At 31.9% G+C, this 72,089-nt stretch overlaps 2 protein-coding genes and 1 pseudogene across 4 annotated transcripts; 1 reads left to right on the top strand and 2 right to left on the bottom strand.

Annotated features, from left to right (window-relative positions):
• Positions 1-953, bottom strand: part of LOC145790472 (protein trichome birefringence-like 34) — a 4,111-nt pseudogene extending 3,158 nt beyond the window's left edge.
• A 47,811-nt stretch (positions 954-48,764) lies between these two features.
• On the top strand, positions 48,765-56,905 carry LOC114308282 (butanoate--CoA ligase AAE1). 2 transcript variants are annotated; one of them, XM_028253842.2, is made up of 2 exons: positions 48,765-49,156; positions 55,278-56,905. In XM_028253842.2, exons 1-2 carry the CDS (start codon positions 48,959-48,961, stop codon positions 56,709-56,711), a joined length of 1,632 nt encoding a protein of 543 aa, XP_028109643.1. In that variant the 5' UTR covers positions 48,765-48,958; the 3' UTR covers positions 56,712-56,905. The 2 variants fall into 2 exon arrangements, with proteins under 2 accessions (XP_028109643.1, XP_082779969.1); XM_082923843.1 differs by having other exon boundaries at positions 48,928-49,156; positions 54,839-56,905.
• A 211-nt stretch (positions 56,906-57,116) lies between these two features.
• On the bottom strand, positions 57,117-61,086 carry LOC114308281 (butanoate--CoA ligase AAE1). Of its 2 annotated transcripts, XM_028253841.2 has the most exons (3): positions 60,388-60,810; positions 57,579-58,874; positions 57,117-57,324 (listed from the first exon to the last, which is right to left on the bottom strand). In XM_028253841.2, the coding sequence occupies exons 1-3, from the start codon at positions 60,712-60,714 to the stop codon at positions 57,310-57,312; spliced, it is 1,638 nt and encodes a 545-aa protein (XP_028109642.2). In that variant the 5' UTR covers positions 60,715-60,810; the 3' UTR covers positions 57,117-57,309. The 2 variants fall into 2 exon arrangements, with proteins under 2 accessions (XP_028109642.2, XP_028109640.2); XM_028253839.2 differs by lacking the exon at positions 57,117-57,324 and having other exon boundaries at positions 57,332-58,874; positions 60,388-61,086.
• Positions 61,087-72,089: the final 11,003 nt, after the last annotated feature.

The following is a 72,089-nucleotide window of genomic DNA, read 5'->3' as shown; positions in this document are numbered from 1 at the left end:
GAAGCTGAATACCGAGCTCTTGCTGATACTACTCAGGAACTTCTCTAGCTTCGTTGGCTCCTCACTGATATGGGTATTTCCTCTTCTGGCGCTACCTCTCTTTATTGTGACAATCAGAGTGCCATTCAGATTGCTCACAATGATGTTTTTCATGATCGCACCAAGCATATTGAGATTGATTATCATTTCATTCGACAGCATGTTACACGTGGTACTGTTCATCTTCTCCCCATTGCTTCTGCCGATCAACCTGTTGATATTTTCACCAAGGCTCATCCTCCTGGGCGCTTCCGTGATCTTGTTTCCAAACTCAACTTGGTCGATGCCTACCCTCCTTGAGTTTGCGGGGGGCTGTTAATATAATATACATCCCACTAGCATTTGTAGCTGTAAAGGGCTCTCACCCACTAGCATTTGTAGCTGTAAAAGGCTCTCACCCACTACCACACACTTTCACTTTCAGCTTTAGCAGTAGCTTTGATATTATTTTAATGTATTGGCTTATGCATCCGGTGCTCCATTGTCTCCTTCTCCTCTCTATAAAGAGAGAGAGCTCATTCTCTTGTATATACAGAAATACAATAACAGACATTGATTATACATTGAATATACCAATCCTTCATTTCAGTCTCTCTCTGTTCTCTCCCTCCTTACCAATCTTTCATACCCATTTGCCCGAAAACAAGTTGCAGCCTTGCAATGAGTCCCCGGTGCCATTTTTTGCTCACCTCCTGATGACCATTCCTCAGCATTTTGTTCTCTATGCTTGCTTCCTGATGATCTTCCACCAGCAATTTGTTCACTCTGGTTGTGTAAAACACCAAAATGATGAATACCGCAACAAGGACTGCTACAAGGGAATGGAAGCTGCAGCTGATTCGCCATGTTCCAGGACTCATGTGAGTGTGTTTGCCACTCATCTTCTTCCTTGGTGCTAGCAGATCAACTTCATTCTGATCAGGTTTTGAACAATCCACATCTAGAATATACGTATTTGGGTTGTGTGTTTAATATAATAATTAACAATAACTTCACACTATTATGACTTATAATGTGGTAGCTAATTAATCCCACCTTTGAAGCCAGGTTCGAAGGACAAAGCCCATTGTTTGTTGTGTGAAATTGATTTATTGTGGGTGTTTGAAAAGTTGTTATTTTAGTAAGTTATTTTAATTTTTGGTTATTTTAATAGGCTAAATTTTTTGTGTTTGGAAAGATAATTAGATTTTTTTGTAGTTAGATGTGATATTTATGAAAAAAAAAAAAAAAAAAAAAAAAAAGTGAAATGATTATGAATTTGATGTAACATTTTATTTTATTGACTATTTTAATCTATTTTATTATTTCGTAGATTTTAATCTAAAAAATTAAAAAAAAAACCTTTGTCAAACACCCAAAACCGAGATCTGAGCTAATCAATAACTTTAGAGCATAATCACCCAAAAAAAAAAATAACTTTAGAGCATGTTCAGCAGTGTGATATTTGTTTGTATACTTTATACAGATTTGCAATAACATAAATTTTACATCAGGAATTTCGGGGTTGATGACATCCAAGTTATCCTTTTATTACAGGCCTCAATTTCAGTTTTTTCACATAAAAGACAAAACTTTGCCAATTAATCTTCTGTGTTCACCGACAAAACTCTACTATATTGTCGAAGCAACGTACAATCTTTTAAAGCATTAGACATGTATTTTGTAACAAAAAATTAGTCCTCAAAATAAGAGAACCCTTATCACAGTTGCAATTTTAGAATTTTTTTTTTAAAAATAAGGTAGCTTTATTTACTTTACTTTATTTTATTAATTAATTAATTAATTTTTGTAAACAAGCTTTACTTGATTATGTTGTTACCATAAGCTTTTATGGTATTTTTGCACTATCAAGTTTTTATCAAAGATGAGATAACAATGTTATTATGTATATATATATATATATATATATATAAAATAAAAAATTTAAAAATCAAATATCTAGTCATTGCGAGAAAGTAAAGAAGAACAAAAATGCTTAGGAGCACTAAAAAATGAGTACTAGGAGGAGCACTAATGATCTGACTCCCCCATGATGTGATAAGTGTCTCTGTTTGTTTGTTATTTTTTTATTTTTTATTTTTTTTAACATTTCCAGCTCATTATAGATATCAGTGATATGTTTTTTAGAACTCCCAATCAGTTCTGAAAGAAGAAATTGTGTTTACAATGCCTAATGTTGCTTTCACGAGAGAATCTTGGGTTTCGAGTAAGTTTCAATTTTTTAATTCTTTGAGGAGAAGAGTGCTAATTAGCATTTAATAGTTGAATATTTTTTTTTCGGCGCAAATAGTTGAATATGATAATGCCAGTATAGCGTTAAATTTATTCTTGATTATTCTAAAGATATTGACTTGGCTTTCAATTTGTCCATTACTAATCTCAGGCCTGCTTTTAGACTGATAAAGTGGATGTTACCACCTGTAGGGAAAATCAAGTTAAATGTTGATGGCAGCAGGAAATTGGGAGGTGGGGGAGGCTTTGGAGGAGTCTTCAGAGATAAAAGAGGTGCTTGGGTGTGTGGCTACTATGGAAGGCTAAACAGTGGAACAAGCTTAGAAGCTGAATTGTGGGCTCTCTATAAAGGACAGACAGTGATGCTCCAGAAGGGTATGCATGAGGTGATCATTGAGACTGATGCAAAGCAAGTAGTGCAGCTGATGGTGGACGCCACAGATGACAAATTTCCTTGGACTGTTGGAGGATGCAAAAATTATTTTCAAAGGATGTGAATACACCATCCACCACATCTATAAAGAGGGGAATTTGTGCACGGATGCTTTGGTCAAATTTGGAGCAGAGCAACCTGAAGATATTTTGGTAGTTAATGAATCACTAATGAAAATTCAGAGCTATCTTGTTACAGACTTAATCAGTCTCTCCAGGGGAGAGGGCTTAGTTTTTATTTTATTTCTGTTAAAAAAAAAATACCACTATCAACATATAATTTAACCTTTTTCTTTTCTTTTCTTTTTAAAATTTCATTTAAATACATGAATTTGATACTCGGGTGTTACTCTCTAGTTAAAAAAAAAAATAGACCATGTTGGTAGGTCCCTGGCCCTATTACAAGATTCCCTTTAATCATCTAGTCAAGTTACTTTTAAAAGTTGCCAGGTGTTACTCTCCAGTTAGATAAAAAATTAGACCATGTTGGTAGGTCCCTGGCCCTATTACAGGATCCCCTTTAATCATCTAGTCAATTTACTTTTAAAAGTTGCCACATAAAATAAACCATAAACAAAAATAATAAAATAAATCCTAAACCCATTTTTTTTTATTAAAAAAAAATAAATCTCTTTCTTGTCTGATTTAACATTTGGTGTCATTATGAAAAATTTACTTATAAATCTCATATTGAAAAATGATATTCCATTTAATTTTAAGAATTTTTTTATAGACCAATTAGTTCTATTGATTTTGAAAATATAAATTTAACATATTATTTGAAAATTAGATTTGCGATTATACCCTTATTTCTACTATGTTTTCTTCCATTTTTTTCTTTTATGCTAGAAAGGTAAGGTACACAATCTACAAAAATCAAATTTGGGATTAATTTTTATATAGAATTCTTTTTTATTTAGAATACATTTCAAAATGAGTACAAAAATGATTTGAAATATAAGATTCTTCAAACATTCTAAAAGGATGTGGAATTTTTCAAATATTTCAAAAGGAGTACAAAAAACTCCTTAGTAAGGTTTTGGCAAATGTATAATTTCAAACTGTAACACTCCAATGTAACATTCAAACGGAACACTCTAATGTAACACTCCAAAAAAAAAATCTTTATTGTACTTTTCTCAAATGTAACACTCTTATATAACACTCCAAATAAACTCCTTAATCTACTTTTTTCAAACGTAACACTCCAATATTACACTCTAAAAAAAATAATATGGGATTTTTCAAACCATTCCAAAAGGATGTGAGATTCTTCAAATCATTTCAAAAGAAGTACAAAAATCCCTTAGTAAATTTTAAGCAAATGTATATTTTCAAACTATGAATGTTATGTTTGGAAAAAGTACATTAAGAAGGCTTTAAGTGTTTTTGTGTGTGTTACATTAGAGTGTTACGTTTGAGATTACATTGATTGAAATGTTATGTTTGGAAAAAGAATACTAAGGAGTTTTTTTCGTGTGTTACATTGGAGTGTTACGATTGGAAAAAATACATTAAGGAGTTATTTTTGTGTGTTACATTGAAGTGTTACGTTTGGAAAAAAAAAATACACTAAGAAGTTTTTTTAGAGTATTACGTTGTTACGTTTGAAAAAAGTGCACTAAAGAGTTTTTTAGAGTGTTACGTTATTACGTTTGGGAAAAGTGCATCAATGAGTTTTTTAGTATTTTACATTAGTGTGTTACGTTATTGAAGTGCTACATTTTTGTTTCTAATGTGGGATTTGTTCCAAAATAAGGGAAAACCAAAACCTCTATAATGCGGATTGTCCAAATGTGTAATTTTGCATTTGGAAAAACTCACTGTTATTCCTAAAAAATTAAACCCAAACATGTAAGTGACTACCATTTGTGTAATTTCCACCTTAATGGGACATTTAAGTTCATAAAAAAAAATTTTAAAAAAAAATTAAAAAAAAAAGGAAGGACTAAACAGTCATATGATCACATTTTGAAATTTATTGGTATTTGTAAAATTAATAGTTGATCCATGCATTATTTTTTTTTTCCTTTATAAATCATATTTTATAAAATTAAATTAAATTATTTATATATGTCTATATATAAATTATTTTAGAAATATATTGCAATGTATCTATTATAAAAGAATAATATTAATTTTATCATGATATAAAATATAATATAATAAATATATAATAATTTTAGTTGAATTATTTATGTATATATCTATGTTTACATATATATATATATATATATATATAGAACTATTTAAAAATTATATTACGAAATATGCAGTGCAATTTTCATTATGTTGAGCTATGAAAATATATTTTAAATATATATATATATTATATTTTTGTACTTAATTTCAATATAATAAAATAAATATTTATTTTAATATTAAATATAATGATTAAATTGCAGAAAAAAAGTCGTTTAAAATTAAAGAATGATTCTAATTATTTATTTTGATAATGTCAATCTTATTGTCCTATAGAAATGTTATTTAAACAAATATATATAATAATAATTTTATTTCAATTATTTATGTACATTTTAATAATCTTAACCCTATCGTGTTATAAAAGTGTAACTAAAATAAATATATAATGATTTTATATGATATTAAATTATAAGATAGTAAAATAAAGGGGAATTGTTTTTAAAGTCCCTAATAATAGTAATTTAGAGGATAGAGGACACCAAAAAAAGAGATGATGCATCAGGTCCCTCAACTAGAACGCACGCATTTTTAATTCTTTCTTGGACCAAAATACCCTTCACAAATCAACTGAAAACACTACACTAGATTCCGACGACTCAGTTCCACTCCAAACATCCAACCATCTTCACGAGTAAGAGAACAGGAGAATTAGGGTTTCACAATCATCTTCACTATCGACATTAGAGATTCATTATCTTCTGCCAAAATCTTTTACATTCTTTCCTCACAAATTTCTCTGACCCGTTTTCACTGTTCATCGTCATCTCAGTTCATCTTCATCTCATTGCATCTTCATCTCAGGGTATATCAGTTCGTAATTAGGGTTTCATCCTCACTCTAGTGAGTTTTTTACAATCCAACGAGTTTTTCTCTGGAAACACACTTAATTGCATATTATATTAGCATTCCATTAATTAGGGTTTCAATTTCGTAATAAAAAGCTACATGAATTTGAAAAATGTTATTTTTCTGAGTTTTGAACTTATTCTTGAATATGTTTGTATGATTTTGTCTGTAAATTTCTCTGTCATTTGAATTTCTCTAGTATTTGTTTGATCTACGTTCTTTGAATTTTCTCTGGCATGTTTATTCCTCCATTTGTTTCTCTTTATTCCCCCATTTTCTCTGGCATGGTTAATTTCTCTATATTTCTCTGTGTAATTTTCAAATACAATTCATTCAAATTTCTCTACTTTATAAATTTCTCTGGCATTTTAATTTTCTCTAAAATATGTAATTTTCTCAGGCATTTTCATTTTCTGTGCTTACTAGATTTATGTTTCTTTCTTGAATTTTCTCTGGCTATATTTTACATCTATATGTAATTTTACTCTCTTATCTGTGTCTATGTTTCTTTGGTATTTATAATTTTCTCTGGCCACATCACTTTTCTCCTTTGTATGTGTGTGTCATGTTTAATTTTCTCTGGTTGTCTGTAAACTTCTCTGGCATTTTCATATTATGGAATGGAAATTTTCTCTAGCTTGCCATGTTTAATTTTCTCTGGAATATGTAATTTTCTCTGTCATTTTCATTTTTTATGCTTCCTAGATTTATGTTTCTTTCTTGAATTTTCTCTAACTATATTTTACGTCTATATGTAATTTTTAGCAATTATTCAAAATTTGTCAGTCATGTTTATGTTACCTTGTGTATTTTCTCTGGGCATGAAAATTAACTGTGGCTGCATGTATTCCACATTATTTTTCTCCCTTGTGTCTGTCTGCTAGGTTTAATTTTATCTGGTATTGTCTGTAAATTTCTCTAGCATTTTAATACTATTTGGCTTGCTAGATTTATGTTTTTTTTTTGAAATTTTCTCTAGTATGTTTATTTTGTTCAATTCTTGGTTTCTCTATTTTGTAAGTTTCTGTGACATGTTTACGTTGCTTTATTTATTTTATCTTGCTAATTGTGGAATGGAAATTTTCTCTGACTTGCCATGTTTATCAGTACTCTGACATTTAATTTTTCGTGTCTGATTTTCTCTGACATTTATAATTTTCTCTAGCCACCTTAATTTTCTCCTTTATGTGTAATTTTCTCTGGCATGTTCAATTTTCTCTGGGATTTAATGTTGACATCTTTATATTTTCATTGTCTAGAAATGACAAAATGTAAAAACAGCAAAACACCAGAAATACCAAGAAAGAAACAGAAACTCTCTCAGTCTTCTAATGATCTTAGATCAAAAAGCAGCAAAACACCACAAACTCCTTGCCAATAAACAGAAGTCCAAGGTGATGAAGCAGCAAGCATTAAGATGAATACCCCAACTTCAAAAGACTCAAGCTCAAGGGGAAAAAAACCTATTAAACTCCAAAGAAAGAGAGCTCATTACAGCATTCAATACCGATCAAACCTCTCAGCTGTTGTCTCCTTTTTTCAAACACTTAAATTCAATTCAAACCAACTTGAAGAGCTTCAAAAGAATCCATTCTGGTATTTGATCCAAGCTCAAACCACTAGAATGATGGACCCAAGGAAGTCTAGGAAATCTGATGATAAAGTAGTTGCAATAATCTAACATTACAATGAAAAAACGAGAGCATTTACAGTTGGTAAAAAGAACTTGACCTTTACAACGAATGACATGACCTTGATTTTTGGTTTATAAGGTGGTAAAGGAGCCGTGTCATTAAGATACTCAAAAAAACCAAACACTGCATTCCTAAGGCGAAGATTCCCAAAGGAGACAAGGCTCACTGGTCTTGTTCTTAAGAATGCCTTGGTCAAAGCAATGAAAGGCAAACAACCAATTGACTTCAAAGATGTAGCAATCATTGTTACCTTGTACTTGTGCTTCACCCTATTTATTGTAATAAATGGGAATTCAATAGGGTGGGCTTGTATTAAGTACATGGAACCTCTTGAATCAATGAAGCAGTATGATTGGCCAGAAGCAATCATAGCAACATCGATTTATTCTATCACAGCATTGCACAAAACTCTAGAAAAAGTTACAAGGTGTGTCATTACATTGCTGGTAAGTAGAATTTCCATTCAAATTTGCAGTTATGATACTTACAAATTTATGTGTTTAGCAAAATTTAATTACTTCAATTTCCATCACAGTATTGGCTATGTGAACATGTGAATATCATTGACTGCGAAGACAATAACACAACTGAATTCCCAAGATATGCCACGTGGAACCTGCAAAGCTTGACCAAACAGCTGCAGAAGACACCAGTCTACTCTCTTGCACCTCGACAGGTTAGATTTCTATCGCCACTAAAATCTTAGTGAAATTCCAAAATTTCTCTGACCACTGGTTTGTTTCCCTCCTTGTGCCTTGCTTGATTTGATCAATTTTCTCTACAATGCAATATCTTATATGGAATAACTTATGTGCCTTGACTGATTGAGATCAATTTTCTCTGAAATTTCAATTTATGTTGCTTCTTTGATTACCACTGGTTTATTTCTGGCCTTGTAATGAATTCTCTCTAGAATCCAAATTTCTCTGACCACAATTATAGTAACATTAACTTATATGCTTTGATTGATTTTCTCTGATATCTAAATTATGTTGCTTGTTTCATAATTTTCTCTGGCCCATAAAATTATTTCTCCTTGTGTGTAATTTTTTCTGGCCCATAACTTACGTGCCTTGACTGATTGAGATCAATTTTCTCTTAAATTTGAATTTATATTGCTTCTTTGATTAACACTATTTATTCCTGCCCTTGTAATGAATTTTCTCTGGAATCCAAATTTCTCTGACCATAATTATAGTAACATTAACTTATATGCCCTGATTGATTTTTTCAAATATCTAAATTATGTTGCTTGTTTCATAATTTTCTCTAACCCATGAAATTATGTCTCATTGCCCATACAATTTTCTCTGAAATTTGTTTCCCATTAGTATGATTTAGATGAATTTTATCTGGCTTATTTGAATTTTTCTCTCAGTGAATTTTAAATATTTCTCTAATAAAAGAGCCTTCTGTTACAGATAGATAACAAGGAGTTAGTTAAAAACCCATCAGAGAAGTTTTGTCTTGGTAAAAAGAAAAAGAAAGAATCAAAAAAGGCATTTGTAACGCTCTCAAAATAGTACAATAAATATAACCCAAAGCATGCATAATTGATAACATAAATCAGAGTAAATAGTCTTTTCATTTCATGAAGTTAATGATACAAAAGAGTTTAACATAAATACATGCCCTATCGGCTTGCATCTTTCCAAGCCTCGACTTGGTTACAACAAAAAAACCCTTGGCTACACAAAAGAATATGTAATCAAAACATGAAGCTTGTGCTTCCAAAAGTCCCTCCCAGCTATTGTCTTAGCGGAAGCATGCCCTCAATACCTAAAAATGTTATCCCCAAATAAGGTGAGCCACAACCCAGTAGGAATCATCTAATACAGTATATGAAACTTAGTAAAGGTATAAATGCATTATGTGTACACAATGTCAGTGATAGAACATCCACACTTTATATAGTCATAAGATACCAAATTCAATTTTTATTCCATTTTCATTCAATTCATTTCATTACATGAACCGATTTCATCATTTCTTTAACAATCTAAATGAGACTACCACTCATTAGTTCTACAATCACATCATCAACGTATAAACTATGGGTGAAATCGATTCGGTTCGATCGGTTTTTTCACTAGTTTTGCACCGAACCGATCATTTCGGTTTTTCATATTTGTGAACCGAACCGCCCAGAAAAATGACATAAACCGGCGCGGTTCGGTTTATTATGGTGTGGTGCGGTTTTTTCAGTTTTTCGGTTTTTTGGCCTTTTTTTTTCCTAGTTGGGCCTCATATTTTGGGCCTATATTTCATCCATTTTGCATAAAATTTGGGCTCAGGCCATGTAATTCCTACATAGGTTTGAGGCCTCACATTTTGGGCCTATTAATATTATATAAGTCGGTTCGGTTCAGTACGGTTCGGTTCAAAAAATCAAAAATCATAAACCGAACCGAACCGAACGATTGAAAACTTAAAACACCGACCGAAAACCGTTCGGTTCAGTCGGTTTGGTCGGTCCTTCTGGTTATTCTTTCACCCCTAATATAAACACATCAAACTTTTTTTTCACGGATATTTCGTCCGCGGAAAACCATCAAACGGGACCCATGTAAACGTATGCTATACAAACACTACAATTGCCATTTTATGGATATTTCGTCCGCGGGATCGGTGCCTATGTATAATTTTGAGACTTTTACCCAGGACACTCCGGCCAACTTAATTATAATGGAGTCCATCATCTTTCTCCTCCCAAACAATCATTCATACATATGCAATGTATTTAAGCACATAATCATACATAGAGCACATCCCCTTTCCACTCCCAAATAACCATACATATACAATATATATAAACATAGTCATGTACAATGACATCTATGAGAGATTAGTTTCAATTCACTTAATCCGCATGCAATTTCTATAACAATCATGGCTATCCTCCACCGATAGTCCAATACAGATATTTCTAGATAGATACACAATCCTATGACAGATAATTTGTCCACAATTTCCAAAGATGTGAAGTATTACATACTCAATTCCACCATACATTTCAACACTTGCTCAATTTCATGTTTTTCCCACCAATTTCAATTATTTCTATGAAATAATTATGATAGTCATTTTAGGGGAAAAAATTCCCCTTTTTCAAATATCAACCCAACCATTTTGACCCAACATAATCTCATTTTCACAACCCACATTCATTTATTTCATATTCAACACAATCCCTCTTGCCATGTCATACCCAAACCCTAGGTTTGCTTGAAACACCCTCAATCACATCATTGTTACACAAGAGACAAATAACTAAGCTAAATATCATATGAAAGCGTAGAAAAGATCCTTACCTCAAAGGAAGAAGATGAGCCACACAAGACACAAACTCAAAGAACACCGAAACCCGCTTCTATTCGAATCAAAATGTAGATCTTGAGATGCTCTAGCTTTTTCTCAAAGACACTAGGGTGAAGAGGTCGACGGATCTAGATGAAATCTAAGAGAGAATGTAAGTTTTAGAGAGAGAATGTGTAGATCTAGGTTTTTAGAAGGTTTTAGAGAAAGAGAAAAATGAAAAAGTGATTAAAAACATCATCTTCATAGATTGTTATACACGCAGTCCGCTCGAGCATGGAAAGTGACGCTCAAGCGTCAGACACAAAGATCCGCTCGAGTGTGAAAAGTGGTGTGCACATCTCCAGAAGTTTTGCAGACAAATGGCACCACTCGAGCGTAAGATTGGGCGCTCGAGCGGCCAATACACTCTCCCAGTATTTGCAGGTCTGTAAAAAAAAATACTAAAGGTTGGCAAGTCCCACTCAAGCGCAAGAATGGACACTCGAGCGGAGGGGAAAATTTTGTGAAGCTCGCTCGAGCGCAAGAATGCCTGCTTGAACAGAAGAGCCAAAATCTGAACATCACAGGTTTTGGAAATACAAGCAACCAACTTGTTCCAAAAGCACAATTACAACCCGATAACCAAAATAAAAGGGAGACAGGGGAAATAAGATATGAATAACCATTCTAAACCATACCAACTCGAGTCCGGAATGCAATAAGTAACGGGTCAAAACCAAAATCGCTATAACTTCTCCCCCTTAAGGAATTTCGTCCCCGAAATTTCATTCAAGTTCAAAATCATAGTTAAACCATGTTATTCTTACAAATTCATCACCATGAATCATTCTCTGGTCATCCATTCTCATCGACTCGATTCACAAGTCCCAAATAAAAATGAAATTCACAATTTCCCAAAACATTTGCAATGTTTAAACCAAGGTCTAAGTTCTCAAAATTTTACATAGCATATACAATGCTTTCCAAAAGTGATACAACACATATGATATTCCATATTCTCAAAACATATACAATGTTTAAAATAAACTCACGTTTCCAAAATGTAAACAACATATACAATGTTTTCACATTTTACCGATCATAATCACAATATAATACATGTTCAAACACTAACAAATAAGTCTGGATACTTTTCTCGAACCTTCAATTCATGCTCCCAAGTTGTTTCCTCAACCCCGTGATGTTTCTACAACACTTTAACCAAGGGAATTGTCTTGCGTCACAAGACTTGGTCCCGTCTATCCAAGACTCTCGTCGGTCTCTCCTCATACGAGCATCCCCATCTATCTCTAAGTCGGTCCAATCCAACACATGCGATAGATCCGGCTCATACTTCCGAAGCACACTAATATGAAACACGTCATGCACTCCAGAAAGTCATGGTGGTAACATCAAACGATAAGCAACCTCTCCGACTCGCTCAAAGATCTCAAAAGGCCTAATGAATCGAGGAGACAACTTCCCACTCTTTCCAAATCGCATCAAACCCCGCCTAGGTGATATTTTCAAGAACACATGGTCTCCTACCTTAAAAGACAAGGGTCTCCTCCTACAATCGGCATAACTCTTCTAGCAACTCTGAGCCGTAATCAACCTTTTATGAATAAGTGTCACCTTCTCCGTCGTTTCCCGAACCAACTCTAAGCCCAACAAAGGTGCATCACCCACTTCAGCCCAACACATAGGAGATCTACAAGGTCGACCGTACAAAGCCTCAAACGGTGCCATGCCAATACTCGATTGAAAGCTATTGTTATAGGCAAACTCCACTAAGGGCAGGTGTCTCTCCCATGAACCCTTGAAGTCAATGACACACCCCCGAAGCATATCCTCAAGGATCTGAATAGTATGCTCGGACTGCCCATTAGTCTGAGGATGATACGCAATACTAAAAATTAATCTAGTGCCCAAGGCACTCTGCAAGCTCTGTCGCAACCGAGCTGTGAAACGCGGATCTCTATCCGAAACAATCGTCACAGGAACCCCATGCAACTTCAATATGTCCCTGATATACAAGTCGGCAAGATAATCTACCGAATCACTCACGCGCATAGGTAAGAAATGCGCAGACTTGGTTAACAGGTACCACCCAAATGGCATCACTATCCCGTTGAGTCCTCGAAAGGCCCACAAAAAAATCCATCGTGATATGCTCCCATTTCCACTCTACTATAGGCAAGGGTTGCAACAACCCCGCTGGCCTCTAATACTCGACCTTCACTTACTGACAAGTAAGGCACTTCGATACAAACACGGCTACATTTTTCTTCATACATTTCCACCGAAACTAGCGACTCAGGTCATGATACATCTTTGTGCCTCCTGGACGCACCGCAAGGCATGAATTGTGAAACTCTCGGAGTACTTCCTCATGGCAAGACTCCGGCACGAACAAACGGTCATGGTATCTCACATTCTGGTCAGGATATACATTCAAACCCTTCTCTACCTTCCCATTGGAGATCTTCTCCCTGATAGTTTCTATCTCAAGAACACCCCTCTGCACTTCTAACACTCGGCTCACTAGTGTAGGTTGTGCAACTACCGTAAACAAGGCCATAGATTCAATGGACTTACCAAGATGTAGGTCAAACTCCCCAAGAGCACCTAACATCTCTCATTCCTAAATGGCGATACAAGCCACACTACTAATAGACTTCCTACTCAAGGCGTCGGCCACAACATTAGCGTTCTCAGATGATAATGTAAGTCAAAATCATAATCCTCTATGAATTTCATCCACCTCATCTGCCTCAAATTTAAGTCTTTCTGTGTAAACAAATACTTCAGACTCATGTGATCGGAAAACACCTCAAATTTCTCACCATACAGATAATGCCTCCAAATTTTCAAGGCAAATATCACCGCTGCTACTTCTAGGTCATGGGTAGCGTAGTTTCTCTCGTGTGTTTTCAACTGCTGCAAGCCATAGGCTACTACATTCCCCTCTTGCATCAAAACACAACCCAAACCTTCCCGTGAGGCATCACAATATACCGAATAACCCAAACCCCTCTCCAGAATAATCAAGACCAGAACAGTGGTGAGTCTAATCTTAAGTTCCTGGAACGACTTTTCACAAGTCTCACTCCACACGAATTTGATTCCCTTCCTCGTCAACTTAGTCAAAGGTGAGGCTAGTCTAGAGAAATCCTTCACAAACCGACGGTAATACCCAGCCAATCCTAAAAAACTACGAATCTCGAAAGCATTCTTAGGTTGTGCCAAATCTTGTACTGCCTCTATCTTGGATGAATCTACAGTCCCCCCTTCTTCGGATACCACATGGCCTAAGAACTTAACCTCTTTCAGCCAAAACTCACACTTCTCAAACTTTGCATACGACTTATGGGCTTTAAGTAATTTAAGCACTACTCGCAAGTATTCCTCGTGTTCCTCCTCAGAGGGTGAGTAAATCAAGATGTCGTCTACAAAAATAATGACGAAACGATCTAGGAACTCACAGAAAATCCGATTCATCAAATCCATAAACAAGGCTGGGGCATTGGTTAGCCTAAAAGGCATCACTAGAAACTCGTAATGGCCATACTGCGTGCGAAATGCCATCTTCGAGATATCCTCCTCCCTTACCCTCAACTAATGGTAACCCGATCTCAGGTCTATCTTAGAGAAACAACAAGACCCTTTCAACTGATCAAACAGATCATCTATACGAGGCATTGGATACTTATTCTTAACAGTAACCCGATTTAACTTTCGGTAATCGATACAAAGTCAAAAGGCTCCATCTTTCTTTTTAGCAAAGAGGGCCGATGCTTCCCAAAGTGAAGTACTAGGGCGGATAAAACCCTTATCTAACAACTCCTGGAGTTAAATCTTCAACTCACTCAACTCAGCAAGTGCAAACCAATACGTGCCATAGAAATCGGTGCCGTGTTAGGCACTAAATCAATAGAGAACTCTATTTCTCGATGAGGTGGCAAACCAATAAGGTCCTCGAAAAAAACATCGGGGTATTCACAAACCACCCTTGGCAAGTCAACCCGGACTTCATCACACTCACTACTCTGAAAGGTAGCAAGAAGATAACTAAGATCACTCCGTCCACGCAGATCATATACCGGTGATAAGACTCTATCCACCCAATCCCCCAAGAAATAAAAGCAATCCCCGCTCAAGGTACACATAGTAACCCTCTGGCGCTAGCAATCTATAACTGCCCGGTATGACGATAACCAATCCATACCCAAGATAACATCAAAACTAGACATGTCAAGCAAAACAAATGCAAATAGAAGTCGACGACCGGCGACCTCTATGTTGCAACCCCGACATCCCTATTTTAGAATAACTTCACCGTCAATAGGTGACTCTACACAAGAGGGATATGCTAACTGTGCCAACTCCATCCCCAAAACTGATACAAATGCAAATGAAATAAATGAATGTGATGCACCCGTATCAATCGACACATTGGCAACCGAATTGTAAAACAGAAAGGTACCTCTCACTACAGATGGAGCCGATACAAGGTCTGGCGCGGTAACAGCATACACACGCCCTGTTGGCCTCTGATCTACCTATTCACCCCTCGGAGCATAGGCCTGTTGCACTAACTGAACCGAAGAAACTCCCTAATTGGCCCTCGAGGCCTGTGCTGACTGTGCTGGCTGGTGACTCTGTGTTTGTCTCGAACCAGACACCAGATGTGCCACCCAACTGTGGGCAAGACCTCTTCAGGTGCCCCGCCTGACCACATTGATAACAAGTGGGCGGCTGCCCTTTACCCTAACTCTGGCCCTGAGAACGAACCGAAGATGAAGCTGTTCGCTACCCTCCTCCTCTCCGTGGGCAAGCTGGAGACTTGTGGCCCAATTGACCGCACTTGAAACAAGTCACATCCCCCTAACCACCTCTTCCAGAACCCGAACTTGGCATTAGAAAGGTAGACCTCGAACGCGCTCCCTAAGACTGTTGGGGGTTAAAACCCCTCTGCCTCTTACCGTCCCTCTGACTATCCTGACTCCTCCTGTAGCCCCTCATCCTCTCCTCCTCTACCTGCATAATGGTTTCAAGATAGGTCGCCGCCTCCAGAAGGCACCCATAGTCTCTAATCATAGATCCGGCCACTCTAAACATGAGCCCGGTCCTCAATCTCTTCTCAAACTCCAAACAACTGCATTTCTCAGTCGCCACCAACTCAGGTGTAAAATTAGAGAGGCTAGTGGATATGGCTTCAAACTTAGCCACAGGAGTGTTTAACTGCTTGAGTTGGGAAAATTGATCCATCAACTTCTCCCTAACTGTGGGAGGTAAGTACTTGTGCTAGAAGGCGTCGACGAAAGCCTCCCAAGTTCCTCCAATGCTTCCCCTCATATACTTCCATCATTGACCTGCGTCTCCCTTCAATTGGAAGGACACCAAGGTCACTTTCAAACCCCCGTCTTCGATGCCAAGCATCTCAAACATCTTCACTATCTGTTCAAGCCAGTCATCTGCTTTCAATGGTGTAACGCTCTCAAAATATTATATAAATCAACCATTCATAAGAACCACAAACGTAATAGAAATGTTACATTTTCATTCATCAGAGTCTGTAATACAAAAGATATTACATGCATTACACTTTCACAAATATTCTTCTTGAAACTATAGCATGTAACTCTAATTGATAATGGCAAAATAAATGCCATATAGGCTTACATCTTTTCAAGTTATCACTTGGTTACAACAAAAGAAGAGTCTAGTCTCTATACAAGTAAAGCCCTTGGCTTAAAAGGAAAACATTCAATACATAATGAAATAGAAAAAATGGAGCCTTCAGCCCCTAAACCTCTCGAGCTAAGCCCTTGGAGGCGGCATGTCACCTGTACCTAAAAATGGTGTCCCAAGTAGGGTGAGCCAAAGCCCAGTAGAGATATGCTACACAATATATGAGAAATAACTAAGACCTAGACATCAGACAAATGTGGGATATTTCTTAACCGATACATATTATTTCCGTGACCATTCAATATGCATAATCACATCTCAATTCATTTCCAATCATCCATTTCGGGTAAATCTATTTACCAAGTTCATAATTATCAAAACAACCAAAATGAGATTTCAACTCAATGGTTCATAGTTCAATGCATTCATCAATCCAACACTTCTATTTCTTGCCATTTTGCGGAATCACGTCCGAGGGAACCAGCACCCATAAACATATAAGATTTCTGGACTTTCACCCTAGACACTCTGGCCAACTTAATTATCAATGGAGTCTATCCCCTATCTCCTCCCAAACAATGGAGTACATCCCTTATTTTCTCCCAAACAACAATACATATGCAATGTATTTAAACACTTTGTCATATACAATGACTAATCAAATCACAAGTTCAACAATTTAATCAACCCGTTATATTCAATGACATAATTCATATGACTAGTTTCAATTTACCTAGTCCTCATGCGGTTTCTACAACAATCATAGTTATCCTCCACCGATAGCCCAAAACAGATATATCTAAACAGCTAAATAAATCTATCAAACAGATACTTTATCATATTCACCATAGAGGAGTGATTTATCAAATCCAACTACACCATTGTTTCTCATAACCTTCCAATTTCACCTTTTTTACATCAATTTCATTATTAACATGAATTAATTTAATTTAACCCAACCTAGGGCAAACTTTCCCTTATTCTAAAATGTCAGACCATGAGTCTAAAATTTCACCATGTCAATACTATAGAACCTCATGCACAAACCCCATAATTATTTTGTGAACCCACAAGAAAACCCACATGAAAACCCCTCTCATACATATATAGGAACCAACCCAAAATTCACCAAAAACCTTCCCAAGTCCAATAATGTATATAAGATGACAATATCTAGGTTAAAACCCATATAGAAGGGTAGAGTATCCCTACCACAAATGGAGAAGCTCAAAGAGGAAAAATGAGAAACTTGAAGATGCTCCAAACTTGAACTTTTTCTTTTCAAAAGGAAGCCCACACCAAACTCTAACTTTTTAACGAAGGGAGTATGGTAGAAAGACTCTAGATCAAGGAGTATTTGTAGAGAGAGTGTGTGTTTTAGAGAGAGAGGCAGCTGATCTAGGGTTTTGGGTGAAGAAGGGAGCAAAAAGTGATATAAAATCATGCTGCTACGAACTGATATATGCGAGGCTCGCTCGAGCGAAGGAATTGTCACTCGAGCGACCAGACACAACAAGTGGCCTCGCTTGAGCGCAGGAAACGTCACTCAAGCACACAATGCAAAGCTTTAGGTCTGCCACAAACGCAGACGCACGCTCGAGCGCAAGAGTTCTCGCTCGAGCAAAGAAACAATTCCACGAGGCTCGCTCGAGCGCAAGAAAGCTCGCTCGAGCGAAAGCTGCGTCTGAGAAAGAAACCTGAAGACCCTCAATCCTCGCTCAAGCGCAAAAACCCTCGCTCGAGCGAAGAAGCAAATACCCAAGGCTCGCTCGAGCAAAGAAGCCAAAACCTAGGCAGCAACCATTTGTACCAACTCCCCACCAACCTGTTCCAAACTCACCCAACACGACCCACAACTCAATTTCGAAAAATTAAATGAAGGAAACAAGACAAAGACAACAACATACAACCACGGAACCCGAGTCCGGAACACAATAAAGGTTGGGGTAAAACCTGGATCGCTATAAATGGCTCCTTTGGGTTACCCAAAAACTCGTCCGGATTCGACCGAAAGAACTCCCTCTTCAGAAAAGACGGCCCTGCTTCAGCTACTTAGGCCTAGACTTGATTCTCAACCCTAAGAATGTCCACAGACTCTCGTAAAGCTCCGACCATTTCGCAGGCTAGGACACCCATAGCCTATTGACCTACTGGCTCGGCCACGTTGGCCTGACCAACTCCTTCTTCCTGAGCAGGGAATTCATCCAGTATAGGCATCTTGTGCCTCCTAGGCTTACCACGCCTACCTCCACGACCACATCTACGTCCTGACATCTTAATGAAGATAACAAAGAGATTAGCACATTTACAAATGTGCCTAAGCAAACACAATCACGACCTAATACATTGGACAACAGTAATTCACTCCACATAAGCACATAATCACCTAAACACATACTAATCTAATCTCAGAACAATGACCATCCCACGACATTGCTATAGTTCCAATTAGAAATAGCAGTGATCAAGTGCCTTCTAACAGGACTCCTAGAAACCCATAGACCTAATCAATATCCAAGAAATTCAATCTCATACCCAAATAATCACATAAGAATGTTGTCATATAAGCACATATCGTTCACACTTAAGTCTCTAGCAAGGGCCCATTGTGATACTAACCACTTCCCACGTACCCAAAGTATTCAAACCCGGTACACTCTAATACCAAGTTGTAACGCTCTCAAAATAGTACAACAAATATAACCCAAAGCATGCATAATTGATAACATAAATCGAAGTAAATAGTCTTTTCATTTCATGAAGTTAATGATATAAAGAGTTTAACATAAATACATGCCCTATCAGCTTACATCTTTCCAAGCCTCGACTTCGTTACAACAAAAGAGAGATTAGCTCTTACAAAAAAGTGCTTGGCTACACAAAAGAATATGTAATCAAAACATGAAGCTCGTGCTTTCAAAAGTCCCTCCCAGCTATTGCCTTGGCAGAGGTATGCCCTCAATACCTAAAAATGTTATCCCCAAATAGGGTGAGCCACAGCCCAATAGAAATCATCTAACACAGTATATAAAACTTAGCAAAGGTATAAATGCACTATGTATACACAACATAAGTGATAGAACATCCACACTTTATATAGTCATAAGATACCAAATTCAATTTTTATTCCATTTCCATTCAATTCATTTCATTACATGAACCAATTTCATCATTTCTTTAACAATCTAAATAAGACTACCACTCATTAGTTCTACAATCACATCATCAACATATAAACACATCAAACTTTTTTTTCACGGATATTTCGTCCTCGGAAAACCGTCAAATGGGACCTATGTAAACGTAGGCTATACAAGCACTACAATTTCCATTTTACGAATATTTCGTCCGCGGGATCGGCGCCCATGTATAATTTCAAGACTTTTACCCAAGACACTCTGGCCAACTTAATTATAATGGAGTACATCCTCTTTCTCCTCCCAAACAATCATTCATACATATGCAATGTATTTAAACACATAATCATACATAGAGCACATCCCTTTTCCACTCCCAAATAACCATACATATACAATGTATATAAACATAGTCATGTATAATGACACCCACGAGAGATTAGTTTCAATTCACCTAATCCGCATGCAATTTCTATAACAATCATAGCTATCCTCCACTGATAGCCCAATACAGATATTTCTAGATAGATATACAATCCCATGACAGATAATTTGTCCACAATTTCCAAAGATTTGAAGTATTGCATACTCAATTCCACCATCCATTTCAACACTTGCTCAATTTCATTTTTTTCCCACCAATTTCAATTATTTATATGAAACAACTATGATAGTCATTTTAGGGAAAAAAATTCCCCTTTTTCAAATATCAACCCAACCATTTTGACCCAACATAATCTCATTTTCACAACCCACATTCATTTATTTCATATTCAGCACAATCCCTCTTTCCATGTCATACCCAAACCCTAGGTTTGCTTGAAATACCCTCAATCTAAATATCATATGAAGGCGTAAAAAAGATCCCTACCTCAAAAGAAGAAGATGAGCCACACAAGAGACAAACTCTAAGGACATCAAAACCCACTTCTATTCGGATCAAAATGTAGATCTTGAGATGCTCTAGCTTTTTCTCAAAGACACTAGGGTGAAGAGATCGACGGATCTAGATGAAATCTAAGAGAGAATGTGAGTTTTAGAGAGGGAATGTGTAGATCTAGGTTTTTAGAAGGTTTTAGAGAGAAAAAGAGAGAAATGAAAAAGTGATTCAAAATATCATCTTCACGGACTGTTATACACGCAGTCTGCTCGAGTGTGGAACATGACGCTCGAGCATCAGACACAAAGATCCGCTCAAGCGTGAAAAGTGGAACTCGAGCGTGGAATGCACATCTCCAGAAGTTTTGTAGACAAAGGGCACCGCTCGAGCGTGGGACTGGACGCTCGAGCATCTAATGCACTCTCCCAGTATTTGCAGGTCTGTAAAAAAAATACTAAAGGTTAGCAAATCCCGCTCGAGTGCAAGAATGGACACTCGAGCAGAGGGGCAAAATTTGTGAAGCTCGCTCGAGCGGAAGAATGCTCGCTCGAGCGGAAGAGCCAAAATCTGGGCATCACAGGTTTTGGAAATACAAGCAATCAACTTGTTCCAAACGCACAACTACAACCCGATAACAAAAATAAAAGGGAGACAGGGGAAACAAGATATGAAAAACCATTCTAAACCATACCAACCCGAGTCTGGAATGCAATAAGTAACAGGTCAAAATCAGAATCGCTATAGCATTGGCCAAATTTAAGAAGACATTAGAAGAGTCGTCTGAAGAAGAATGAGGGAATGAAGAAGGATAACGCAACACAGAAGAACAAGAAGCAAGCAATAGAGAAGCAGATCAAGTAAACAGTTTAGAAGAGGAAGCTAAAGAAGAAAATGAAGAAGTAGAAGACAAAGAAAAAAATGAATAAAAAAAAAAAGAAGAAGACAATGAAGAAGAAGATGAAGGCACTGAATCGAAAGAAGAAGAAAAAAAACAATGAGGAAGGGATGAAGAAGAACATAATGAGCTAATGGACCAACATCATGATATCATCTGTGACTCAACAATGCATCAGCCTCAAGAATTTGATTAATCAAAGGATGTTCAAATTGCTAATCTACATCAAAGACTAAAAACACTTTCTAAATCCAAACTAGAAGAAGAGAAAAATTAGAATGAATTACTTTAAGAAAAGGACATTGCAATAAGAACCTTAACATCAAATAACTCGGAATTTCAAGAAAGAGATAGCACAAACCAAATGAAACTAAGGATGTTGGAGATTCAAAAAGAAGATGATAAAAAATAATTCAACAGTTGAGATGTTCAATTTCAGAGCTTGAAACTGAAAATGCTAGATTGCATGAACAAATTCAAGAACTATTCGTCCAACTAGCAACACAACCTTACCGAACACCAACATAAGTTCAACTCCAAGTTCAGTGAAAATCTTCAACCACATAACTCAGAGAAATTTCTATTTATTACAATTTTCTCTGTCAATGGTAATTTTCTCTAAAAGTTAAATTTCTCTGACCACATTAGTTTGGCCAGTTTGATTTCTACTACTTATTTGATTTTCTCTACCTATTTGATTCTATATGTGTGTAATTTTCTCTAGATTTTGTAACTTCTCTAACCACGTTGATTTTTGGGGCTTCTTTGATTTTCACAGTGTATAGTTGAAATAGAAGTGAAACAACAACCAATCACCCAATAAGAAAAACTGGCACACAAACAACAACCAAAACAAAAAACAAAAGTCTATGGTAATTGGAAAACATTGAATCAAATACATTTCCATATTGAAATATGATATGTTACTTTAGAGAAATTTAAAGTGTGTTTGGTTTGTGCTTGTAGTGTAGTTTTTGAGATAAAAAGTACGAAAACTTGTTTGGTTTGCCTTTTTTCAGAAATTATTTTGGAAAATTATTTTGGGGAGAGAGTTTTAAAAAAAAAAAGTGATTGATTTGATGTATATGAGAGAGAGAGTGATTTTGGAAAGTAGGTAACCAAACAAAATTTTGAGATTTTTTTTGAAAAAATTTGTTTGGTTTGATTACTCTTGAAAATTTGTTTGTAGAGAATTTTTTCCAAAAAATTTTCTCAAAAACAAACCAAACAAGGCCTTAACTTTTACTGATATTTTCACTATTTACAATGAAAAAAGATCCTACGTCAATGATTAAGATTTTAAAGGCAAAGAAAGGAAAGAAAAGCAAGATCTAGACTTTCAATATCCCAAAGTTGTGAAGATCACTAGAGGTTCAAAGCAAGCTAGAAAGCCAATAGAGCAAACCACCAAAGACAATGAAGTATTTGATGTTGATGACTATGTCTTGCCTCAACCAACAAGCATTAGAAAATCTTGAGTTTTTCCACAAAGTCTAACGGTTGCAAAATTGGTAAAAGGACATGTTAAACATATCTTGCAGCACATATCAAATGTGTCTAGACTAGAGTAAGTACAACAAATAAAATAGAAGATAACAAACAACAATTTACTAACTTATATTGCATTAACAACTATTAAATTCTTTCTTTGTCATCTTGTAAGGCTTTAATCTGGACAAGTGAGTTGAATTTCATTACTTTTGAAGATATCGAAAACCTAATAAAGGAAATAGAAATTGCCAACAATGTAAGTCTTTCATCAAATTTCTCTACAATATTCCATCAGGCTTTATAAACCAATGTTACAATTATAAATGATATTTTTCAGGTCATTGATGGTTTTGGAGAGATCCTATTTGTTGACCAAAGGAGAAAATGATAAAAAGTAACTTCATTTTTTTCACATGCATGAGCTTGGTATGTTACTACTCTTTTATTTGATTTTCTCTAGAATTTATTTACTACTTCCTCTTGTAAAGATACTTCTTAAAGTCAGTTGTGTGACTTGTCTAATTTTATCTAGCTAGTTGTGTGCATTTAAAATTTCTCTGTGTGTATATTTCTGAAATTCCTGTCATTTCAACTTTCTCATAACCATTTTTTGATTTTCTCTTACTGCAGAACTTCATCAAGATGACAGAAAATCAAACTTTCAGAGTCTCATTATTTGACAGGCATCTTGAAACCGCATGAAAAAACTACAGGTTCCTCCATTTCCCAATAAATACTGAGGGCAATGAGAAGTCAATAGATGGAAATCACTGGACCTTACTTGTCTTGGATAAACAAGACAATTTATGGAAGTACTACAACTCACTAACGCCAAGGAGGGATGATGCACAAGACAAATATCTCAAAGATGCAAAACAATTAGTAGTGGGTGCAAATTTCTCTGATCCATAATAATATTTATGTGGTGATAATTTTCATAAAATCTCATTAATTTGCGTGTAAATTTCTCTGTTATTTATTTACTTCTTTTTTTTTTTTTTTGCAGCAAGATCGTGTGTAGAATTTTTTTGAAAGCTTGCCTTGAAAGAGAGGCATAATCACAACCCTCTTTCAAATTGATAGGCTCACAAAATACAAATTATGACTTTCAATATGTCAACAATGCTCCACAACAAGATAGTGATTCATAAGTTTCATACAACATTTATAAATAAGATAATCTAATTTGAATGCTTATTAACACTAATTATACCTATAATTTATATGCAGTGTGGATTGTGGCATCTTTGTATGCTACATAATGAGACAATATATCAACCATAAACCTATCAGCTCGACATTGTCGACACAAGACGTAAGGTTTATGAGGGCAGAAATCATAGAGAGATTTGTGACCGAAGTTAGCCAGTCATGGACAGAACTAATTCAAATACCACCAGAAAAAGAACCAAAAGTATAATAGTAAAAGTATACTACTGAAGGAAGACAATGCACACAATATAATTAGAGATAACCCTTCAATCTTTTTTTTATACATTGAAGGAATGATGATGTTTGACATGTATGTATATATCTTTTTTTGACTAATGTAAATTTCATAGCTATCAATGATTAAATATATATTTTTTTTTTATAAAGCATGCTAAGTGGTGATTGTCAACACAATTCACGTAGAGAAATTTTTTTTAAAAAAAAAAGATGAGAAGAAAGATATAAAGCATAAAAAAGACAAAATTTTAAAATGCTTTACACTAGGTTCATTAAGCAGCTTAAGCAAATAGCCTTTAATAATATGCAGGGGCGTAGCCAGGAATTCCCCTCAGTGGGGTCATTCAGAGGGAGAGAGAGAGAGAGAACAAATGAAGGAATGCATCAATGGCAATGCAACAATGGTTGTTAGAGAATGAAGCGTTGATGGAGCAAATGAATGAACGAACACTGAGCTAAAATTGACATCACTAAACAATGAATAGCTCCAAATATATGTGATATATGTGATATTGATCTAGATTCACAGTAGTCATTTTGTTAAAATTGATACCACTAAACAATAAATAGCTCCAAACACTAGAGTCATTTTGTTAAAATCCAAAACTATTAAATAAAATTTCAAAACAAAATTTGAAAGTTCAGTGGTGTCAATTGACACCACTGAATTACACATAGCCCCGCCCCTGATAATATGCGTAAGTTGATTTTGACACCTGATTATTATAAAAAATAAAAAATAAATAAATGAATAAATTGTTCCCATAGCTCACTCTCATCATGTCACAGTATCTCTTGTAGAACCCGATCCGATCTGCCACAAATCTATTCGGACCTTGGCCACACTCGACCCCACCGTTGATGATATTGGTGATGACACCATAGCCCGGGACCGACCCGCTGACTTGAATGATGTCTACCGAATCAGAATTGTTTATGAGATCCGCTCAGATTGCCTTCTCCGGCTGACCATAATTAGCTACTAAAAAGTCAAACAATTAACGGCCAAATTCAACGTGAAAGTAGTGTTCTTGTTTTCTGCCAAACATGAAAATAAATAAATAAAAAATCTTAGTCTTTAAATTACCCTGACAAATAGATAAACCACATTAACAAAAGCCCATTTAGGAATTGAAAAAGTTGGTCGAGCAATAAAAATTTAATAATACGATTTAAGATGTTGAGTTTGAGTCGCCCAAAGGATCATTGGAGGTTCACTTATCATTAATTTTAGAATTTTAAAATTTATTAAGGTACACATAAACTGGCCCAGACACCCCATCTTGTCTACCCCATTGTTATGTTTAGAGTTGTGCAAATTACCATCATATCCACTAATCATGGATTGAACTTTAAAATTTATAATTCATCTTCGAAACCACTTCACTCCGCTCTGCTATAGTTAATACATATATATTTTTTAATCTCTAATGAAATATCAAAATAAAAATGAGTATTAGAAAAATTTAAGATGTAAAATTTATTATAAATTAGTAGTTATATATATGAAAAATATTATACAAATTAGTATTATATATTATGTAAATATTTGATAATTAATTAATAATATTCTTTAATCTGTTAATCTGTCTCAAACCGTCTAAGCGGTGATTTGGTTATTTGTTAATCTACCAATTTGTGATTTAATTTCTAATTTTACCCTCAAACTACCCAAACCACACCGCTTACACCCCAGTTATGCCGACATAGCAAATACCAAAATAAGCTAATATTGTTCTGCTTGTCTATCGGGGATTAGCATAATTTGTTAGTTTAACAGTAATATGGAAAATTTTAAATTTAAATTTTAAAAAAAATACACACAAAGAAATGTGCACACAAAATAATAAAAATGCGGCCCAAATTTGTTATTCTAACATGTATATTTTTTTTCTTTATCTCTAACGGATGAATATGCGGCCCAAATTTATTTTGGGCTGTAGGCCTGTTTGATATGAAACCATTTTGGTTGTGGCCCTGTTTGATGTCAGACTTGGAAGGAATTGTACTTGATAATATCTTGGGCCCGTATAATTTTTTTGTTTGTTCTCTAATAATCGTTTGATTGACAAAAGAAAATTGATATAAAAACTCATTTTTTAAATTTATTTTTTAAATCCAGTGATATGTAAATGATATAATTGGTTGATAATTAAGAAAATATGAGAAAGTGTGCTATCTTAAATATTCTTATTAATTGTCACATTATTAGACTTGCAAATTAAATCTAACTCTTAGACTTAAATAGTAATCCTCTTGAAAAAAATAAATGGCATTGATAGTACCATAGTCATGTTAATCAAAAATAATTTTTCACCACTTATCTCATACTATTTTACTTTAATTAAATATAATACAAATACTTCCAGAGTTTCACATTTATTATCCTACATGCTACTAATCCCAACCTTAATTCCATGAAGTGCAGGCTTCGGGAACAAGCAACCGCTTTAGAACCCAGAAATTGGTTGAAAAAAGGGCCCATCAAAATTTTTAAAAAATCAAATAAGTCTTATTTTTTTTATTATTATACTTGCTTAAAAGGGTTCTTTAAAAATAAAAATAAAAAAAATATTGATATGATGAATTATGTAAAACTAATTGATTAAATCATACTTTCAATGAAGCATGTCACAAAAAAGATTGAATGAGTTTAATTAATAAATTGATTAAAACAAACTTAATTAATAATTTTACAATTAAAAATGTGAAAGTTTAAAAAAATTAAATAAAATTAGAAATACCAACTAGTCCGATTTTGCTAAAAAATGATTCAAAAATTGGTTTTCTATTAGAATTTTGCCTTGGGTGTTTATATATATGTATAAAGAGGCTTTATATTAGAAGTTTATTTTAATTCTCGAAAAAAGCAGAACCAATCGTGATCCCATGATATATTATCAATCTCAAACAATGCCTAAAACAAAAACAAAAAAAAACTAATTCACCTATCAAAGATAACCAAACATTCTTCAATTCAAGTCAGAATTCAACAATAAGTTAGGATGGATAATTGTGGTGATCCCTGTTGGAGGGGGAAGTGGTTGAAGATGGTTATAGAAGTTGTGGTTTGAGTATTGTCGGAGGTTACTGTAGTGATTGACCAGTCACTGAAGAGTAATTAAAAATTACTTGAAACTCATTAATAGTTAACTAGAATTAGTCATAGGTTGTCAATCAATAATAGGTGATAGCTGAAGGCGATGGAAAAAAACAAAAAGGGTGAAATTTTGTTCTAAAAAGAAGTAAAAATACTTCTTCTTTTCTTGTTTTTAAAAATTTTAAGAATAATTTTATTTTTAAAAACAAGAAATTGAAACAGTAACGAATGAACCCAAGATACATATGTAGAGTTATGAATCTCAATTTGAATAGGACCAAAAAAAAAAAAAATTTGAACCGATAATAGGACAAAATTTGATGCCTTCTCCTTATCGTAATCATGATTTGTCAAAAAAACAATTGATCCGATAATAGGTCAAAATTTGATGCATTACAGTCTAACTCATTATCTTAATGATGATTTGTTAGCACGACACATTGTATTTCGCATAATTATGAATAAATCGGTCCTCATGTGAATTGGAAATGTGATGTTCAAGCCTGTGGGGTTTATTACGAACTCATTTTAATTGTTCAAATTATTCATTTTTCATGACTTTTTATGTACATAATTCTAAAAAAAATAATCTGTCCTGATAATTGTAACATTTTATTGTATTGGTCACTAAAAAAATATATAAATAGGACAAATGTGATAAAATAATGATATTAAGATTATCGGATCCATTTAATTTTAAAAAAAAATATAAATACGAAGAGTATTAAAAAAATGAATGATTCTGAACAAAATGGGACCCGTGGTGTGTCTTACGAGCCCGGACATAACCTCTTTAGACAAATGATGAGGACAGGAGAAAAGCCTCTCCCAATAAATTTAGAACAATGTTAGGGACACTAAAAATATTATTGAAAATTCTATCAAACACTTATATGGGACTCACACTCATGTAAATATTTAATAAATATTTTGATAATATATTTAGAGTCTCTAACATATATGACAAAAAAAAAAAATTAAATAGCATAAGTATGATGAACAGTTGTTTTGGCAACTTACATTAATAGTTAAAAAGTTACTAAAAAGTCCTAAAAAAAAAATTAAAAAATCATACAAAAAACTTAAAGATTTATATTTTCTCTCTATTTTTTATATTTTTTTGTAAAAAGTTGAAAAATCATCCTAAATTATTAATTCTTTTTATCTCATATTTTAGCTAAAAAGTCAAAAAATTATTAAAATAACTTATTTCTAACCAAAGGTGATAAACATTTAGAGTTTCTAGAATTTATGATAAATTTAAACATGATATTTTGAAGGGGTCTACGAAGACTGTTTCTCATTAATCTTTTAAATCTAGTCGGCCTACCATATGGAAAATAAAATACATGAGCAATTATAAATCTCATTTTCATTGACTCTGAAAATCTAATCAACCATATTGGGTTTTTTTTTTGGCTTGCAATACAAAACGCTACAGGCAATTTTGGTAAGATTTATGTATATAATTTTGTGTATATTTTTAAATATTTGTAATCACAAAAATGTTAATTTAATTTAATTTTTTTTAAATTAATTAATTCCTCTTTCTACCACCTTCTCTAACCACCACCCACACCTCATCACCACATCCGGTCACCTCCACATCCACCTCCAAGTAACTATCGTTGATGACTATTAGAATATTTTTAATAAAAATAAAAATTATTTTAAGTCTTTGATTGTTACCCAATTAATATAAAATCATTTTTTTTATCACACTAGTTACAAAATTATTCATTTCAAATTCCATGTTTATTGTGTTGTTAAGGCTGAAACCTTATAGTATTTAATAGTATTATTAGTCATATAATGTCTATTTTATTTTGGATGATTTTAGTGGTTGACTTGGGTTAAATTTTTTGATAGACGTAAACATGGTACAAAAGATGCGGTGAGTAAATTGAGTTTTATTTTGAAAGTATTTCACTCCGTTAATACTTTCATAGGATGAAAAATAATTTAAAATAGCTACAACGAGATTTTCATATTTTCAAACTCTCACAAGCAATTGTTCTAAATTCTAATAAATTTACAAATTCTTAAGTTGCATGTTAATTGATTTATTCTAATTAGATTATTTTCGATTAGTTCCAACATAATATTTGTTCTTAATATTCTGTTTATTTTTTTGTTAGACTAAGCATGACCTCTTCCGACAATCACTTTTGATCACTATCTTCTACTAGTTACTCTCTCACTTATTTTTTAAATACATACATATACAATTACTCCCTTGATTTACGATGGATGATAAATGTTGGCAAGAATATTTTTCTCATTGAAGCCAAATTTTACTGAACATGGGTACACACAAGATTGATTTCACACCACCTCCCCTTGTCTTCTTCCTGTTTTTTCTTGCTTAGTGGGGTTTGTGGATTCTATATTGCGTTTGACATTTTCACAATGGCGTTTGAGTGGTGGTATTGGGTAATGTTCTGAATATTGGTGTGACTCACACTGACTCTTAACTTATTGAGATGATTTAAATTGTTTGATTTAATCATATCTTATAAAATAATGATTTGGGTCATATCGATGAGTATTGGTAGGACTCACTTTGAGTCTGAACTTATCGAGATGATTTGAAATGAGAAACCTTATAAAATAATAATCATCGACATGATTTGAAGAATGGGATTCAATCAAATCTTATAAAATAATGATTCAGATCATATCGATGGTCTGAGTAGGCATTGGAAGAAATATAACAAAATGCTAAACAAATGCTTGCTATGATGTTGTCATGAAAATAAGTATGTTTGATATGAAAGTATGTTTTCACCAGCAAATTTCACAAATTGCATTAATGGCAGGTTTGAGATGGAGAAATGGCATCGTTATGTTTTGAAACTGCTTTTGCAAGTATTTTTTATGATTGTTTGTATACTATTGTTAGACTTGTTGATAAGAGTTGTACCAATTCATTTAAAACTCAATTTAAGTTAAGGTTTTAGTTTTCATTTTTTTGAACTGAAGGTAAGGTTTTATTTAGATTTTGAATTTATGAAATGATTTGTAGAGAGACAATAAATTATAAAAGAAAAGTAAATAAATTATGAACTTTTTTTTTTCATTTTTCTCTTCTTTTTTTTTTTTTTTTTTTTTTGAGATTCCAATTAGTGTGTTTAATTTTAGTTTTCTGAATTCCGTTTTTTAAAAACTGAGTTTTTTATTTTTCATATTTTTTTATTTTTAGTGAATATTTTTAAAATTTTAAACATTTTTTTTCTTTTACTTTTTTAGATGCACCTTACTTAGATGTATCTAAAAAGTAAAATATTTGTGAAAAATATTTTTAAAAATTAATAAATACACAAAAATATAAAAAATATACTGAATTTTTGTATTTTGTGGTATTTAGTAAATTTATTAAAGTTTTTTTTATGAAAATTATACTTTTTAAGTGTATTTATGTTAAGTGTGTTTAAAAATAAAAAAAAAATATTTAAAATATTAAAAAAAATTAGTAAAAATAAAAAAAATAAGAAAGTAAAATTTTCTAAAAAATATTTTAAAAAACTTAGTAACAAACATAATGAATACTTTCTACAAATCCAAAATCCAACACGATGTAAGCCCACTAGAAAAATAAACAAATAAACAAAACAAAGCCAAAAAAAAGAAAAAAGAGTAAAAGAGGATGAGGACAACGACAAAGACTTTGCGTGTCAAATTTTCTAAGCACTTCTTCAAAAATTAACACACACGTAGTTTTTTTTTTTTTTTTTTTTGGGGGGAGAATTAGGATCTTCTCCTTACTGTCTCTCCTTATCTCCCTACTTGTAACGGTGTCTCTCCTTATCTCCCTACTTGTAACGGTGGAGATATACTTTAAGATGATTCAACGGTCCAGATCTGACTTGTTTAATATTTTTATTTTTTAAAATAGTTAGAACTGGACTGTTGAATTATTTTAAAATACATCTCCATCATTATAATTATGAAAATAAAGAGAGAAAGTAAAGAGAGAATCTGGACTCGGGGGGACGTCATGGCCAAATCTATTACTCCCTCCGCCCCGTTTCTTTGGGAGATCTAATTTTTTTTAATAATATAATTATTATATTTAAAAAAAATTAATTTTTTAAAATTATTTTTTAATAGTATATTTTTTAAAGAATATTAATGTTATAATTGCATTTTTTATGTTATTAATGAATTTAAAAGAAGGGTAAAATAAAAAAAATTATATTATTTTTGTACTTAATTTTTGAAAATAAACTAATATTTTGGGATAATAAAAAATAAAATAAAGGGTTAATATTTTGAGACGGAGAGAGTAGAAATTAAAATCAATCATCATATTTTTATTTGAATGTCGTCATTCATATGTTTCATAACTACCATGTGTGTCATAACTACGAATAATTATTCTACTTTTTAAGAATTTTATATTAACGGTGTATTCAATTAAAGAATTACATAACGTTAAAAACAAAAAAATTGTAGAGAAATGATATGGTCTCATTCGATGAGCACATGACCATGTGATTTTCTTGACCCATAGAATAATTTCTGCATTACTACAATTGTTTAGTGAATTTCATTGTTCCTATTTGTTTTTAATGCAGTTGTGAGAAATGATTAATAAAATATTATGAAACAATTTAGCCTATTTCACCTCAAAGCATTTCCAATGGCAAATGGTATAATAGCATTACCATTGCCAAATTATGGCAATGAATAGTAGAAAATGGATGAAAAATAGCAATGGTGCTCCAATGGTTCAGTTGCTATTTTTGTCATTTTGGCACAAAAATTGGTGTGTCCGGACAATCGCATGTTCAGCTGGTCATCCGAACACACCAGTTTCTGTGTTTCTTCAGCAAAAATGGCTAGCAGGAGGGAGAGATGTTTTGCTGGGAGGAGGGAGGGAAGGATGGAAGTGTTTCTTGATTATTTGGCACAAATAGCTGCCATCAAAGCTTGTATCAAATTTGATACAAGCTTTGGCATTTTCAAATTTAGCAGCTGCTATGGCAAGCCATTGGAGCGCACTACCCTACTGCAGATGTCAAATTATAGCAATAGCAAGCCATTGGAGATGCTCTCAAAATGGAAAATATTTGAAACTCTCAAAAAATTCTCACAACTATACCTATAATGATGTAGTATGATATGTGTCAACTTTTAATTTGTTACACACCAAATGATATAAGATCTAACTCATTTGCCATATCATTATAAATAAATTTATGAATCTAAAAATATGAATCTATAATATTGCTCACCTCAAAACACAAAAATCTAAGCTAACTTTATCATGTTATTTTATTTTATTTTTTTTGTAGAGAGGGGAAAATGAAAAAGATTTTTTAATTCTTTATTCTTTTTCTTTGGGGTACTAATACATTAACTTAAAAAACCAAAACAAACAAAACAAACTTGTCAAAAATTCTCACTTGGAAGCGTGATTTCGATACAAGGATGATGCTCTTAAATTGGGTTTGGTTCATAATTATGAGAAGGAATTTAAAAATGAAATATAAAAAGGTGAGTGAAATGTTAATAAAATATAAAGATTTATTACATTTTATGCGCCTAAATTAAATTGTCTACTTAATACCTAAACTATCAATTGAATCTATTAAGTCTCTAAAGTATATAAATCAAAGTCTATTTAGTTTCTAAACTATCGATTGAATTTATTATGCACTTAAAGTATTTAATTCAAATATTTTTAATCCCTAAAAAGATTATAAAAATGAAATATAAGTCCATAAGTATTATAAATTATTAAAACACTCCATCTAGTTAAAATTTTATTTTAAAAATCTTAAATTTTTATTCTGTCTTTGAAAAGTGGGTATCAGTTCTTAATGGTAAATTTTCTTTATAAAGGTAAGAGTAATGTGAAGGGGTAAAATATTGGCCCAAACCCAAAAGCAATTAGGCAAAGCAGCCTAAAGGAAAGGAAATGTCTAGATAGAATTCTAAGAACCCATTAGACACCGTTAGTAAAACAATGGCGTGTGGCTGAGCATGTGAGGAGAAATGAAAATAAAGATCTCCTTCTATAAGGAGATATGGCGTGTGGCTGAGCATGTGAGGAGAAATGAAAATAAAGATCTCCTTCTATAAGGAGATCAGTAAAACGTTGGGGAGTCATTAAATTCTTCTTCATCTAACGGTAGAGATATCAAGTAGCAAATACAGAAACATGGATCAAACTTACTAGACGACACAACCGTCCGATCAGTTTAATAACATCTGACATGATCTAAGTCATCCATGAGAAGACGATGCAATGATCAGAGATAAAGGCAACTTAACCACTTGCCCGACCAGATCCAGAAATTGGCAGAACTCTCGGACTGAATATTTATCCAACGAATGAGATTTAAGTTAGGATGACTATAAAAGGTGAAGCAGACCAAACAAAGAAGACAAACCACAAGCAATTCAAGAGCTCTCTTTTAAATACAAATTTTCATGAACGAATATTATTCTGACTTGATCGACGAAAGGTCCTTCAAATCAATCATGGTTAGAGTAAAGGAATAAACACATCATCTCGCTTTTCTTACATATTTTTTACAATGGTTACGTACTTGCCTTTTTTTAAATAATTATTTATTCTGCCTTTCTCTAAGAAATATTTATTCTTTCTTTGAAAATGGATTTTTTTTTTTTTTTTTTTTGATTCTTTCTTTTTTTTGGGGGGTACTAATACATTAACTTTTACAGTTAATAAATAATAATATAAAAAAAAATTTAAAATGGGAAAACAAACTTGTCAAAAACTCATGCTCCTCAAAATCTCTCACGCGGAAGCGTGTTTTCAACACAAGGAATTTTTTTGTTTTATTAGGTTTTCAAAACAAGGATGACGTTGTTTTGGGAATAGATTCAAAGTTAGGTTTGTTTGGTTTGTTTTTGAGAGAGTTGTTTTTAAAAAAATTTTGGAAGAGTTGTTTTAGAAATTTTTTTGGTTTATTTGGTTGTATATTTTGAAAGTAGTTTTGGAGTTTGGGAGTTTAGGATGATTTGATATTTTGTTGTAATTGAGTAGATGTGTGTGAGAGAAAAAGTGATTGAGAATGAGAGATGAGAGAGAAAAAGTGATTGATTGATGTGTAAGAGAGAGAAAGTGATTTTGAAAATTTTTTGAAAAAAATCTCAAACCAAACAATTTTTTTAGAAATTTTTTTCTAAAACTCATCTCTAAAACTCAAACCAAACATAAATGTTTTTATTTTTTGGACTTTTCTTTAAAAAATATGTAAAAAATAGAGAAATAATGTGACTAAAAAGATGTTAAAAGTCCAAAAAACTACTTTTAGGGATTGTTTCGGATGACCTAAATAAGTGTACTTTTTATCTTTTTATAAAAAAATGTGCAAAAAAGTAGAGAGGTGATGTGATGGATAGTCTCCTTTCAAAAGAGACCTGTGTTTGGTTCATGACTTTAGAGAATGATTTGGAAAGGAAATGTGAAAATATAAGTGAAATGTGAATAAAATATATATTTCACCTACGTTTTTCACATATTTTTCTTTTTTATTTCCCTCTCTAAATTAATAAACCAAACACAACCTTTAAAAATTTGAAAAATATTTCAGATAATTTTGTAAAATGTTTTTGATATTTTTAGAAAATAGTAAGAAATTTTGTCAAAAATACACAATAACAAATTAAGATTTTATAGACAAAAACTTAGGGACAAAATTAAATTTTTTGGACCAAATATTTTGCCAAAACATACCATTGTTGTGCTTTTAGTGACAAAATCGGATATTTAGCAATGAATTATTATCGTTTTTTGACCAAAACTTTTCTCTAAAAATAACTTTTTTGTATAAAACTATTTTGTCACCAAAAGTACGTTTATTAACAATATTTTAAAATTTGTCACTAGAAGTCCTTTTTTTTTTTTTTTTTTTTTCAACTTTTCTGGACAATCTAATATTTTTTTGAACTAAAATGGACAAATCCTAACCCTAGCTCCGACCATCCCCCTCCCCAACTCCATTTAGTTCTTCCCAAGCCCCTTCCCATCGGCTCTACCTCTTCCATTTCCTACCGTTGCCACTTCCTCTCTCCTTTCTTCTTCTTCTTCCACTACAAAAAAAAAAAAAAAAGTTTTAGAAACAAAATTATTTTTAGAAACCAAATATTTTTGTTGCGAAAAGTGTTATTATTATAATTTTTAGCAACGAAAATTAAATATTAGTGATGAATTATTATCCTTCTGGGACCAAATTTTTTGTCTTAAAAAATAAATCATTTTGAGACTAAATTTTATCCTTAAAAATTTATTTATTAGTGACATTTTTAAAATTACCGCTAAAAACTTTGATTTTTATTTTTTCAAGATGACCTTTTCGAGACCAAACATTTTGGGGTGGGGGGTACTAATACATTAACTTTTACAGTTAATAAATAATAATATAAAAAAAAATAAAATGAGAAAACAAACTTGTCAAAAACTCATACTCCTCAAAATCTCTCACGCGGAAGCGTGTTTTCAACACAAGGAATTTTTTGTTTTATTAGGTTTTCAACACAAGGATGACGTTGTTTTGGGAATAGATTCAAAGTTAGGCTTGTTTGATTTGTTTTTGGGAGAGTTGTTTTTAAAAAAAAATTTAGGAGAGTTGTTTTAGAAATTTTTTTAGTTTGTTTGGTTGTATATTTTGAAAGTAATTTTGGAGTTTGGGAGTTTAGGATGATTTGATATTTTGTTGTAATTGAGTAAATGTGTGTGAGAGAAAAAGTAATTGAGAATGAGAGAGAAGAGAGAAAAAGTGATTGATTGATGTGTAAGAGAGAGTAAGTGATTTTGAAAAAAATTTAAAAAAAATCTCAAACCAAACAATTTTTTGAAAATTTTTTTCTAAAACACAAACCAAACATAAATGTTTTTATTTTTTAGACTTTTCTTTAAAAAATATGTAAAAAATAGAGAAATAATGTGACTAAAAAGATATTAAAAGTCCAAAAAACTACTTTTAGGGATTGTTTGGGATGACTTAAATAAGTATACTTTTTGTCTTTTTATGAAAAGATGTGCAAAATAGTAGAGAAGTGATGTGATGGACAGTCTCTTTCCAAAAGAGACCTGTGTTTGGTTCATGACTTTAGAGAATGATTTGGAAAGGAAATGTAAAAATATTAGTAAAATGTGAATAAAATATATATTTCACCTACGTTTTACACATATTTTTCCTTTTTATTTCCCTCTCTAAATTCTTAAACCAAACACAACCTTTAAAAAATTTGAAAAATATTTCAGATAATTTTGTAAAATGTTTTTGATATTTTTAGAAAATAGTAAGAAATTTTGTCAAAAATACACAATAACAAATTAAGATTTTATAGACAAAAACTTAGGGACAAAATTGAATTTTTTGGACCAAATATTTTGCCAAAACATATCATTGTTGTGCTTTTAGTGGCAAAATCGGATATTTAGCAATGAATTATTATCGTTTTTTGACCCAAAACTTTTCTCTAAAAATAACTTTTTTGTATAAAACTAGTTTGTCACCAAAAGTACATTTATTAACAATATTTTAAAATTTGTCACTAGAAGTCTCTTCTTTTTTTTTTTAATTTTTCTGGACAATCTAATATTTTTTTGAACTAAAATGGACAAATCCTAACCCTAGCTCCGACCATCCCCCTCCCCAACTCCATTTAGTTCTTCCCAAGCCCCTTCTCATCGGCTCTACCTCTTCCACTTCCTACTGTTGCCACTTCCTCTCTCCTTTCTTCTTCTTCTTCCACTACAAAAAAAAAAAAAAAGTTTTAGCAACAAAAATATTTTTAGGGATCAAATATTTTTGTTGCGAAAAGTGTTATTATTATAATTTTTAGCAACGAAAATTAAACATTAGTGATGAATTATTATTCTTCTGGGACCAAATTTTTTGTCTCAAAAGATAAATCATTTTAAGACCAAATTAGTTCATCCCTAAAAATCTATTTATTAGTGACATTTTTAAATGTTTGTAGCTAAAAGCCTTGTTTTTTATTTTTCGAGATGACCTTTTAGCGACTATTCATGACGATCGAAATTAGTCCCTAAATGTCTTTTGTAACAAAATTTTCACTTTTAAAAACTAAAACATTTGGTCTCTAAAACTCTTATATTATAATGTTTTTATCCATTTCCATTGGCGTCACCTCTTTTTCCTTTTACATTTTCTTCTCACGGTAACCCCCTACCTCTCCTTCCTCCCTCCCTCACTCAACGAACCCCCTTCCCCACCATAGACCCTAGATTTAGGAGTCTTTAGATCTTGAGTTCAAGGGGAAAGATGAGGAGAAAGAAGAAGATGACGATAATGAAGAAGGAGAACAAAAGGAGGGGATCAGGCGTTAAAAGTGATTGGGATTAACTAGGGCTTTCAAAGAGAGAAAAAACAAAATTCAAATTTTGAGATGAAGTGTCTTGAGAATGTTTTGAAAATCGGACCGGTGAGCGAACCGAAAAAGAGACCGGGTTGACGGGTTATCGGTTCAACCGTCGGGTCAAAGCGGTCGAACCGTGACATCATAATTAATATTATATAATTAAAAAATATAATTAAAAATTATAAATAAATAAAAATATATATAAATACTCAAATAAAAATAAAAATTATTGTATAATATTTATTAATAATATTTAATAAAGTCATAATTGATAAAAAAAAAAGTAACTTGTTTTAAAGAAATAAATTTTTTAAACATTCCCTCCAAACAAATTGATTGAATGTTAGGTTTAATTTTGGAGGGAAATGAAATTTTCAACTCTCCCTCCAATCAATATGTTTCAAATAATTTGATTGAATCCCACATAGAATTTTGTAGGTTCTTTTTGAAAAATCTTTCCTATAAATAGGAATAGACTTTCATAATCTTCTCCAACTTCTAATGAGACTCTTCCTTATGAGAGGAGACTATTGAAGTAAGAATTTTTAGTCAAAATTTTGAAATATATATATATATATATATATATATATATAAGAAAGAAAGAAAAGAAAGAAAATTTAAAAGAAAATAAAAAAAATCACCTGTCCAACCCACCAGACCCGATTCGGGTCACCGGTTTTCCCGGTTCGATCGCCGAGTCTTCTGATTTTCCATTTGTAGTCTAGATTTGCTCCTACTCTGGTTCTAGGGGGTTGATCGGACCGGAATAAGGCCCAATTCGACATGCCGGTTCGGTCCAAGTTTCACAACATTATTGAGAAATAGAGTGTCTTTTTATTCCTAATTTGCCCACAACTCCATTCCAAATTCCAATGGTTGACCATACAACTCATCAATTAGACAGAGATGATCAAAGTTTCATAAGTAGAGGAGCTAATGTTGCCATTATTACCTCCTTCCATTTTGGTGTAAAGGAACCTAATTAATTAACCAACACAGCCGACTTCCTCTATAATTAAAATATGTCATCAACAGCGTTAATGGCGCCATCACTCACAACCAAACATTTTGACAATGACATTCTCTCTCTCTCCCACCAATTGTACATTTTTTTTAGGGATTTTAGTGTCGACTTCCTTTTTGTCATGACAAAATATTGTCATTCCACGACGAACTTTGTTGCTCGTCATAAAGTCGTTATGAAAATTGTATTTTCTTGTCTTATATGTCATAACATCGTGAATATAAATAGAGTAATGTGATCATACTTTAAAACAATTTTTTAAAAAAGTTTCTTAATATTAAATTACTACCTAATATTTTTTTTTTATATGAAAATTAAGCAAGAATTAGGGTTTTCCATCAAGTAATCGAGTTGAAGGGTGTTGGCCAACTGGCTTTTAAAAAATTGGAAGCCGACTTTTCTATTTTATATCAAAACCTTTTGCTGAAGAGTGGAAATAGCATTAAAAAGACTGAGACTTGTAATAATACCCATTTCACTAATCTATTTGGTTTATTGGAATCTGATGAGTGGAATGAAATGATAATTTTTTAGACTCTCTTATGAAATTATTATTATTTTAAAATGGTGAATGATGACTCTATTTAAAATATTTTTTTTTATTATATTTTTAATCAATCAAATATAGAAATAAATATTTTGGTGAAATGATTAGGGACACAGGTATAGAGGGCCAAAGAGATGACATGTCTCTTGGGTTTTGAATTTTTTTTTTAACAAACATAAAGAAATATTTTAAATAAAAAAATTACAAAACGATTGTTTAGAGTGAAATGTCAATGACATTTTTAAAATTATAAGAACAATAATAATTGTTTTGATTAAAAATGAAGAACTACAATAAGCCACATTATTATTTTTGAAAATTTTATGAAAAAAAATCAATATAATGGTGATATCTATCATTATTGACGTGCAAGCATAATTAATCTCACTATAAAGATATATAATTTATTAGATTGTTAGTTACATTTGATATATGGAGTTTACCCTCCACCACAACATATAAGGGTTTTAAAGACCAAATTTTTTAGTTTCTAAAAGTGAAAATTTTGTTACAAAAGATATTTAGGGACCAATTTCTATCGTCGTGAGGATAGTCGCTAAAAGTTCGTTTCGAAAAGTAAAAAACAAGGCTTTTAGCTACAAAATTTTGAAAATGTCATTAATAAATAGACTTTTAGGGACAAAATAATTTGGTCTCAAATTTTTATTTATTGAGACAAAATTTGGCCTCAAAAGGATAATAATTCATCACTAATATTCAACTTTCGTCGCTAAAAGTATAATAACGACACTTTTTGCAACAAAAATATTTAGTCCCTAAAAAATAATTTTGTTCCTAAATTTTAGTCTCTAAAACCTTAATTTTTTGTAGTGCTCCGTATGTTTCTTTATTATTGGTTGATGATATCGCATGTCAATAATGACGTAGTATACCATTATATTAAATTTTTACTTAAATTTTGTATAAAAAAATTATTTTATCATTATATAATTTAGTTTAAGACTTATATCCATGACTTTTTTTGTATTGTCCGTGATACACTAATCACAAATAATATTATTTTTTTGATCTTTCTCGAAGTCAATCATAAAAATTTATATGAAATATTTTTGTAAAAAATTTCAATGTTATAATTAATAAGTGCCCCCTTCTGATTTAATTTCTTAACTCCGTCAATAAAAATAATCACTTCATTTCATTTTATTTAGTGAATTAGATTGTGACCTCTCCACTCCAAAATTGTAATAAAGGATTTTCATTACATTAGTCAAGAGTTTGTAATAATTCTTTCTAAATTTTAAATAATGATAAATTCTTATAATTATTTCACAACTTTCAAATAATGAGGAGAATCTTAACCCATCAAATACTACCTAAAACTCAAGATTAATAAAACTAATGTTTGACAAACCAACTTTTATCAAGGGACCACTAGGTATGGTGGTTGATTTCAGAACACTGGGGTTAATTGAGGTACCTATAAATTGATTTAGACACATGATTTATAAAATAAAAACAATAATAATAATAACTAAAACTACTTTATGTAAATACGTTTATTTCATGTAAGTAGTAGTTTCGCCAATCTATGGTTGTATATTCATAGATGATTTGGCTTAATATTTGATGTCAATCTAGTTAGGATTGGAAAGTGTTATTATGATGCTTTGAGCACTTACCTTTCCTTTATTGATGTCAATGTTTTGCTTATTTATTTATTTAGTACTAGCCCTCAATGTTTTGTTTATAAATTAATTTTTATCAATAAAAAGAATTGCCGAAAAAAAAAATGAAGCAGTAGTTCCACCCATGTTCTCTGAAATTCTTTTCTCTCCCCTTGAAGTGCGTTGGTCTACCAACCAATGAAAAACTCAAAATTATTTTTAAAATACCATTTTATTGCCAGAGTGGTGCTGGTTTGGACGTCACTACATACCCTTGACAAAAAGATTATGAAGCTTCAAGATACAGATATGTTATGGAAAAGATAATATTAAAAAATTAAAAAATAAAAATAAAAAGATTCGGGTATAGTTTGAATATCTTGAAACAAAAAAATACATGTTTATGTTAAGAAATTAATATTAGTTTTTAAGTGTCAATAGTTAATTTTTTGAGTTGAGGGTTGCTGTTGTGCCTTATGGCACAGCAGCCCTGTTATGACTTATAGAAGGCTTATTGAGGTATTTGTCAAGTGTATTTTGATGATCTGAACTGTTCATATTATTTTTTGGATGAATACCATTCATATTGTTTGGTTTGTCAAATATATCATTCATATAAAAATTAAATTAATCAGACATTTGTGACCCCATAATTAAGTCCTAATCTGCTTGCTTCGTTAGGTTTTTCAAAAAATACTTTTCAGAAAATTCTACTTTCTTATTTTTTATATTTTTTTGTTTTTACTGAATTTTTTTAATATTTTAAGCAATTTTTTTTTCTTTTTAGACATAGCTAACATAAATATACCTAAAAAGTAAAAAATTTGTAAAAAAAATCTTTTAAAAATTCACTAAATACCAAAAATATTTATAAAAAAAAAACGAGAATTCAGTACATTTTTTGTATTTTTTATGTATTTTTTAATTTTTTAAATTATTTTTTCAAAAATTTTTTACTTTTTAGATACATCTAAGTAAGGTGCATTTAAAAAAGTAAAAAAAAATGTTTAAAATTTTAAAAATATTCACTAAAAATAAAAAAATCACGAAAATCAAAAAACTTAATTTTTAAAAAATTTAATCCAAAAAATTCAAACCAAACACACTGAATTGTTTTTAAAAAATTATTAAAATTATGGTAACCGTTTATTTAATGTCCAAATTACTTAATTTTTTGTATGGATGATCTACTCAACGAACCTTATAATATGACTGGTTCGAATCATCAAAAAAGACTCGGGACACGCCTTAATGGGCCTCACAACAGTCTACTGTGCCATAAGGCACAACAGGAACCCCAATTCCTAATTTTTCTTCAATAAATACACTAAATTTGAAACTCCCATAAGTGGTGAGGTGGCTAACTCATAGGAGCTAATCTAACAATTAACAATTAATTTTTTTTAATTAAAAACAATTGATAAAATTTTAAAAAGTAGAATATTATTATCATCTTAATATTTCATTCTTCTTAGTGTAATAAATAAAAAAATGTTAATAAAAGTTATTCTTACATTTATTCTCACAATTATCAATATTTCTCATACAAATACGACTCTATTTATACATTACGCCGGGGGGAGGGGGGGGACACTATAAATAAGTTGGTTATTGATTTATTTTAATAGCATCACATCTTTATTTTTTTCTATATATTTTTATAATAAATAAAAAAAAATCAATTTATAATAGGATTGTTCGTCGTTCGGTTGCGGTTATGGAATTTTCAATCCGTTATTTGTCAGCCGGATTGGCAGATTAGAAAAAATTAATCTGCATCCATCCGCCGGATTGACGGATGCGAATTGAGCAAATGGACGAATTGACTAATTGATGCAAAACAGTTGGCAGTTTAAATTTTTACAAATTTTGAACATAATACAACAATTTATCAACATTTTTTTTGATAACAATCCAACTCAACATAACCAAAAGATTATCAAATAAATTATCAAATATCAATAATAAATACATATAAGAAAACCATGCATTATCAAAACTATTTCATTACATTTTTTATTTAAAAATTATTTTATTTTTAAAAAAAATAACAAAATTAAGTCTTATATTTTTTACACAAAAATACTAAATATCAACACTTGTCATTTAATAAAAGGATTTCCAAATTAAAAATATAACCAAATATCTAAACTCTTTTTTAATTAGAAACACAAACAGAATATTTAAACAAATTAAAAACATAAAATCTTACAAATTACTAGGATGCTCGAGGTTTGACGGTTCGGTTGCAGTCAAAGGAATCTCAAATCCTCTATCTGTAATTATCTTTTTATCATCACGTATCTATCTAAAATATAACCTATCAATTCAATTCGATCGATTTAGACGAATCAAAAAAATTCGCTGCTCACCCTAATTTATAAACAATCCTGCCAAATGCCTGATGAAACTGACCGCAATAAGCTGAGTGTCTATCTGACGGCACACCTTTTTTCAACATTTTTAATACAATAATAATTGAGAATTTTATTTTTTTATTTTTTTCAAGAGTCCCATAGCTCATTTTGAATTTTAATCATTAACGATATAGACTTCACATATATATGAGTAAGTTTCATACATACATTAATAATTAAGATTTAAAAAAAATTGTGAGAATCCTAAAAATTAAAAAAAAAATGAAATTCCAAACATTTTTGTTTTTAATATATGGTTCATGGCTCTGACTCAGCAATCATTCACACAGAGTTTGGTAGCTTTTTATCGAATCTACCTTATTTTAAAAGGGAAAAAGATTGGTAGCTCGAGAAATTGGCTCGAAAAATGACTCGAAAGAGAAGAGAGTGGAAGAGGAGGAGAGAGGGAGAAAGAGAGAGGAGAGGTCGTCGCAGCTCCCCGCCGTCGTCGCAGCTCCCCTCCAGTCCTTCTTCTTCCTCCTCCGTCGCAGTCCCGCCGCAGCTCGTCGCAGCCCCGCCTCCGGCTCTGCCTCCTCCTCCAGCCTGATTTTTATAGCCCCCCTCCCCTCCACTTCTCCTTCTTCCTCCTCCTTCCCCCTCCTCCCGATCTGCAGACCCACTCTTCTTCTTCTTCTCCACCCTTCTTCTTCTTCTCCATTCTTTTTCTTCTTCCTTTTGCAACAAAAACACAGAAAAAAAAAAAAAAAAAAAAAGAAAGACACCAAAACAACGTCGTTTTGGTATCGAGCCAAATTCGAGTCACCGAGTTTCGAGCTACATAGCGGGGTCGTTTTAAAAGACATATTCCAAAGTTAGTTTTATTCTTTATATTCTAGTTAAAATATATATATATACATATATATATTGGTTTTCAAGTTTAAAAACATAAATTTAAAAATAAATCATGGTTTAAAAATATAATTTAAATATTGAAATTATTTTTTAAAAATACAACTTCTACTTCAAGAAATAACATGAATTTAAAAAACAAAAATTACAAAAAAAATGGTTTAAAAAAATTAAGAAAAGGGAGGATTCAAAATTTATTGTAATGCATATGAAATCTAAAAAAATGATTTCAAAAACATGATTTAAATGACTTTTTTGCCCCTCTCCCCCACCCTCCCCAACCACTACAAACCTTAGGCCAACGCCGACACCAACATCCCATCTCTCACCACAACTACTGCTTTACCTCTCTTTCACATTTCCTCTATCTCTCAACCACAACCACTCCCATTTGTCTTCTCCGCCACATACTAGTGATGACATCAATGGATCGTACGACGAGGGTTCTTTTTCTTCTTCTTCTTCTTCTTCTTCTTCTTCTTCTATAGTCAGAAAATGAAGCAGATGAAAGGACTACAAAAATGTGGGAGACGAGATACTAGTACCGATGCTAGGCTAAGATTTGTCAATACTGGGCTAAGGGTCTAGTTTGCATCGATTGGGCCAATTTGAAATCCGTTTTGGTGATCTGAATCATTCAACTAATAAAGTTTTTTAAGCAGATTATACATACAAAGAATCAAGTTGATGGGATATCATGCCTCATTTAGAAAGTTGGCTATTTAGTTTTTGGCTATTTAGTAGGCTAAAATAGTTGTGTTTGGAAAGAGAGTTAGATTTTTTTGTACTTGAATGTGATATTTGAAAGGAAAAAAAATGAAATAATTATGGATTTGATGTGACATTTTATCTTATTAACTATTTTAGCATATTTTGTCTTTTAGTGTTATTTTAACCCAAAAAGTTATAAAAGCTCCTTCCCAAACACCCCTCAGTAAGCATATAATCAGTTTATATTTGTACCCAAAAAAAAAAAAAAAATCTATTTTCAAAAGTATACTTGCCATAAATTGTTTTAAGAAAATTTTATCTAATTAAGTTAATTTTTTACTTAATGATCTTTACTGTAAATCTTACAAATTAAATGATTTAAAACATCAAAATAAATTGGATACGAGGTCACAGTCATGTCAACTAGTTCTCCCAATCCAAAAAGTGAACGGAAAGCAAACTTGGCTCTTGATACTCCATCTGAAGAGAAGAAAATATATTAAAATAAATAAATAAATAAATAAAATAAAATTGCTAAAAGCAAATCTTAAGGTCTTGTTGGAAAACATGTATGAAAATGTTTTAAAATATGTATTAAGAGCAAAATATTTTGTCATTTGCATACGTTTTATAATGAAACTAGCCGCAATAAACTCAGTGACGTCTTTGTCTATCTCAACCCAGATTTTTTAACAATTTATCATGGTATTTGAGTCTGACTAGGCAATCATGAATGTTTTAAACCAATTTCACGATATTTGAAAACAACAATGCTACAGGGTCCGAATTCCTCCGCCCCGAATGCCCCTAAACCACGAAACGACGTCGTTTCGTGGTTTTAATTTTTTTTTTTTTTTTTTTTTTTTTTGCCAGCAGAAGAAGGAGACGAAGACGGAGAGGGGGAGGGGGAGACGAAGACGGAGGAGGGGGAGGGGGAGGGGGAGGGGGAGGAGGGGGACTGGAGGGGGCCTAAAAAATGGGCTGGAGGCGGAGGCGGGGGGCGCGGCGATCGGCGATGGCTGAGGCGACGAGCAGAGGCATGGCGAGCAGAGGCATGGCGGAGGCGACGGAGGCGGAGGCGCGGCGATCGGCGACGGATCGGAGACGGCGGCGACCCCTCTCCCTCTCCCTCTCCCTCTTTCTCTCCCTCTCCCTCTCTCTCTTCCTCCGCTTCCTCTGCGTCGAAAATGGCAGAAAAAAAAAAAAAAATTCGAGCCACATTCGAGCCAAGCCATTTCGGGCCCTCAATCATTTTTCATTTGAAAATGTGTTTCTCAATTTAAATTATTTTTAAATTACGACATTAAAAAATAGATATAGGGTAAATTACATTGACACCCCTTAAGGTTTGGTCCAATTACTGCACATTCCCTGACGTTTTTGAAATTACATTCTCATTCATGTGGTTAATAGTCTCATTTCACAAACCCCTTATTTATATAAAAGGTAACAATTCCTAGTAAAAAAATAGAAAAAATTATATTAAAAAAAAATAAAAGAAAGAGGAAAAAAAAGAGAAAGCAAAGCAAAGTAAAAAAAGAGAGAGTGCATGAGTTCAATGTCTACATTCCGTCTAAATAATTACAATAACAAAGGGGTTAATGTAATTTCCCAAACGTTAAAGGGTGATATGTATTAAACCCAAATCTCAAGTGGTGCAAGTGTAATTTACCCAAAAATATATATTAGTGATAAGTTTATTTTTACATAAATATGTCATTAGGTTTAAGGATTAGAATTTTTTTAGTGATTATGATAAGATATTGTTTTAAATAATTTTTTTTTTATTTTTATCCCATTGTCGTTGAAAAGGTCATCAGAAGTGGCCGACGACAGTGATGAGTGATAATGGTGATATAGACTAAGAGATAGATTAGATTGATAGATATATGACGTGTGAATAAATAAAGAGATGATATGTGGATAGATAAATGACATGAAATAGAGTTAATATCATCTTTCAAATTATTTTGTCTTTTTTACCTCAAAAGATTAGAGCTTAGAGTATCTCCAATTCACTAGGCATATAATACTTATTATTAGTCAAAATGCGTAGCATAACTCACATTTTTTCAACTCTAATGCATTAGGTATATAATTAGGCATTTTGGCTCAACTCACATTCACTAGTTATATGTAATTAGCCTTCAAAGACTAGACAAAATGTAATTAATCCTCATGATCATTTCCCTCCATCTTTATTGCTGTTGTGGCATTCCATTCCTGTGTTTGGTTTCAATTTTCTGAAAATTGAATTTTTTATTTTTTATATTTTTTTGTTTTTAGTGAATATTTTTAAAATTTTAACATTTTTTTATTTTTCTAGATGCACCTTACTTAGATATATCTAAAAAGTAAAATATTATAAAACAATATTTTAAAAAATCAATAAATACACAAGAATACAAAAAAAGTACTGAATTTTCATAATTTTTTTGTATTTTTAACATTTAGTGAATTTTGAAAAGATTTTTCACAAATATTATACTTTTTAAATATATTTATATTAGGTGTATTTAAAAATTAAAAAAAATTGCTTAAAATGTTAAAAAAAATTAGTGAAAAAAAAAAGGGAAAATAAAGGCAGCATTTGGTAAGCTTTACGTTTTTTTGTTTATGTTTACAAAAATTTTATAAACTGATTTTTGTTTATTTTTAGAAAAGCATAAACTGTAAACGCAATTGGTTTGAACAAAATGTTTAAAAAAATTTAAAAATATAAACTAAAAAATATGTTTGTTCAGGCCTAAAATATTTATATTTATTTTTATTATTTATGACAATGGGATTATACACATTATAATTGAAAAAAATTAATTAAAAAAATTAATTGAAAAAAAAAATTATTAGGCAAATTTTTAAATTTCTGTTTAAAAACCAATGTAAACTCATTTTTTGAGTTTATATTTTTTCCTCAAATTTACAAACTGAAACAATTATTTATAAACCAAAAAAATTATCAAACAAGTTTATGGCAGTTTTTTAAATTTTTGTAAATATAAATTAAAAACTGAAAACGAAATGGTTACTAAACAGGCTGAATAGTATTTTAATTAATAGCTAAAATAATGAGTATGATTAGAGTAGAAACATAATAAAAAAAAAAATTGATAAGCAAAATAAAATATATACTTTATAGTAATGTTTAAATAGGTAAAATACCTACTTACATTAGAGATACTCTTAAGCCTTCATTTGGGATGTGAGTTGATTTTTTTTCTTTTTTGATTTTTTTGCTATTTTAGCCGGAAACAAGGATATTGTCGTGCCTAAGGCACAGCATTTACTGTTGTTCTCTTTGTGGGAGGTCGTCCCGAGTGTTTTCCAATTATTTGAACTGTTCATATTGTAGGGTTCATGAAAAATATTATTTATGTAAAAAATTAAATTGATTAGATATTCATAATCTCAAGATTAGGTCCTAATTAAATTTATGAAAGTTATGTTAACTATTAATTTTTATAAAAACAAATGTGCTTTGGTTATAGGGCTACAGATATCCCAATCAATTTGATTTTTTATATGAATGATCTATTCAACAAATCCTACCATATGAACGGTTCAGATCATCGAAAACACTTGGGATGACCTCCCACAAAGAGCATAGCAGTATCTGTTGTGCCTTAAGCACATCAGTGTCCCCGTTTCCATTTTAACCTGGAGTTAAAAAGTCTCGTTTGAGATGGATTTTTTGCCTTTTCTAACTTTTGTGAAAAAAAAAAATGAAATAATTATAGTTTGGATGTAACATTTTATCTTATTGACTTTTTAATCTATTTTACCTTTTTGTGACTATTTTAATCCAAATAGATTATGCCAAACATAGGTTAAGACTACTACCCAAAAGTTTTTAAATTGAACATACGACTCTAATGCCAAAAAAATAAATAAATAAATTTTAGAAAAAAACACAGTCAAAATTTCTTAAATTTTTGATAAATAAATTTTTAACTGGAATAGGGACACACGTTATATACTCCGATAATCTAGCATCCTGAAGACAACTATTGGGCAGAGAAGGATACCAAAATGGAGGGAGTGGTGCAATGCTCAGCCAACTATGTGCCTCTCTCTCCTATAAGCTTCTTAGAGCGAGCTGCTTTTGTCTATGGTGATCAAGTCTCCATTGTTCATGGCAATACAACCTACTCATGGAGACAGACTCATCAAAGGTGTATCAAACTCGCCTCTGCTCTCTCTCAGTTGGGTATCTCCCGCGGCGGCGTTGTAAGTTTTTCTAAATGCCGCCCTTTCATGATGTTATTGAAATCAATTTTAAGTTGTGTACTTTTAAATTTTTAATCTGGAGATAAATATGAGTAAATTTACGCTCCTTCGTTTAGATAGAAAATGTTTTTTAGAAAATATTTTTTGTATTTTTTAGTGTCTGGTATAATAAAAAACGAAAATTAACCGAAAACATTTTCCTTAGCTAATAGAAAATAAACTTATTTAAGCAGAAAATGTTTTTCACTTTTAAAAGGTGAAAAATGTTTTCCGAATTAAAATTTTACCGATGTCACCACACTACCACCACTCTCACCTCCACGACCACACCACCATTACTACGGCCACCACCACCATCATTGTCGCAATCACCCCACCACTATGTCGCCGCCATCTCTATCTCCACCTTCATTCCATCACCACCACTAAATATAGAAAAATATTTTCTTTGCAAAAAAATTTTTGAAAAAATTTTCCTCCCAAATAAACGTAGGTTAGTACTAATAGAAGAATGAAAAATATTAGGGATACTAACAATCTTATTAACGCACTCACAAGTTGATATAAGTCTCATACCAAGTGATGGTTGATCTTATCAAAACTTAAGAGTGTATTAGTAAAATTATTAGTAAATGTGTAAGTATCCCTAACATTGTTGTAGAAGAATTGAGATTAGAACTGTCATGGTTTAGCTCCAATGGAATCTCCAAATCTCATCCATAAGGCATAATAATAATATGGGATTGAGAAATTATGAATCCTCACACACCTAGGATGTTTGGAAGTATGATTGGAGATGAAAATATTATTTTGTTTCTATTTTACAAAAATAATAAAGTTGTTTTTCATGTAGTGGGAGTTTTTATATAATTTTATAAATTCAATTTCAATCAATTAAAATTATCATTGTAGTAATTCTATCACTCAATCTCTTTATACTCATAATCCCTATCAACCTAATTTAACAAATAACCATATATATCCAACTCCAATGTTTTGAACAAGAAGTTAAGATCGTCAAGACACTAAAAAAAAAAAATTCATCCTAATAAAAATTACTTACATGGTGTTATATATTTTTTAATGTATATATATAATTTATATATTAGATTAGACGTATATGTGTGTGCATACGCGTAGACTTGTATATGGCCAAAAAAAAAAATATTTATCTCTTGACCCCTTCCGATGGGTTCGTCCCTTGTCAACACCATCGCAATCGACGGCTAAAATTTATTCAATATGTATATTACAAATCAATAAAAAAAATGTCATATTAAAATAATAAGCTCATCATTTGTACCAATTATATCCTTTTTGAGGCACCACTTAGGATTGTTTCAGGAATTACTATTTTAATTGATTTTTTAACTTTTTATAAAATGACATAAAAAAATAAAAAGAATAATTAATTTTTTAACAATAACTTTTTAACTATTTTAAATAATTTCCAAATCAAAAATATTTGAAATCCTCTATTTTTATGACCTTCATGATCTCTAATTGATTGGTGACCACTCATTATATTTGTATTTTTTTTTCTTCTCTCTCACAAGTGTGTGGGGGTTGTGGGATCCGTAACGGGACTGTTTCCAGACTTACCTTCTAGTCACGCACATAGACATGAACTAACAGTTCGTCCACGGCACCGCTAAGGTCAAACCAATATGATCATAAGGTCCATGTTGTTTTTTTTTTGGGTTGATTTGAATTCTCCTCCACCATGCATCATCATGCATGAGTCATGTGATGATGAGAGAAAAATGGCCAAGTTACGTATATCTTCAATCTAATTCCTTTATTTTCTTAACCAAATATTGGAAACTTATTCAAAAACTTAACCATAACTCAAGTATGAATTTTTATAGAACTCTCATTGGAAATGAGTTGATATTGAGTTTCTACACAGATTTTATTTCTCAAAGCTAAGTTTTAATTGATTTAAGGGGATAGTTTGAAGCAAAACTGCTCAATGCAATGTAAAAAGAAAAAGACAGAGAGATCAATATGAGATGGAAAGTAAATGGACATCTTCATAAATAAATAAATAAAAATAAATTAAAGATTAAAATAACAATTTCAAAATTCACAATAATTCCTACATACATCCAAACTCGTGGTCAGTGGACTTATAAAATTCGATCCATAAAAAATTCTGCTAATTTGTATCATGTCAGCAGCATGCAACCTCATACCCCTTGAATAATTGTATATATTAATATTAAAGATAGAAGAAGGCATAACATGATGACAGCCAAAATGTCGTAAGTTTCGGGCATGTCTGATTGAATGAATTATAATATATAATTGATAATATTAATTTATGGTACTCATATTCTATTGTTTAGTTATAATTTTTGAGTTAGATTTTGATAGATATTCTGTCCAATAAATTTGACGATTTTTAATCTTATAACTAATAATGCAAAATAAATATATAATTAAAAATATATATTTCCATTTTCATATCAAAACAATTTTGACAAAAGAAATTTTTTTATCTCAATAATCCAATTAGATAACCAATCATATATTAATTTTATGAATTATTAGTTTTCTCACTATTAATCAGGCTAATCAAACAGATCTTAACGTCACCACTTACCTCGAATTATTTTGATGACAAACTTGGCAGCACTTAGTGCCTGCTTTATTAAATTCATGTATGATGTAGAGGTTTTAACAACTAAATATTTCCATTTTATGATTTTAAAATTAGAACTTGACTGACATTTTTACTTAAGTCTAGAGTTTTATAGTTTTTTATTTGTTGATGTTTTTATTTTTTTGTTGGTTACTTGATCTACAAGAATTAAGATTACTTGCAAGATTTATAATTAGTGCCCATTTAGTAATTTGACTTTTTCTAGTGACTTTTTCATTGTTACTTAAGTCTAGAGTTTTATAGTTTTTTATTTGTTGATGTTTTTATTTTTTTCTATTTTTTTTTGTTGGTTTTACTTGATCTACAAGAATTAAGATTACTTGCAAAACTTATAATTAGGGCTATTTTGGAAAGATGGTTACACTACAACAAAAAGCACTTTTGTCGACTAAAATTACATTTTCCGTCGCTGAAAGTAGTACAATTGGCGACTAAAATGGAATTAGTCGCCAAAATTGATAACTTTTGCCGGCTAAAAGAGTTTAGTGGCCAAATATAAGGGTATTAACGACTAAAAGGCAGTTTAGTCGCCGAATGTAGGGGTTTTAGCGACTAAAGGTTGTTTAGTAGCCAAAAGTCACAGTTTTTGGCGAGTGATGGTTTTGGAGACTAAAAACAGTTTAGTCACTGAAAGTGAAGCTTTTTGGCTACAAAAAAAAAAATTAGTAGCTAAAAACAGTCCTTTGCCGACTAAAATTCAGTTTAGTAGCCAAAAGGGGTCGTTTTTGGCGACTAAAAACTGGTTTAGTCGCCAAAACTGCTTATTTCTAGGCGGAACTTAATTTTTTAGCGACTAAATAATAATTAGTAGCAAAAAATGATAGAATTGGCAACTAAAAATTTAATTTAGTCGCCAAAAGTGGCCTAAATTTTTTTTAAGTAAATAATTTATTTTTTACATAAATTATATTGAATTAAAAAAATTATATTTATATATATTATTTTGTATTAATACCGGTTAATATAATTATAATCAACTTTTTGATAAAAAATTGTTTATAAACAGCTTTTTTGTGAGAGAGGAAATGGGTTATAATCTGGGAAGTGGATTATAACCCACTTCCCAAAAGGGGCCTTAGTGCCCATTTGGAAACTTATTTTTTTAGTAACTGTTTTTTGAGGTGAAAAAAAGTTAATGTGTTTGGAATGATTTTTTTAGTTGTGTAAATAGTTGTAAAAGAAAAAAAGGGGTTTTTGGTGAGCCCCTCAATTTCAAACTTTATTGCCAAAAGGACAAGATAAAAACATTTAATTCATTAAGGACAAAGTTTAAAATATTTAAAAAATATGACAATAATACCCTCAACTTCTATCATTTTCTTAAATTAGCACAACCATCGCCGACCATTGTCTGCCATCACTGAACCACCGCCGGCCACTGTTGATCACCCCGGCCGGCGATAATTTTCTGGCGATCACTGTCGGTTTGCAAAAATTTTCAGCAAGATTCTCCAATGACAGTAAAATTTTACTCTATTAGATAGTAAAATTTTACTATTTACTTTAAACATATAAATAGTGAATTTTTGCCATTGTTATCACTAACCACCACACTTACTATAATTATTACCATTATTCATATAGCTATTAATGAGAAATCAGTCAGAACATTGAATTAATAAAGTTAACATATTAGAGTAAAATTTTACTATTTCACTATTGAACGTACTAAAATAACATTTTGTTTGAGACCTTAATATCAATATTCAAACTTATATTGACAAAAAAAAATTGCACTAAAATAAAAATATATACATATGGAGATAGAAAGAGAAAAAAATAGAAAAACAGAGAGATAGAGAGAGCACATATATTGTCTTAGATTTTGTTCAAACCAGAGTAAAATTTTACTGTCCAAAAAACAAAGCATGATGAGGAGACAAAGAGAAAAAGATGGACAGAATATGGATCTGAGATGATAGATCTCAAATCTAATGTCGTCAATCTCAAATCTGAGGTCTTGGACGCTAAGGATGACAATGGTGGTTGCCCGTGGTACAATGACATTGAATGGCGCTGGTGGTTGAGATGGTAGTAGTGAAACAGTGGTGGCGGTGGCGGTGGCGGTGGCGGTGGCGAATAGTGCCGATGGTTGAAACAGTGTTGGTGGAAACGGTGGAGGTAATGGAAACGATGGTATTCGTGGTAGTGGAGATGGTGATAGTGGTGGTAGTGTAGATAGTGGTGGTGGTGGTAGTGGTGGAAAGAGCTCTTAGAAAGAGATAGAGAAAGAAAGAGCTGAGAAAGAGATGACAAACTAATGAAGAGAAAGAAAGTGTATGTGTGTGTGTATGTGTATGTGTGTGTGTGTGAAGGGGTAAATTTGTCACATAAAATATAAATCTAAAAATTTTTGTCCTTGCAAGATTTGTTTATTTTTTAGGAGTTTATAAGCCAAAAAATTATAACTTGTCCTTTTTAAGAAAAACGAGCTCTAGCAAAGATTTATGGCCAAAAATCCCAAGAAAAAAAGTGCTTGATTGATGTGTATAATATGACATTTTAACTTTTTTTACTTTTTACTTTTTACTTTTTGACTTTTTTTATTTTTATTTTTTATGACCGGATGTTCAAGCCAGTTTACTGTTTACGTACACCTCGACTAATCCTAAAACTCACGCAAAGCGCCCCTTCTATGTGAATTAGACAAAACTCTGGCATAGCCCGCAAGCATGGCCCCAGGGAACATATTATATGTAATGAGAGTTGAATCTGATATCTAAATTTAGAGGGAACACACCCTAAATCCCAAGTTACATAACTCCTCGGGATTGGGGCATTGGTTTCTTAACATTTTTTTCTTTTAATACCCGTAGGCTTGTTAAGATTTCTATTGCTTAGAATAAGATTTGATTATTAGTAAAATTTGATTATAGAATCTCTCTTATTTTGCGTTTGTTTGTGTTTACTTCTACACTCTATTGCATCCATGTCAAACATTTGTTTTCTTTACTTACATACAACTTTATTAGGAATTCATATATGATTCTTGGATCCCTAATTTCGTCCCTTGTCAGGAATATCTCCTCTCCATATACCACTATCCTTCATATTACTCAATATTTTATTTTGTAGTTTCCAAATCCAAGCTCATAACAGTAATTTAAATCATTCATCTCGTAAATCTTGCCATAAAAATCTTTTTACACAAAAAATTAACTTTATCGAATATTGACGAATAGAAGAACAAATCACATTTTATTTAATAAAATGGACAGTTTAAATTTAAACTCATCGCTATTGCCCATTAAAAAAATATATATAATTTGATCATATGTCTAGTGATATTTGAGAAAATTAACTTTTCACAAAATCAATTTTCACGGTGAGAATTACGAAATGAACAATTCAAATGATTGTTGTGAGCTCAGGATGGAACCCACAAAATAGAGTAAGGAAAGATATAGAGAATAGTGGTATGGAGCGGAGCCATTTCCTATTTTATCACGTGAGAAGGTTGCAGCTTTGGCGCCAAACATTCCAGAGCTGTATGAGTTGTACTTTGGTGTACCAATGGCTGGTGCAGTCATTTCAGCACTCAATACAAGGCTTGATGCCCCCATGATAGGATCATTATTAGAAGAGTTGGAAGCAAAAATCATATGTATCGACTATCAATTTCTTGAACTTGTCCTCAAAGCACTAGACTTTCTCTCCCTATCCAATTCCAAAGCCAAACCACCATTAATTATTGTCATACCAGAGTGCAATCACACAACAGACCTCCCACCAAGTAGCTTGGATTACAATAGGCTACTCGAAATGGGACAAAATGATTTTGAGATTCTTCATCCAATCGACGAGTGTCAACCAATCTCGGTAAATTACACTTCTGGCTCAACCGGGAAGCCTAAAGGCGTGGTGTATAGCCACAGAGCGGTTTATCTCAATTCACTAGCTGAAATTTTTCGCAGCGACATGAGAGCAATGCCCGTGTTTCTATGGACAGTGGACATGTTTCGCTGCAGCGGGTGGTGCTTTACTTGGGCAGTGGCGGCTTTGGGTGGCACCAACATTTGCATCAGAAATGTCACATCAAAAGTCATCTTTGACGCGATACGCCTTCACAGGGTGACACATATATGCGGTGCACCCACCATCTTGAACATGATTGCGGAAGCAGGGTCCAGTGACCAACAACCACTTCCTTCCAAAGTGGATGTCATAATCGCTGGAGCATTGCCACCTCTTCAAACTCTGAACAAAGTTAGGGAATTGGGATTTAATGTTTCTCATGCTTTTGGAATGACAGAAGCCCTTGGTCCAGTGATATCAGTACCCTTAGACAATGACCATGGAATGATAAAACGCCGTGAAGGGATTCACAACCTTATGATGGAAGGTGTCGATGTAAAGGATCCGAAGACGATGATAAGTGTGCCACCAGATGGGAAAACCATTGGGGAGGTGATGTTTAGAAGCAATACTATGATGTTGGGGTACCTTAAAAATGTTCAAGCGAGTCAACAAGCTTTCAGAAGCGGGTGGTATAGGACCAGGGACATCGGAGTCAGGCATCCAGATGGGTATATACAGATGAAGGACCGTGTCGTAGACGCAATATTAACTTCTGGAGGGGAGAGTGTGAGCACACTTGAGGTTGAAGCAGTGGTGGCTAGTCATCCCGTGGTGCTGGAGGCTGCTGTTGTTGGAATGCCTAGTGATTGTTTGGGGGAAATGCCTTGTGCTTTTGTAAGGTTGAAGGAAGGATTCAGTACAAGTGAGAAAGAGATTGTTGAGTTTTGTGGGGATAGATTGCCACACTATATGGTACCACAGAGTGTTATTTTTGGGGATTTGCCAATCAATTCAACTGGGAAGGTACAGAAATTTGTTCTCAGAGAGAAAGCTAAAGCCATGGGCAGCCTTTCTCACTCGAATGGGCATTGAACACTGAAATATATGGCATGAATCATCTGGTTCCACTTTTGTACCATGTTTCATTTTATATGTTCTAATCATTGATCTTGGTGATGTAGTAATATAAGATTGGTTACGTCAAAAGATGATACAGAGAATGAGACAGATGATTTGTAGACTGTACCTGAAATATAATTATATTTGAAAAGATTTTATCTTTCCAAGACTGTAAATAAAGTAATGGTTTTAATTATGTGTCAAATAAATTTAGAGCAAATGCTAATTTATAACTATAGCAAATTGTTTCAATCACTTTTTCTTAGTTGGTTGAAAAATATATTAGAGTTATAGGACTAATTATGTTATTGGAATTTTGATTGCATTTAAGATGTTTGAAAAAATGTATTAGTTTGTTGACAATTTAAACAAAAGTACTTTTGAACTATATTTTTATTTGCATTTAGATGTTATTGACAACTTGTTACCGATTTAAGAAGTTCTTGGAAGATTTCTCCCGAAATATATATACGTAGTGAAATCCACCAGAAGCAGCTATACTATTTGTGGAATCTTAAAGAATCACAAATTTGCCCATCTTTGCTCAACAGCAAAATTTCTTCTTGTTCTGTCAAGTGAATGAAACCTGAATGAGAACATGAAAAAATTATTCAGTAATTTTCCATTTCACCACCATAAATATTTATAAATTAAAAAATAAAAAGTACAACAAGAAGGGAAGTTTATTCTTTCCACTTAGAAAAGGCTGCCCAAAGCTTTTGCCTTCTCCCTCAGAACAAACTTCTGCACCTTCCCAGTTGAAGTTTTAGGAAGATCTTCAAAAATGACTGTCCGGGGTGCCATATAATGTGGCAAACGATCCCTGCAGAACTTGATTACCTCTTGAGCATCGACACTGAATCCCTCCTTCAACTTCACAAAGGCGCAAGGCGTCTGACCCCAGTGATCATCCGGTCTAGCAACCACCGCAGCTTCAAGCACAGCCGGATGACTAAACAACGTCGTCTCTACCTCTACACTGCTAATATTCTCACCCCCAGAGATTATAATATCCTTCGAGCGGTCCTTGACTTCTATATACCCGTCAGGGTGTTTCACAGCAAGATCACCACTTCTGAACCACCCACCCCTGAAAGCCTCTTGTGTCGCTTCCAAATCTTTGAGGTATCCACTCATTACTGTGTTTCCTCTGAACATAACCTCACCAACCGTCTTTCCATCAGCCGGTATGCTTTTCATGGTGATAGAATCTTTGATGTCTACTTCTTCTAGACCGAGATGTTGAACTCCTTGTCGTGCTTTTAGCTTTAATCGTTCATCTTGAGGCAAAGAGTCCCATTCAGGCTTCCATACACAAGATGTCCCAGGACCATAAGTTTCTGTAAGTCCATACAAGTGAGATAGTCCAAAACCGAGCTCCTCCATCTTAAGAAGTATCTGTGGAGGAGGTGGTGCACCACCCGTCATTACTTCAACCTTGTGGGGAAGTGGGCATCGGTCATTTGAAGGCGAATTTACAATCATGTTCAAGACAGTTGGTGCGCCACCCATGTGTGTCACCTTGTGGAGAGCAATATTTTGAAAAATGGCTTTAGGAGAGACACTTCTAAGGCATATGTTAGTGCCACCGAGGGCTGTGAGTCCCCAAATGAGGCACCACCCGTTGCAGTGAAACATAGGCACTGTCCAAAGATAAACAGGCATTGAGCCCATTCCATGAAGAAAAAATGTCGCGAAGGCATTGAGATAGGCACCTCTGTGACTATAAACAACTCCTTTGGGAAGTGAAGTTGTGCCAGAAGTATAATTTACACTGATAGGATCCAATTCATTTCTTGGCCGTCTTATGGAAAATTCTGTATGTCCACTTGCCAAGAGTCTCTCGTATTCATAAGTATCAGAAGTAATAGTTGTTTGAGATGAGTCATCAGATTCAGGAACTAACACTAAAATAGGAAGTTTCGATTCTGTACTTACAAGAAGATCAAGTGCTCCACGAGCAATTTCCAGTAACTGGTAATCTACAAAAATGACCTTGGCTTCTGAATGTCTCAGTAGGACTGACAGCATAGCTGAATCATGGCGTGTATTAAGTGTACAAATAACTGCTCCAGCCATTGGTACCGCAAAATGCAGCTCATGCATTGCTGGAATATTAGGGGCCAACGTTGCTACCTACTCAAAGATTTGGAAATTTAAAAATGAAGAAATAGGATATGCCACGCAGAAACGTACAGAGAATTGAATATGATATAGTGCAATTGGAAAAGAGAAGAACAGAAAAGGATAGTGAACAAGAAGTAAGTGGCTATCGACTTCAAGAATTTTGATTTTCATTAATGCACATGGACAAGAAATTTAAAATTTTGTGTCGAAAACCTTGCCGCTATAAAACAGTTTGCAAGTTTGGATTAATATGTTCTAAAGGAAGTCAAAAACACTAATATGCAGTAATTATTTCTTTCCCATAAACTTTGTTCACAGTATAGGTTCCTGCCTTTTAAGTGGCAAAAGACAACTGATTGATGTACTGAATTCAGAACCATGAGATTGCCCACTTTTATGTAAGGGCTACCTTTCATATAATGGTCCCCCAAACTCAATTTGACCCCATCAAAATTTTGGAAAACCCACTTTGCACAAGGGTTTCCCTCCAAAATCAAAAACCCCAAATTAACTTTGCAATAAACAAGGAATATAGTTTACTTGATTGGTCTCATATGTTATAGCAGTGAAATTTTGTTAGAGAAACTAGATTGGTCTCGTGTGTGGTTCCTATAATTTTTCAATTGAACCACTTGTGAAACTTACGAATCTAAGTCACCTGACTAATATTCAAATAATTATATGGGCTAATGAGAAGTGGTTAGCATGTCTAAATTGAGACCATCACTGGTATTGTATAATTTGTTTATTGGTACAATTGTCCTATATTAAACGATTATTTAAGTTATCTAAACCCGGCCCAACCCACCATCCACCCAGCGGGAACCACTGCATTCTTTTTGGCCTGCGCTCCGCTCCTGAGGAGAGAGAAGACTGTACTGAAAATGTAATCAAAAGAGTCAAAGCTTGGTAAAATTCAAATTCATTATGTTGATGCTTCTATTCTAATAAAATTTAATGTTTATTTATCCCCAAAAAAAAAATCAAATCAAATCAAATTCATATTAAGAAGATAAAAATGGTTTTGTTTGGCCTGGAATGGATATAATATAATATAGTCACTTAAACAATGAGAACCAAATTCAAATTCACTGGCAGTGATGATAAAAACCATTTCTTCTTCTGAATCAATTACCGTGTGGATATCAGACTGACAAATACAATGTTTCATAAAGAAGGTACATTTCAAGTATTCATTTGATCCACCAAGAAATCAAACTAAGTTTGAAGCAAATATCAGTACATAATAACTTAATCAATTTGCTACAAATAGTCTTTGTTGTTACTATTCCACTGAATTTCAACACATATTAGAACCAAACATTGAGAAATCAAATGAAATCGGAAAACTAAATTACATGCTCTGCCATTGAGCACCACTTTGTCTACTAATTCACCAAAAGAACAAAATCATAGCAAAAACTAAACAAGCAATGAAGCATCAGAATATAAAAAAAAAATATGCATTTGAACATGCAAGTGGAAATTCAGAAAACAAAGAAAGTGAAAGAAGCAAACTTACAACATCTCCAGGGGAAATCCCCAAGTGGGTGAGAGCAGAGGCGAGTCTGAGACATCGCTCATGAGTCTCCTTCCAAGTGTACTTCACAGAACCGTACACAAGCGATGTTCTGTCTCTGTAAACCTTTGCAGATCGCTCCAGGAAGGTTATGGGAGAGAGAGGAACGTGGTTAGCTGGACATCGGACCAGACCCTCCACCGATTCACACGGGTCCCGTTCGAGATTTCCGGAAAATTGACGAGAAAATTGAATGGATGTAAGTATTGGTTGAATTCGATTCACACTACCAATGAAGCGAGAGAGAGAGTTATTGAGGAAGTGATTCATGGTGATGGTGGGGAAGAGAGAGAGCAGTAGACTTCCTCTCCTGGTTATCTCTATATCTCCTTATAGCCTCTCCAATGATAGCAGCCATTTTACCTATTTACGTATATATTTTATTTTATCTGTCATGTTTTATAGCTCTTTATTTTAATTATTTATTTAAATATTATTAATTTTACAGAATGTTATCAACAATAAAGATAGAGGGAATGATTCTAATGATTGAATATATTTTGTTTAGTATTGAAGGCTAGTTACATATAACTAATCAATATGAATTGAGTCAAAATGCCTAATCATATGGTTAATGCATTGAAATTAAAAAAAATGAATCACATTAAACGTTTTAACTAACAAGTATTATATGCTTAGTGCATTGGAGATGCCCTTACTTATTTAATTAAATTTAGATGAAAAAAATAAATTTATATTTTTTTATTTTTAAATAATCAAATTTAAATTGTTAAATTAATCCAAAGTATATCTTCACCATTCTAAATAAAAAGACAAGAAGAGATCCACCGTTACAAGTAAAGCCGCAAAGAGAGAGCCAATGAGAAGATCTCAACTCGAGAGAGAGAGAGAGAGAGAGAGAGAGAGATGATTACAGTGTTCTGGCCTTGAGTTTTCGGAGAATCCAATCAAATGGGTGTACCATGTTGATGTGTCGTCGTTTTGTTAAGGTTTGGATGGATAAAATCAGTTGAAGAATACTACAAATTTAATTAATCAGAATTTTATTTTGTGTTAATTATGTAAAAGTTTAATTTATAAATGTTATGGTAATTCAGATTTTCCTTATACTTTTTTGACTTAATAATTGAGAATATTATTTAGTGTGTTTAGTTTGAGTTTTCTGTATTAAGTTTTTTAAAAACTGAATTTTTTAATTTTCGTATTTTTTTGTTTTTAATGAATATTTTTAAAATCTTAAATTTTTTTTTTTACTTTTTTAGATACACCTTACTTAGATGTATCAAAAAAGTAAAAAAATTGTAAAAAAATATTTTAAAAAATTAATAAATACATAAAAATATAAAAAATGTACTGAATTCTTATATTTTTTTGTATTTTTGATATTTAGTGAATTTTTAAAAGATTTTTTTTACAATTTTTTAATTTTTAGGTGTATTTATGTTAAGTGTGTCTAAAAAGTAAAAAATTGCTTAAAATATTAAAAAAATTCATTAAAAATTAAAAAAATACAAAAAATAAGAAAGTAAAATTTTCTGAAAAGTGTTTTTTGAAAAATAAAAACAACCAACGTGATTAGTTTTTTCTAATTTTTAAAAATAAAAACGTTATCAATTTTACATAGTAACATTTTAGATAAATGTTTCACTAACTAATGAAAAAAAAATGAATATGAGATTAAACGATTTTACCCTTCTACTTATTGGTTTGATTCAACTATCTAATAAAACCAAAAATATTAACATTTTTTTCAGTTTCAAAACTGATAACATTATCATTTTTTTCATTTTTAAAGATTTTTGTTTCAGTGTTGTATATCAATGTTCTATCACAAAATTTTCAGTTTTGCACAAAAAAATAATTTAGTTTTTTAATTTTTTTTAAAAAATATTCAGTGTTTTTGGTTTCAATTTTCTAGAAATTGAATTTTTTATTTTTCGTATTTTTTTATTTTTAGTGAATATTTTTAAAATTTTAAGTAATTTTTTATTATTTTAGATACACCTTACTTAGATATATCTAAATAATAAGATATTTGTGAAAAAATATTTAAAAAAATTAATAACTACATAAAAATATTTAAAAAATGTATTGAATTTTTGTATTTTTTATAATTTTGGTATTTATTGAATTTTTTAAATATATTTTTTCACAAATATTGTACTTTTTAAGTGTATTTATATTAGGTGTATCTAAAAATTTAAAAAAAAAAACAGTGAAAATAAAAAATATATAGAAAACAAAGAGTACAATTTTCTGAAAAATGAACTCTAAAAACTAAAACCAAACAGAGTGATTAGCTTTTTTTTTTTGTTTTCCACATAATTTTTTTTTTAGTTTTTTCAATTTGAAAGTTGTTTTAAAGTTTTGAAAATCAAAATAAATGTCAAATCATCATATTCGTTTATAGATAATCATAAATGAACGATTATTATTTGAAGCGCAATTCCGACTATTAAAAATTTAATAAAACTTAAAGGTCTAAAATATTTTAATTAGGATTTAATGAAATATAAGTTCATAAATTAGGACTTATGTGTAAATGTCCTTTTTATTTAAAAGGGTAAATTACACTGACACCCCCTTAGATTTATGTTTATTACAGTTCCTCCCTCACCTTTTGAAAATTACATCTCCCCCGTAAGATTTAAAGTTTCATTACAGATTTCCCCCTTCAGCAATTTAATTTTTTTAAATACCAATTTTGTCCTCATTGGATAAATTACACTGACACCCCTCACATTTTAGAAATTACAATCTCCTCCATAAGGTTTAAAGTAACATTATCAATTGGCCACTCAGGTAGTATTAGTTAAAAAAAAAATTAATTAAAAAAAAATTTGTTAGTAAAATTTTTAATATTTTTGTTTAAAAAGCAACGTAAACATATTTTTTGAATTTACGTTTTTTCTTTAAATTTACAAACTGAGACAACCATTTATAAACCAAAAAAATTATCAAACAAAATTTTATAACAGTTTTTAAAATTTTTGTAAATATAAATTGAAAACTGAAAATGAAATGATTACCAAATAGGTCTCAGATGGTAAAAATGTCATAAAATTAACAAATAATTAAATAAGCTACCAATGTAAGAAATAACTTATCAAAAGATTCTTAGGCTATGTATGGTTTAATTTTTAGAAAAAAAAAAATTAAATTAAAAGTTAATTTGGTTAAGAAATAAAAAATAAAAAATAATTATCATTTAAGGGTAAAAAATAATTATCATTTTAACTTTTGGGTAGATTATACACATACGTATAGATGTTTCAATTTAATTTGTAAAAAATTATTTATAACCACTCGAAAGATAAAAATTATATAAAAATGATAATTATTTTTTATTTTTTATTTCTTAACCAAATTAATTTTTAATTTAAAAAAATTTCTAAAAATCAAACCATACATAGCCTAAGAATCTTTTGATAAGTCATTTCTTACGTTGGTAACTTATTTAATTATTTGTTAATTTTACGACATTTTTACCATCTAAAGCCTGTTTGGTAACCATTTTGTTTTTCAGTTGTCAATTTATATTTACAAAAATTTTAAAAACTGCCATAAAAACTTGTTTGATAATTTTTTTAGTTTATAAATGATTGTCTCAGTTTGTAAATTTGAGGAAAAAATGTAAATTCAAAAAATAGGTGACGTTAGTATTTAAACAGAAATTTAAAAATTTTACGAACAAAAAAAAAATTATTAATTTTTTTTTCAAATAATTTTTTTTCCAACTAATACTAACCGAGTGGGCAATTGGTAATGCTACTTTAAACCTTAGGGAGGAGATTGTAATTTCTAAAATGTGAGAGGTGTCAATGTAATTTACCCAATGAGGGAAAAATTAGTATTTAAAAAAATTAAATTGCTGAGGGGGGAATCTGTAATGAAACTTTAAATCTCAGGAGGGGAGATATAACTTCTGAAAGATGAGGAGGGAACTGTAATCAACCTAAACCTCAGGAGGTGTCAGTGTAATTTACCCTATTTAAAAATATCAAATGAATGGTTTAGATTCATTACAATACATTAATTAAAATTAAATGGAAGTTTTTAAACGGGCAAATTACAATTTTTTTAAAAAAATACAATATGAGTCTAAATAAGCTCAATTTGGTTCTCATTTTATTTATTTAAATGATTCAGCGTATACGATTCTGTGACAACCCTCACCACTGTTTACTGATAATACCACTGATTACTGCTAAACTGTGACTGAACATGATTAAGTAACCGGTTTGACTGACATTCTGAACTGATTGATTGGGTGTATTAGTTTAAACACATTTCTATCTGTTTGACTGTTAATTGACCTATTCATGTTTTAAGTGTCGAACTGTGAATTGAAGGGCTTATCGGCGGCCGAATCAGAAATTGATATGTGTCTTATGTTAATTAGAATTTATATGATTTTATGCTAGATTTGATTGAAATGTGATTTAGAATGATTAAATTAGATTAAATAATGGTAAATTACATTAGTTAGCTTATTTACCAAATTTGCCATTTAGTGGGCCACTTGTTAAGACACCTTTGAGACTTGATTCACACTTTTCCTCAGCCATTTTGAGACCAAAAACCGTAGGAGAGAGTGAGAGAGGAGAAGTTTGGTTTCATCTAGAGAATTACCTGGAGAACTTGAAGAATTGAAGAGTAGATTGCACAATTGAGCTTCCGTTCTTGAAATTGAGGACCTGAGGTAGGAGAATCACCTTCTTGAACTTGTATTTAAGTTGTATCTTGCATGTTTCATGGAAGTTTGGTGATTAGAGTCTAGAATTGGTTCAAAATGTTAAATTGAAGCTTAAATCATGCATGCATGTACATATTCTAGCATTTTGAGGTTGTTTTCATGAAAATTGCTACATGCATGTCCATATCTTGATTATAGTTCATGAATTCATCATGTTTTTTGAAGGATTGACTCATTTGTTCTTGTATTAGAAGCTTTGAAATTGATTAAATTCATGCATGTTGCATGTACATCATGTTCTTGAAGTTTTGTTTGAAAATGGGTTCAATTGAACTACCTTTGGGCATTGATTTTGCAAATTAATCTTTGAAACATGCCATATTGTTGGTTTTCAAGTGTTTTCCAGAAAATGGGCCTAGGAGATTGAGTTTTGAGGTGTTGAATGCTTGGTTTGAGTTTTGAAGGCAAATCTGGAAATTTCAGAATTTGGCTTCCTCGCCCGAGCGAAGGATTCCACGCTCGAGCGACCATCGTTTGTTCAGAGCTCCGCTCGAGCGAATGAATGATGGCTCGAGCGTAAATTGCAAGCTCTCAGGTTTTTGGTGCACACGACGCAGGCTCGAGCGAGAGAACCTACGCTCGAGCGAAGACTGTGTCTCACGCTCAAGCGAGCGTCGAGCGGAAATTTTTAACATCCAGCACTTTTTGCATTTTTATAGACCGCTCGAGCGAGGAAGTCCACGCTCGAGCGACCCCACTGTTTTGGCAAGCTCGCTTGAGCGAAGAAAGCCACACTCGAGCGAGACCCCTGTTTTCTGAAAATTTTGAAAAGTGTTTTAAAGTACATCTTTGCATCATCATTTCATCCTAGGCATTCCTAGGCCTAGTTTAAGGCATCTTACTGAGGATATTGATGTAGAACCGCACCGAGTCAAGTTAGGGACTAAGTCATTGATTCCCAAGCATGCAACTTTGTGTGTGTTCATCCTGTAACTGTGTAGGGTTGGCATCCGAGGACGCTCACTAGCCTATCTGTAGCCCAGAACTCTATGAGTAACAATGTTGTAAAAATATATTCAATCATGAATATTTTCTAAATGATAAACTGTACTGCTTTCTGAAATGATATTTCTTACTGAATGAATGCTTGTCCTATTTACAAACTGTATTCGTGGCATCCATAGCAATTTACTATTACTGTACTGTACTGCTACTGTCACAAAGATCTCTGTCAGTTCCCATGTTTGGAACCACTACTGTTTACTGATATGATGGCCATCAACTGACTGTTCGGTCTGTTAAGACCTACTATACTGTTTTGCTATGGGATGTACCACATATGACTGTTATGACTGATATACTGTTATAACTGACTGTTTTAAATACTGAAAGGACATTCATTCTTAACCTCTTTACGCATATGTTATTCACTGGGCTTTAGCTCACTGTTTATATATATATGTAGGTGTCCAGGCACCAGATCGAAGCTAGGAGCATTGGGTTTAACTCCCTTTTTGTCAAGCCAACCACTGTGCCTCACTGAGAGGTTTCAAGTCCTTCATGCTAGAGCTCTTTAGGATGTTTTAGATTCATCCTTTCTGTCTCTATTTTTGTATAGACTGACTGTACCTGTACTGTACTGTTCTAATAGGGATTAGGTCCCTGTCCTGGATGATTGTATATGTATGTATATACTGTTTTGGTTCTGAATATGAATATATATGAAAAGTCTTTTTGCATACTGACTATCACAGCTCATTGGACATTTTTATTACTGTTTTGACTTCCGCCAGCCCCTGTACTCAGTATTACTATTATTATTGTTAAGCAGGCCATCGGTAATCACGGATTACTGGCCGGTTACGGTGCTAAACCCATATGGGCGGATTTGGGTCGTGATAGATTCGTTTAATAAATTATTTATGAAAAAAAATTAAATTAATTAAATATTAATCGTATTAATATAAATCACAATTATAATTTTAAAAAGAGATCTTATAATTTTTTGAAGACAATTGCGCCTCAATCTTATGACTAACAATATCCAATCATCTCAATTTTTTACATAGGTGTCCTACTCAACCGATCCTATAAAATAAAATAAAAAATTTGAATTATTAAAATTGATCCCAAAATGATCTCACCTAAACTCAACAATACCTCCCTAGTTGGATTCTCAACTACAGAGAATCAAATCCCAAAAGATATCAAATAGTTAACAACTTACTAATAGAATATTAATTATTATGGCTTAATTTGGAAACATAGTTAAAAGTCAATTTAGCTTTTAATCTATTTTGAATCACATTACCTTTATATTTTTTTGCACGCTTTTTTTTTAAAAAAAAATTTAAATCAAAAAATGAATTTTTAACTAATTTTCCAAAACAACCCTATATAAATTAAAACTTCAAAAAATTCAATTAATGTTATATGATATATTTTTTCCAATCTCAAGGCAAGTTACCCATTCTAAAAAGTACGAAAATTTTCAAAGAAATAATGACTGCGAACAATAATCTCAATTTAGTAGAAATAATGAATGATTCTCATACTTCCAAAGGCATCGAATGGAATGTTCCTTTAGGCAATAAATTTAGATATCCACAATTTAATCCTAAAAAAATTGTGTTTAATCTAGATTTATTTTAAGAATGTATCTTATTATATCAGAGTTAAATTCGATCATTTATTTTTTTTAAACAAAATTAAAAGTACTTAAACTTAACAAGATTATTTTTCCTCTTACTCATTTTACCTTCTCTATTTTTTTTCCTCCACAAATTTCTTTTTTTTTCACAAAGCTAATCACCCTATCCCTAACACCGCAACAAATTCATCCACCGTCACCGTCACCGTCACCGTCACCGTCACCATCACCGTCACCCATCCCATCTCCACCACCCCCCCCCCCCCCAACACACCTACATCATATTCCCCATGCCACCCCCAACTCAATTGGCTAAAATTCAATGGGATGTAACCATTATAGACTTGACCATATATACAAGATTAAAACTGTTTTTCATCTATAAATAAATAAAATAAAATAAAATAAGATTTTATTGTTAACCTGAACTTGAATTGCAATTAGTTTTTCAAGATATTTTTCTAAGCATATAGCTTTTCAATAATGCAGGATACCTGGCCATATATACAAAATTAAAACCGCTTTTCATCTATAAATAAATAAAATAAAATAAGATTTTAATATTAACCTGAACTTGAATAGCAATTAGTTTTTCAAGAAAAATAGGCTTGACTATATATACAAGATTAAAATCGCTTTTCATCTATAAATAAATAAAATAAAATAAAATTTTATTATTAACCAGAACTTGAATAGCAATTAGTTTTTTAAGCATATAGCTTTTCAATAATGTAGGATACTTGACCATATATACAAGATTAAAACCGCTTTTCATCTACAAATAAATAAAAATAAAATAAGATTTTTATTGTTATCCTGAACTTGAATAGCAATTAGTTTTTCAATAATGTAGGATATTGTGGGTCTGACTACTATAACGTTAAGTGGTATATTAAACCAACAGGTATGGGTCATCGGCGTCACCGGTAAAACCGGTGATGTGATTTGACTTTTTTTTTTTTTTTTTTTTAGAACTAACAGGTGATGAGTGGATGCAATTAAATCACTTAAATAAAAAAAAATTAGACTAATCTTTTTTAAGATTTATAATTATAGTATTAAATTTTTTTAAATTTGATATAATTATATTAATTTTTTTTCAAATTTTACTTTAAATAAAATTTAACTAATTTTTCAATAGTATTTTATTAGTTGTAATATATTCGTATTTATTCTTATATTTACACGAAAATTCTATAATACACCTTCTATTTTTTGATATATATCATATGTCCAGTTATAACATTTGTGGTCTTTGACTATAATTTGTTGTGTTAATTATGCCTGAATTATAACCTCTTGTAATTTTAATTTTGATTATGATTGAAGAGCTCTTTAGTTATATGCCTTATATGATATTTGGTTATTACCCTTGGTATGATTTATTATAATTTTGATTATGATTATTATTTTAATTAGAGGTACTTACGTGTAAATTCTAATAAATAGAATTATTGTCTAATAGGTCCTATGAAAAAAATTTGTCATACAAAAATGTCACTAATTATAAGTTTTAACGACAATTTATAAAAAATCATGACAAAAAAAAAGTTAATTGTCAATTTTTAGCGACATAAAAAACTGTCACAAAAAAATTATTTTTAACGATAATTTTATCAAGACTTATTTTTAATAGGACTTGACGAGAATTAAGTCCAACTATTAGAACCTATTGATAATTTATCCTTTTAAAATTATGACCGAAAAAGTTTTTGATTATATTTAGTTATGACCCACATTTTGTTTTAGTTATAACTTAAAGTAGTTTAATTATGACATTTGTGTCATCACTAATGGTACATACTCCAAAAAGGACGTGTATTGTAAAATGACCTTATATTTACATATTATTTGCATTAATTATGATTGTTTTTATTTTATTAAAAGAGAAATCATTGTAATTATATTAAATTTATTAGATTAATTGTATTTAATAGTAAATTCACTCCCAACAAATGGTAAGTAGAGTCATATTAAGTAGCAAACTTCTTTATTAGGAGTGAGCATGATTCATTTTAGTTTGTTTAATAAATCAATGACCAAATGTTTTTCCTACAGATTTATGAAATTTAGAATCAAACTATAAAAAATTTTGTTAAAAAAAAACTATAAAAATCTTAAAACTAAATCAAACTAAAGGAGTAATTTTACAACATAATCGCAAAATACTACTTATAATCTTAAGTAGAGTCATTTTTTTTTTTTTTTTTTTTTGATATCTGGATGTTCAGGCCAGCTTACGCGCACCTCTACTAATCCTAGGGCTCTAAAGTTAATAGCCAGGCAAACCTCCAGCGATCCCAAAATTAGGAATGTTTGGCCTTCGTGGGATTCCAACTTGCAATCTCTTTGGTGGTAAATCTTTTGATTGTCTTTTCTACCCACTAAGCCATACCCCTTGGGGTTGCAATGTGCTATCATTTTATAAATAAAAGTAATTTACATGATTGTTTAAACATAATTCTACTGTTATTCAATTAAACATAACTTGCCACTTAAACATAACTTGCCATTCTACTCCATCAAATTCTTAAATAAATTTTTTGAATATATTAGGTATTTTTAAAATATCTAAATTTATAAAAATTACCAAACATTTTTCATATATCCTATTTAATGAGACTTGACTTACTACTTAATCAGACATGACTTACTACTCAATTAAATCTTAATTACTAATCAACAAGACTCCACAAATTGCTCAATAAACTTAACTTACTATTCAATGAGACTCCGCTTACTGCTCAATCAAACTCGACTTATTACTCAATTAAACTTTACTTGCCACTCAACGAGCTTCTACTCACTAATTCACTGGACTCCACTTACTACTCGATGAGTTTCTACTTATTACTTCATTAGACTTCATTTACTATTCAATTAAACCGTACTTGTTATTAATGAGTTTTTGCTTGTTATTTCATTAGAATTTACTTATTACTCAATTAAATTCCACTTGCTACTCAATCATCTTGCACTTATTACTTCACTACACTTCACTTACTATTTAATGAATTTTCACTTTCTACTCAATTAAATTTTATTTTGGTGGCTACATATAGCTTGATTTATTATTCAATCAAATTCCACTTACTACTCTATCAAATTTTACTTACTATTCAATCAAACACTGATTGATGTTTAATGAGATTTCATTTACTACTTAGGCATCGTTTGTCAACTATACATTTTAGCCAAAACACCACAAAGTTACTATAAGTTTTCACATTACTCTCTCTACTTTTCTGCACATCTTTTTGTAAAAAATCAATAAGTTAATAAAATAATATGTTCCCAAACGAGGCCTTAATGACACGTTAGTTGCTACTCTACCAAACTCGACTTACTATTCAATCAAACACCTCTTACTACTCAACGAGTACTACTTAATCAAACACCACCTACTATCGTATGAGATTCTAGTCACTGCTCGTTTAAATCACACTTGTTGGGCCTCTATGGATCCATCACAAAGTCCACATTGATGATCACAACTACTTGATTGAATATCGATAGCCACTTGAGTAAAAAAATGTATAATTTTTTATCAATAGTTAATAAAATTTATTTTGTACATAATAAAATATAAATAAATAAAAAAGACACAAAAAAAAAGAGAGAGAGAGATAACACACGGATCAACTAGCTTTCCATAAAAAAATCTATATAACAATGGAAGGCTTGGTTTGAATTCAAGGCTCAAAATGTATATGTGTCAACATATGGACCATTAGATTGATTCAATCCAATGGCTGAAAATGTCTTACTCTCATTTGTCCTATTTGGACATTTTAATGGTTGAGATCAATTACCATCAAGATCTAATGGTGCAAAATGTAAGTTCCAAAATATCTCAAAATATATCCCTCACACCTACTCCTCTCATCTCAAAATCTGTCTCTCTTCCAAATTTCAAAATTTGAAGAGACCCCTTTCTCTCTCTCTCTCCATCGGAGCCCATTCCCAAGCTCTTCTTCAATTCCTATCGGAGCCCAACAATTGCTGGAGACACAACACTGAACCCCCTATTACCTTCTTCGTCTTTTCTCTTTCTTCTTCTCTCTCTCCGCCATTCCAATCTTCATCAACAGTGGCAACGACGACCGAATGAATGGAGCCACTGTAAAATGAAGAATCTAAAGGAAGAATCTAGTATATTTGACCCATCATGGCATATTTCCAGCAAGAGAGCAAACCAAAAGAATCTGGTATACTGTTCAGGTGAAGAATCTTCTTCTATATTTCCAGCAAGTATATTTTTTTGAGTATCTATCTTTAAATCAAGTATATTTTTTTGAGTTTCTTCTAAATTTGATAGTAACATTTTGAGGTGTTTAA

The sequence above is a fragment of the Camellia sinensis genome, chromosome 1, assembly GCF_055761805.1.
Source record: "Camellia sinensis isolate YWXY chromosome 1, ASM5576180v1, whole genome shotgun sequence".
Lineage (NCBI taxonomy): Eukaryota > Viridiplantae > Streptophyta > Magnoliopsida > Ericales > Theaceae > Camellia > Camellia sinensis.
Note: the sequence above shows the minus strand (reverse complement) of the source record. Positions and strands in the feature narration are given on the sequence as shown.

Excerpts from the sequence above, each read along its gene's own strand:
- LOC114308281 (XM_028253839.2), bottom strand. The coding sequence starts at position 60,714 with ATGAATCACTTCCTCAATAACTCTCTCTCTCGCTTCATTGGTAGTGTG. Across the intron at positions 58,875-60,387 it reads GGATTTCCCCTGGAGATGTT|GTAGCAACGTTGGCCCCTAA; the intron begins GTAAGTTTGCTT and ends ATCTTTGAGTAG.
- LOC114308282 (XM_028253842.2), top strand. The coding sequence starts at position 48,959 with ATGGAGGGAGTGGTGCAATGCTCAGCCAACTATGTGCCTCTCTCTCCT. Across the intron at positions 49,157-55,277 it reads GTATCTCCCGCGGCGGCGTT|GTTGCAGCTTTGGCGCCAAA; the intron begins GTAAGTTTTTCT and ends TCACGTGAGAAG.